Below are 64,482 nucleotides of genomic sequence, written 5' to 3'. Positions count from 1 at the left end.
CAGTGAGTCTCCGACCGCCGTCCCGACCTGTTCGCCCTCCCCAGCTGAGGGCGCCCACCACTGACACCTCATTTTTGTAGCATAAATTACCAGAACGTCCTCATCAACATACACGGCCCATTCCTACAAGCAGGCCCATTCGCCGACGGTTACGACCCGTATCTCAGCCGGGAGGCGGCGCTGATGAGACTCGAGACCCTGCTCCGCCTGTACTACCTGCGCCACGGTTTCGAGGTCGCCGACGCCTTCGTCATCCAGCCCCTCAGCCTCATGGCGTTCGAGAACCTGCAGAAGCTGCAGGCGAACCCGTACGGCCCGCGGTCCGACGCAATCCGCTCGTCGTTGATCCTCGCGGCAAAGGGGCTCTGGGACCTGGGTCAGAGCTGCTACCTCTCGCGCACGACGCTGTGCCTGCTGCGCAAGCGGCTCCTCCAGCAGGGGCCGGCGGAGCTGCAGGCCGAGGCCGAGCTGCACACGCTCGACAAGGAGGTCAGCATCACGATCGAGCCAGACGCCGCGCACCACATGCAGATCCGCGAGGTGCGCAGCCGCTGGCCGCCGAGCATGCACAGCATCACCGAGGATCCGGAAGGCCAGCGGCTCAGCGAGCTGGTCGAGCGGTACATGAGCATCAAGGGCGATTCGGACAGCGATTCGGAGGGAGAGGGGGGCGATGACTTCATGGACGACGATAACGGGTATGGTGTCACTCATGAGAAGGCGGCGGTGCAAGCTGGGCTTAGCAGCAGGTCGCCGGGGACGATGACGACCAACACCAGCACGACACAGGTGGGGAGTCCGTCCTGACTGTCGGACGCACGAGGTGCTGTTTTGGGACGTGCAAGGTGTACAGTACATGCAATTATACACGCTGGGGCCTGTCATTAATGCCCAACTGGGCGCCCTCGAAACATTGAGGCTGCAGATCAAATAACGTAATCCACAAGCAAGCGGGCCATACAAGCAAGCGGGCCACCTTCCAGGTGCTCGTACGATAATGTGTAAGTTAAATCAACCACAACGCCTTAAATCAATTGAAACTATTCGAAATCCTCTTCTCCAGAGGCAGACTCAACCTTCTGACACGTACGTGCATTGTGACCGGGCTCGCCGCAGACGCCACAGCGTCGCGCGCGTGTCTCTAGCCTCCTCGTACGAGGATTAGGAACCGGTGGGTGCCCTTCGTACGACTCTTCGTATGGAAATCGAAGTGTTTTACCCATTCTAGACCTCTCTCGTTCGTCGTCCAGCCGTTCTCTGAAAGCGCGATTACCCAGTCGGCCGGTAGAGGGCTATTCGCGGTCCAGGAGTCGAGGTGGACCTTCCCCGCGAAGATGATATATGGTGGGATCGAATAGCCGTACGACGCGATACCCTGGATTACTGTAACCCATTCCTGATTGCCTTGTTGTACGGCTCTTGGCCTCCCGCGTCGGTCGGAGGTCGTAACGACAGTCTCGGCGGAGATCTTGCCCATCGCGAAGCCCGTTTCGTCGAAGTTATAGATGTCGTCATCGTGGATCCCGTATTTCGCGATTATGTTTCGGACGAGCTCAAACCACGCGCGATACGCGTCCGGATCTTCGCAGAGGACTCTCTGGTGGTCGATTCTTCGATTAAAACGCGTACGGAGCTCTGGTCGTCGTCGTACGAAGGTTGAGGCCCAGTTCGTCCCGACGCGTCCCGCGTCGCGTTCGCGGAGTAGTCGATCCGCCATTTCTCGCACGCCACTTAAGCGCGGCGGAAACGATCGCGAATCTAGGTCGATTATGTATCGTACGATACTGTCCTCTTCGTATGAGGTCAATTTCTGGCAGGATGGTGTGATGGGGCCGGGCTGGATCGGCCAGGCTGACAAAGGCAGGGCCCACAATACTCTGGTTCATGTACTTAGACTGCGTTTTCTCTTTTTCCATAGACACCTTCCGCAGACATCACCCACACACAGTCATAATTCAAGCTGTCATTTTTCCACTTTGCGACAAGGAGATCCTCTTCTCAGAGCCATGATCAGCATGTTCCGCACTAGGTAGCAAGACTGCAGGACCCGAGGGCGCCTGCAGTGCTCCTTACTTCAGTGAGGAACTTGAATGATTATGTGTCAATTGCGAGATAAAAGAACAAGCGTTTCGAGGGTGATGTCTTGTAGAAGATCACCAAGTTCCCCTCTCAAAAATCCTCCCTCTTGGGGTTTCTCACTCCCCGAGGAGAGGTTGGCTCCCCTCTCTTGTTAATAAGGCTGACCTGTCTCGGCCCCCCTCGTCAGGTCACTCTGCCGTGGAACGACACCACCGCAACCTGGGCACTTTTGGTGGTTTGGTTTGGTTTTAGGGTTATTTCCTCCCATGATCAGATCATTCCTCACCTGCCCCAGCTTAATACGCCGATACTACTAGGTTCCTCTATTAGACTACTATTACCTTAGGTCTTGAAAATACTAAATAACCCGATTAAGGCCGAATCGTAGACTAAATATATTAAATATCGTATTGTACGATATTAAGGTCTTCGCAGAGCCACAAGACTTGGATAGGGCATATAGGCGCTGCAAATGTGGCCCAATACCTCCGTGTCACGATCCGACCTCCGGGGTCAGCCGTCTGGTCGGGCTTCGGTGGGTTGCTGTTCTGCGGGTAGGTAGAGCCGTCGCAATATCACTTCCTGTCGAATGTCGTTCTCTCTGGGTGTTGCCGTGTCTCTTGGAAGAGATACCACTCTCGTCAATTGAGTGACTGGTTCAAGTGATGTGTGAGAATGATACTTAGATTGATCGCTGAAGTACAAAGGTAGTGACTGTCTGGTCAAGGAGATCCTCCAAGCTATATAACCCTTTGTCCTTCATCGCCTTTTGGCGTGGTCTTGACTTCCTTCGTGACGGTCAGTTCCCTGGTGGTGACCGTCATGCTTGGCGAGGTGATGGTCACGCCCGTACGCATGACCGGTGGTACCGTACCCGCCCCCTTTATCCTTATCGTGATTACGTAAGAAACCTGTGACGGTCCTGCCGCATGATCTGCCCTTGTCCTTGGCCCGATCGTGCGGCCTGGTTGTTTGTGCCTCTTTGCTCAAACAACCGTCCCCTGTTGGTTGGTCGTCACACCCAGTTAGCTGCCTATTACCGTTTCACTAGTAGTTTTCTATATCTTTGAGATTGCCCGTAGCGAGGGCTATTAGTAAAGGCAGTAAAATCCTTATAAACAGCTATCTTATCAGTACTTCAATTCCACAATTGTAACACGGACTCTAAATGCCCAAATTCTACGCAAAGCAAGTACTAATGTATACAATAAAAGTCTATATTTGAGTTCGACCCTGACTCTCCGTATGATCTTAGTAGCATACCGCCTCAGATCAAAGCGGCTGAAACCCACGGACAAGACCGGTATGCTCATCCCTTACCAGCCCAGCGCTCGACACTACGCCAAGATCACTGCTACTAGACGTTGCCCTCTCAGCGGCCTCGAGACTACGAAGAGCCTTCTCGACGATCTTGTAGTCCCCAAAGAACGCGTGGGTGCGAGCGTCGTGTTGCTGAGCGTCTGACGAACCGTCTGCGTGGTTGTTCTCGTGCTTGGAGTTGCGAGTAGATGGTGTGAGGCCGTGGCAGAGAATGACGCCCCAGACCCGTGTTATGCTATCCGTATAGACCCCATTCGCACCCTGCGCTGCAGACTGACGGCTAGACCTTGTGACGGGAACTTTCTGTCCGCTTACGAGGATAGCGTGAGCCATCGGGTCCGCGTCGGGCTCAAGCATCAGAGAGTACACGTAGCCCGTGTACGTGACTATGTCGTCCTTGGATGATATTTGTGCAGGGGATGTCCAGTTCGCCGCGTTCTCTGAGCCATTACTTCCTCCTGAGGTCGAGGGAGAAGCTGCCGACGGCGATAGGTCGATGCAAATCGGATGCCAAGCCGTCACAAGGAAACCCTCTTTCCCGCCACCGAAACCTCCTCCCTCTCTCCCGCCACTAATGCGATACAGCGCGGCGTCCTGTACCGCCGTTTGTAGTACCCACCACACTTGTCGCGGCCCGAGGGGCGTGACAACCGCCATACCCGGGCGGATCTTACTGATCGGTAGCTCCACTGCCCTCTCACTGTGATAATCACTACCGCCAGCGGCCGCGATCCCCACGAGCGTCGAACCCGCAAAGCACGTCGCGTCGACGTTGTTATAAGCCTCCATATTTGGCCGGCTGCTTTCAAACCGGGCGTACGCTGGCGGGGGCGTCTGCATGCCCGAGGACGTCGATGGTGCAGCGTGGGACCCGGTGAAGTAGGCGGCTATCATGTGGGCAGGCCTAGAGAAGCCACTTGCTATCGCGGCCCTTGTCCCGTGGCGGCCGTAGCTGCCGTGTCCCCGGCCAGCATCGTTGTTCTGGCTGTGATTGTACTGCGTGCTACTGCCCCCCAGTGTGTATCTAGGAGGAGCAGCTAGCGACGGCGCGGGTGGCTCGATCCGCTCGAATACGGTGTCTAGTTCGTCCCTGCAGCGGCGGAAGAAGGGATTATCGTTGTAGCCCTGCAGGCCCGGATCCTTGAATGAAATACACTGCTGGCGGGAATGGGCGTGGGAGAGAGAGGCAAAGTACGGCATGGACCAGGTGCTGAAGTACTGCTCGCTGGACAGGGCGATTGTGATCTGGCTTTCTGCGTCGGCGAGGAGGGACTGGTGAAGTCGGGTGGTCGTTGTGGAGGAGTGGGGCGAGGGGGGGGAGAGGTATTGCCGCGCGGGAAGGTTCTTGATGAGCTTTGTGAGCTCGTCGCGCCTCTGGGACAGATCGCGAGACTGGAAGGCCAGGGTGTACCCGGAGTGCGGATGCGGTCTGAAGAACGACGCGAGGAACGCGGAGACCTGGGCGCGGGACACGTGATACGCTGCCATCGCAGCGGACATGCCCTCGCCGGCGTCCTGCTTCTCCTGAGCCGGAGGGAGCCGCCGGACAAGTGACTTCTCCGCCGCCACGGTGCGCAGCTTATTCTTCATGAACAAGTACTCCAGCCTCGTGCTCAGGACCGCCGTTTTCGGGTCAAAGTTCCGGTTAGCCTTCTTCTCCCCGGCGACAACCTGGCCCAACGTTAAGGGACTGCCTGTATGACTATAGTACTCGAGGTATATGTCTCGGGACTGCCCGTACTGTAGGTTGCCCAGGTCCAGCTTGAGCACATTGTGCGTAGGTGTGTTATAGGCGCTGGCCTCAGTCGTTATAGTCCCGTTAATAACAGTGGCTTGCGTTGTACGTAGCCGGGCGGAGAGAGGGGTAGTGATCTCTAGAGTACAGCGCGTTGCGTATGTTGTTTGGAGGTGGGCGACGGCGTGGATAAAGACGGTTCCCTGGCAGTACCTCTTGTGAGCATTTCCGACGCTTGGGCAAGAACCGATGAAGCAGTATTCATATTAGAACGACCAAGTACTCACAATCATCCCAGCATCTGGGATAAACGAAAAGTTCCCGCTTCCCACCTCGGCAACAGCCTGACCATCATTCCCGGGAGAACCTGCCTGACCATCATTCCCCGCGGAGCAAGAGGACGCGGTGTGCAGCTCCGGGCGGCGATTGGCTGCAGCCGGGGGGGAATTGTGGGGCGGTCTCTTGCTCCCGCAGCGAAAAGGGCCGTGGGTTAAGGACGGCGGACCCACTTATATGGCCCCCCCAACCCCCAACCCCAGGCTTAACCTAACAGGGGGGGTGGTAGGTAGGAGAAAGTCAAACGCGACGCCAAAGGAACGCGTATGACGGGACCGGGGGCGGGAGGAAAAGGGGTATTAGAGAAGAGAGGCGTGGGGAGATAGGTAGGTATAGCTAGTTTAGTAGTAAGGAAGGACAGTAGCAAGACAGCAGTACAGTACACACGGAGAGAAAGGACGACGACAGCTATGCCAGGCAGAGCAGCAGACGGTACGAAGGACGAAGCCGATAAGGGCGCAGCGGCGATCTGGCTGTACGAGCCGGCGCGCGTTCTTATATGCGCCGACTGCAAGGCCGCGATCCGACCCGGGCCGAACATCGCTCAGCACTTTAGGAAGACGCACGAGATTAAAGGGGACGAGCTACAGGGGATTCTAGAGCTAGCTCGGGCTCTCGCGGAGACAGTAGCCGGCACTGGCGGGCTGCAAGACCCGTACGCAGCAGAGCTCCCGGCGGACGGCAGCGAGCCGATCCAGCAGCTCACGATCCAGGCCGGGCTACGCTGTACGGCGTGCCGCTATCTAACGACGAACGGGAAGCGGATGCTACAGCACTGGGGCGCAGAACGGGCCAGGCTAGACAAGGCACACGACAGCCAGAGCAGCTGGCTAGAGGTCGCACTACAGTCGTTCTCGTTGTCTAGAAAGCTAATACGGTACTGGGTCGTAGACGCGCCGGTTCTAGGGCAACCCGGCCGACAGAGGAGGCTCGAGCTTAGACCGGCAGCTCCGTCCCCGGCCCCAGCCCCGGAGAACCCGAGCCCGGACTGGAAGGCCCACATAGAGACGTACGAAGCTAACGTCGCAGCCGACGAGGCCAAGAGAGCACGGATTATCGACTACGAGGCCGGCGTCGATTTCGAGTCGCCTTGGGTCCGCCAGATGGGCTGGGCGGCGCATCTGGCCGGCAAGGATATGGCCGAGCTGCGCCGTACCGCGGAGCCGGGCTTAACGACGAAGGAGCTGGCTAAGCTGAGCTGGACTGCCCGGAAGGAGAGGGAAGATTTGGAAGCGGCGCTCGTACGTCTAGGGCAGAGCTTCGATAGGGTAATCGAGCGGTGCAGCCGACGGATCAGCTAGGTACCCGTCGAGACGCTCTGCTGGCTGGCGAGCCGCGACCCGAACCGGCCAGAGGCGCAGCCGTTTAGCGTTAAGCAAGAGGTACACACAATGGAGAAGTACCGAAGCTACTGGCGACGCTATCTCTGCTACTGCGTACGGGTGTTCTGGCTTAGCCGAATAGAGGCGAGGAGGAGGCACTAGGTCTAATTCACCGATCAGTAGTGGACCGCTCTTGAGGCCGTCACGGAGGCTCTCGATTTTACGAAGGAGAGCAGCTCCCGGGTAGGCGGCGGCGACAGCGGCGACCATAGCGACGAAGACGAGGAGACCGACGATAACGAATATCTAGACGAGGCCGTTTTCACGTTCTGTATCGTATCGCTGACGCAGCGGGTACTGGTGCGGCCGTACGTCAACCCGCTACTGCACTTTACTACAGTGCTCGCGATCGACCCAGTCCGAGCAGGATTCCGGGCTCCAAGCGAGTTCACGACACTACTAGCAGGTCTGGCGTGGTGCAGCCGCGTACTGCTACTCGAGTACTTGTTCGAGCACGTCCCGATCCAGGAGGAGGTTACTGGGGAGGACGGAGAGGAGGAGGAAGGGCCCAGCCAGCTACAGGGAAAGGATCTCGACGCTTTTACAGACGGCTACCGGCAGTGGATCGCGGACGGCTCGTACAACCCGTTCAGTACGCTCACGCGGTTTATGACGATCGGGAAAGGCTACCGAGTAAAGGAGGGCGGGACGGCACGGATTATCTGGGAGGACGGGAAGCAGGCGCTCCGGCTTCACGGGTTCCGGATCGAGGTCCAGGACTTTAGGCGGATGGCCCAGGGGCTCGTCTCGACAGCCGAATCGACGCTAGACGGGCTACTCTACGGCCGATCGGCGGCTCTGTTAGACCAGATCAGGCTCGACCGGATCAGCGACACTATGCTATACGAGGGAGACGGTAGGTCGTTTATTACCGGCTCCCAGAACAGCTGGCTCCGAGCCGGGCCACGCGTCGTTGCCGAGGTCGTCTCGGAGAAGCTATGGTCGTACCAGCGGCAACAGTACCACCGGGAGAGGTCGCAGAAGTGGCTGAACGGGATAGGGAAGCTGAAGAGCCAGCTGCTCTTACTAACGCACGTCTGGGGAGGCCAGCCAGGGCGAGGACCCGAGATTACGAGCGTACGGTATCTCGATACGAAGCAGCTCAGCCGGAGCGTCTACGTATTCGACGGGCAGGTTATGCTCGTTACAGACCGGGATAAGGCCAAGTCGATCCGCGGATACGGGCGTAAGGTCGCACGGTTTCTGCCAGAACGGATCGGACAGCTGCTCGTTGCTTATCTAGTCTGGCTCGTCCCGTTCGAGGAGATGCTAGTCGATATTACACGAGCTCGAAAGCCGTCCGACTCGCTGCACCACTGGCTCTGGAAGGACGCGCGTAAGGGCCGCTGGGGGACGGAGGTACTTACGAAGGAGCTCAAGGCAGCTACCGCTAGCTATCTCGGCGTCGGACTAGGCACTTCGGCGTACCGACATTTAGCGATCGAGCTAGGCCGTACGATCCAGGGGCTTATCGTACAGCAGAAGGAGCTCGAGATCGGCGTCGGGGAGGACGGGTTCGGGCCGGAAGACGAGGAATTCGACGAGGCGACGGGCGAGCAGCGGCAGAGGGGCCGGACGGAGCTGATCTGGGATCTGCAGGCGACACACAGCAGCGCTATGGCACGAGCGCACTACGCGATCAACATCCAGTTCCCAGGGCAGCTACAGCCGCAGATGGTAGCGAACTACCGCGAGATCAGCCGGCTCTGGCACCAGTATCTGAGCTGGGATGGCCGGGGCAGCAAGGGTCAGTCGCCGGACAAGGCCCAGGAGCGGACGAGGAAGCGAAAGCGAGAGGCTACGGACGTCGAATCGTCCGGCGACGAGGGCGCACTACCGCCGGGCAGCAAGGGGACGACGGAACCGAGCTCAGAACCGCCGAAGCAGAGGAAGCTACTCCCGGAAGCTGTCGGAGAGATAAGGCGCCGGATCCAGCAAGGGCTCGAGTCGATTATCGGGGCCGGTGCGCGCTGGAGGACGGCAGAGCAGGAGCAGGGCATGGTTCAGATCATGCAGATGCGAGGCGGCTCCGTACTAATCGTTGTACTCCCGACAGGCGGTGGCAAGAGTCTGCTATTTATGGTCCCGGCGGTACGAGGGGTGAACGGCGGCGTTAGTATCGTCGTCGTTCCGTTCGTAGCGCTGATCGACGATCTCGTAGCTCGGGCACGTTCGTTCGGGATCGACTGCGTTCGCTGGAGGTCGGCTGAGGAAGAGGGCCGGGAAGCTAACTCGCTCGTGCGCGTGGCTAGTCTGGTTGTGGTCAGCGCCGACCAGGCAAGTAACTACGAGTTCTGCAACTACGTAGATACGCTACGGAGCCGGAGGTTACTACGGCGGATCTTTATCGACGAGTGCCACACGATCATTATGGACGTCAGCTACCGGAAGCGACTCGCGGCGCTCAAGGGGCTATACCGGTACGACTGCCCAGTAATCTTACTTACGGCTACGCTCCCGGTCGAGCTCGAGGGCTGGTTCCGGCAGCAGATGATTGCGGAAGACGCCGAGATCATACGGGCACGAACGACAAAGAGGAACATCCGGTACGCAGTTACTACAGTCCCGGGTAAGGCCGGAGGAAGAGGTCGGAAGCAGGGAAACGCGGTCCAGGAGGAGGTGGTACGACTGGTCGAGGCGAGGAACAGCTCCGGGGCGCTCGACGGCGACAGGAAGGGGGTCGTGTACTGCCGATCGAAGAAGGACAGCGAGAAGCTAGCGGAGCAGATCGGGTGCGGGTATTACCACAGCGGGATGGAGAAGCAGGCGCGAGAGGAGGTACTCGAGGCATGGGTCAGCGGCAGCAGCGCGTCCCGGTGGATCACGGCAACGACAGGTCTCGGAACGGGCGTGGACATTCCCGGAATCAGCGTTATCATCCACGTAGAAGAGCCGTACGGGCTAGTGGACTACGTACAGCAGACGGGCCGCGGCGGCCGTAGGGAAGGAGAGGTAGTCGAGGCGGTTATTGTGCTAGCAGACGAGGCAGGGCCAGGGCAGCAGAAGAGGCGGCAGGAGATTGAAGGCCGAGAGACGGACGTGGAGAGGACGAACCGGCTGGCGATCGAGCAGTTCGTTAGGGGCGGAGAGTGCCGGCGAGCGGTGCTGGGTCGGTTTATGGACGGGGTGGAAGGGGAGGACTGTGATACAGCCGGGGCGGTACGGTGCGACTGGTGCGAAGGCGGAGCGGCTAGTGGCGAGGAGACGGGAGACGATAGTACGGCGGACGAGGAGGAATCGGAAGATAAAGAATCGGAAGAGGAGGAACTAGACGTATCAAACCGGTTCCAGGAGCGCCAGATACAGCAGCAGCAGAGGAAAGAGCTGCTCCGGAACTGGCTAGAAGCGGTTGAAGGAGAGAGCCAGTGTGCGGTGTGCTACGTACAGTGGCGGATAGTAGGGTCACCGGCATCGAGCAGGAGGTCGTATGAGCACGGGCTGCACAGGTGTCGTGTGATCAAGAAGGCGGACTACATCGAGTGGCGGACAGGTCTGCAGTTTGTCGAAGGAAGCTGCTGCTGGCGATGTGGGCTGGGGCTCGACTGGTGCGAGAAGCTGGGCCGCACGGAGGGCTCGGAGTCGGAGTCGGAGGGAGAGGAGATTGACTACTTAGGTCTAGAGCGCGGGTGGAAGAGAAGGCGGCAGGAGGAGTGCCGATGGAACGACAAGATACTACCAGTACTGATGTACGTGCAGAAGCAGGATTTGCTGCAGGAGATAGTAGAGGACGAGGTCGAAGGGGGCTTGCCGGATATGGGGCAGTGGCGGGAATGGATCGTGCGGCCGCGAGAGGTGCTCGGGGAGAGGATGACGAACGGGCTCGCGGTACTGGAAGCCGTCGTACGGGAGGTTTGTTAGGGATAGGCAGTAGCTATATAGGATATATACGTAGATATCAGGGGCGAAGGTTAAGACGCCGCTTCACTAGTGATCTGAGGCACGCCCAGGTATGGTCGTTTCTAGGGGGTGATTCTGCTAGCTAGACAATCACCCGCTAAAAAGACACACGCCGGTATTAGGAGCGAAGGTTAAGACGCCGCTTCACTGCTGATCTAAGGCACGCCCAGGTATAGTCGTTTATAAAAGAAGCAAGTACGCAGTTTAGGAGTAGAGGTAAGTTAAAAGAGAAAGATAATAATAATATTTAGTAAAAGAAAGGAATTAAAGATTCTATAAAAAATCAAGAAATAACATAGAAAATAATAATAAAAGGTAAGTTAAAGACAAAGATAAAACATGGGCTTAGATAAGTAAACAAAATATTATAAATAATAATACAGTAATCCGTGAATTCATAGACTAACCATTAGGAAGGTTTATAAGAGAGTAGTTAAAGCAAGAGATTGAAGTAAAAAATAATTCCAGAGAGAAATGTTTAATAGTTAGGGCGGTAGGACCGGTCGCGAAGTATTATTAGCCGTAGCAGACCGTAATCAATACAGAGATAGGCGAGGAGAGGAGGAATATAAGCGGTAATAACCCGCCGCGTAGCGTTACAGGCTACCGCAGATAGATATTTAATTATATAAGTTAGAGATTAACCAGGGAGACGAGTAAGGACCCGTTTAGGCGTAAAGCGTGCCCGTTAGCCACCGCGGCATATAGTTAATTATATAAGATAAAGGTAGACAGGGGAGACGAGGAAAGCGAGACGGGACAAGGGCGCAGTAACCCGTGCGCGCGCGGAGCGCGCGTCAGAACCATGCGGTAGCAATATTGGGGTTGGGGTTATGATTTTTAGAGAGGGTGAGGCGGCGGTAACCCGTGCGCGCGTGGAGCGCGCGTCAGAACCATGCGGTAGCAATATTGGGGTTGGGGTTATGATTTTTAGAGGGGGCGGGGCGGCGGTAACCCGTGCGCGCGCGGAGCGCGCGTCAGAACCATGCGGTAGCAATATTAGGGTTAGGGGTATAGTTATTAGAGAGGGTGGGCCGTAACTCGCCGCGCGAAGAGGGTTATTAACCCGTCGGAGATAGTTAAAATACAGGTAATAGAAAAGATTAAGGCGAGGACGCGAGGGAAGGGCATAGTAACCCGTGTTAGCCGTTAGCCGCCGCGGGGTTTACATATTTATAAAGGAGAGGTAGAGCAGGTTGGTAAAGCATAGTAATTATAAGATAGTTATATAGAAAAGGGAAATGGAAAGGGTTATATAGATAACTTAAGCTTCCAGAGGTACAGATAAAGTAATATAAAGAGAAGAAGAAAGATAGGTAGTAGGGGAGGAGGAGAGGTAGTTCGTAAGAGGATAGATTTGGTTTATATTATAATAGGACATAGAAAAGATAGATGTAACGGCCAACCAACAGGGGATGTTGTTACGGGCACGAAGAGCCCAAACAGCTAGGCCACAGGATCAGGCCAAGGACAAGGGCGGATCATGTGGCAGTGCCGTCACAGGTTTCTTATGTAAGCACGATAAAGGGCGATAAGGAAGGTACGTACCAGTCATGCATATCTGCATGACCAACACCACGCCAAGGAAGATGGTCACCAATATATGCATGACCATCAGGACCGGATTCATGACCTGACCCCGACCGTCGGGAACAGTGTCATGACCACGGATGAAGGACAAAGGATATATAGACGCGGGGGATCTCCTAGATACACAGTCACTACCTTTGCACTTCAGCGATCAATCTAAGTATCACTCTTACCCTTCACTTGACCTAGTCACTCAATTGATCCAAGTGTGATATCTCGCAAGAGACACGAACGACAACCACCACGAGACACGATAGCACGGAGTCAGTATTGCTTGAGGCCGCTACCTGCCTTATTCAGAACATAAACCCCCAGCGCCCGATCAGACGGTTGACCCCGGAGATCGGATCGTGACAATAGAGATTCGATCGAGGAAGACGAAATAACAAAGAGAGGATCCAGATTTAGATTAGGGGGGCGAGAGTAAGGGTCAGGGTCAGGGTTAGATGTTTGCGGTTGGGAAATAAATAAATAAGGTCAGGGTCAGGGTTATATAGACGAGAGTAAGGAGCAGTGAAGTAGAGGAAGGAGATATAAAGTAGAAGAGGGGAATTAACAGTAAAGGTAGGAAAGAAAATAAGAGAAAGATAATAAAGAAAAGACGGAAGTAAGAGAGAAACAAGGACAAAGGGAATAAAGAGTTTAAGGAACATGACGAAAATAAGATAGGATAAAGGACAAAGTATAAGTAGCATAGAGAGGAGTAATAATAGAAGGAAGCAAGTAAAGGGGGAATATATAATTACATTATAAGAAGAGAAGAAGAGAAGAAGAAGGTAGTAAGAAAAAAGGAAGATATATAAAAGAAGAAGGAAGGTAATGTTTATATAGGGAAAGACCAAAGAGTAAATACGGAACAACGAATAGAAAGGAAGATATATTACATAGTGTTAAAGAAGAGAAATTCAAGGGAGATAAAGGTAATTAGAAATGTTTATAGGAATACAAAGAAAAATGAATTTAAAAGAAATTAGGAGAGAAGTTAGGAGAGTAAGGGGTACGTTAAAGTGAGGGTCAGGGTCAGGTTTAGGGGCAGTGGAGTAAAGGAGAAAGATAATAAGAAGTGTAAGATAGGAATTTACAGTTAAGTTAGGAACGAAACGAAACGAAACGAAGATAAGGAGCATAGACGCGGGAGAGAAATAAGAACATAGAATATATAGAGTAAGACAAAGATAAAGGAAAAAGATATAGAAAGGACATTGTAGGAGAAAAGGAAGAAGGGAAGAAAGAAAGGTAAGAGAAAGTAAACAAGGGAAAGAAATATAATATTTCAAGTTAAAAGAATAAGAAAGACAGTAATGTTTATATATAACAGGACAAAGGAGATATAACGGAAAGAAGAATAGATTGTTAAGTACTGGCCCTAGGTCTGAACAGATACTAGGCGTATTAGATTTACTACGAACTTGGGAAATAAAAGGAGGTAGTTCGCACTCTCCGTGAGCGCGTTACGGTTTTGTTAACCCCCCCTGTCTCCCCTTTTTTGACCCACCTAGGCTCGGGCCAGAGCCCGAGCCCGTAACATACCCTCCTCCCCCCCCTCCTAGGATGGTCGGTATCGGGACCGCCGCCCCGGACTATCGTTCCTCCAAACTATAGCTCGAATTGCTTACCGGTATTAGGTAGCGTGTCGCGTAACCTCGCCTCTCGCGATATGGCTCCCGCGTAGGGGTCGCTTGACTGCCGCGTTACGTTGGTCGAGCGTGGCGTGAGGGTCCGGGTACGCTCGTATCTGACGCATGTCTAGACACGACGGCTGCCCGAGAGTATCCCTTTGCGGTCCGGGGTCGAGTCTTCCTTCCCCTCTTGCTGGGGTTCTGACTCTCCCGGTTCTCTCCATCTCTGTGATCCGGTGTAGACGGCACGCCTCCGACGACCGCCTAGGGGTGGCCTCCCGCGGATTGGCGTCGGGCTCCCGTTTTTTCCTCGGTGGAGCTCCGCCCTCCTCGCTCTCCTTCCTTCCCACAGTTCGGGCCCGTATAGGCCGCGGGCGCCGCGATCCCTCTGCCCGCGCGCTTCATCTATAGGCGTAGGCCCCGCGTGCCTCGTGTGCTGGCGCCTGCGCGGAGAAAAGAAGGCCCGGCGTGCCTCGTGTGATGGCGCCGCCGCGGCGAAAAGTGGGGCGGCTGCCGGCCGGGCGACGTGCGCTGGCCGGCGCACCGGACCCACGTGGTGCGCTCGCCGGCAGGCCGCCCCTCCTCCTCGACACATATATAAAGCCCTCTCCCACCTCCCACCCCCCAAGTTTTCCCTCTTTCCTCCTCCTCAAGTCGCTCTCGCAGCTGCCCCGCGTTGGCAGTTTTCTTGTGTCTTTCTCTTCCCCGGTTTCCGCGCCGTTTCCGCCTCGCACCCCCGCCACCATGTCTGCCGCCGTCGACCTCGCTCCGGGCAGCACCGCCACCGGCTCCGGTGGTGAACCGCCTCCACTCCGTCGGGCACTCGTGGCGCCGCCAACACCCACCAACTTGCGCGCATTGCGCAGTTTCTCAACAACCGTTTCGACCACATCGACCGCCGCTTTGACCAGCAGGAAGAATTCAACAAGCAGGTCGCCAGCAACCTCAGCGACACCGCTCAGCTCACTGCCCACTTGATGCAGTCTCTCGGCATGGTTCCGCAGCGTGGTCTGCCTGCGCCCGCCCCCTTTGGTGGTCGTGCTCAGATTGAGTACGATCCTCCCTCCAGCAGCACCCCGTCGACTCCGTCTCGCACCCCCCGCGCCACCCAACAGCGCCCTCGCACCAACCGCTCCGGAGGACGTTCGGGTCGCCGTGAGCGTCAGGCGGAACTCCAGCCCACCCTCCCTCCTGTCGTTGCGGAACCTCGACCCACCAACCCTTTTGTCGTTGAGCAGGCCGCCCCTGCCCAGGGCGATGTCGACTCGGATTTCGGTGGCGGTAACGACGAGTCCGAGGTGTCCGAGGCTAAGTAAGCAGTCGGAATGCTTGGAGTACCTTGACGTGTACTAGATGAAGATTGAGAATTCGCGAGTTAGGTATGGAATGGGGGAGGATTGGGAGTTGGCTGAATTGGGAGACGTTCATGTACCGTAGCCGCCGTAGCCGCCCCCCGCCCGTCGAGGGCCCGAATACCAACCGCGTCAGCAACACCTGTGCCCCCGTTCCGTTTCCGTAATGAGCTTGGTCCGTCGTTGTGTCGGATGTCCCCCCATTCTTTCTCAAATTCATCTAGGGCCTGCGTGTCCTCCACCGCCGAGATCGGTTCCCACGTCGGCTGGTCCCACCCCGTCCACTTGACGAGGGCCAGCCGGGGCCGGCCTCGGCCCCTTCCGGTTTTAGCAGCCAAGATGCTGTCCACTCCATACTCTTCCAGTCCGGGGCCTTCCGGATCCGAGCCTACCTCGACTGGTCCCGGGTTGGAGACCCCCCGGTCGTGGCTCGGGAGGGGATCGTCGGCAGCTCGTTCGACAAGGTCAACGTGAAAGGTTTTATGGACATCCCCCGGGACATCAAGTTGTACTGTGAGCGGGGTCGGGACGCCGGTGACCTGGTAGCGACCTCTAACCCAGTCAAGCTTTTTACTGGGGCGCTGTGTCTTTAGGTTTCGCAGGCTAAGCCAGACCCAGTCCCCAACTTGGAAGCGTTCCGCAGGGCGGCGGACGCGGTCTGTGGCGTCCTGTAGTTGCTGCTGAGCGAAGGCGATTGCGGCTTGGGCTAATTCAGTCCCATCCCGGAGTCTCTGCATAAACGCTGTAGCTCGCCCGGCGGGGCTGTTCGGGCTCGTGGGGCATGCCTTAACCGATTGTATAGGTTCAATATCGAAGCCGTGGAGGAGCCTGAAAGGGCTCACCTTTGTTACGGATGAGTCCCGGTTATTGAGGGCTAGCTGGCAGGCCGGTAGGTGTAGGGGCCAGTCTAGCTGCGAGAAGGCTACGACTGTTCTTAAGGTCGCCTGTACTTCTTGGTTCGCCCGCTCCGTCCCGCCGTCTGTCTGGGGGTGGTAGGCTGTTGATAGCAGTTGCTCTACCCCCGCGAGTTGACATAGTGTCCGCCAGAAGAAACCGACCCAGTCAGACCCCCTATCACTTATTATTTGGGAGGGGAACCCGTGGAAACGCCACCAGACTTGTTTAAACCGTTCCGCGCAGGCGTCTGCCCTCATTGAGGTCATCGCTTCAAGCTGTACGTACTTAGATAAACGGTCGGTAATTACCATTAGGTATCTAGGGTCTTCATTAGACCTGGCTGGTAGGTCCGTCATGAAGTCGATAGATATCTGTTTCCAGAATTGGTCGGGTGGGGGAAGGGGTTGCAGGAGTCCCTGTCTTCTTTGCCGCGAAGCTCGGGCTGCTTGGCAGGTACAGTTTCGGACTATCCGGGCCGCGGTCTGGGACATTCCGTCCCAGTGGAAGCTTCTTCGCAGGATATTGAAGGTCGAGTTCCGTCCTGGATGTTCTGATAGTGGCGAGTCGTGGGCTTGCTGGGCGAGGCGTGTAGTTAAGGGTTCTACGGTAGGGACCCAGATCCTCCCCCTGAACAAGAGAGCCCCGTGTGCGCTCAGTGTACAATCCGCAATCTGGGCGATAGTCTCTGCCTCTTTGGAGAATTTCCTTTTCCCCTGCTGGACGTCGGTGAGGCGGACCCTATAGGCCCCGTCCTTCGTTACTGCCTCGTCCCAGAGTAGCTGGATATCGTTCTCAGTGAAGAGGTCCCGTCCTCGGGGAAGATGCGGGGCGCCTGTAGGAGGGGGCTCCCCTGTGCCCTCTTCCTCCCCCAAAAGAGCAACGGAGATTGGTTGGAGTAGCTGTCCTAGCCGCGGCTCGCTATCGGCTGCGTCCTGATCTCGCCGTGATAAGGCATCGGGACGGAGCCCTTGTGCCCCCGGTCTATAACGGAGGTTGTAGTGGAACAAGGATAGAACCTCTCCCCATCTCGCCTGCCTCTCGCTTAGAAGCCGTGGCGTAATGAAGTACTCGAGGTTCTTATGATCTGTGAGAATCGTAAACGGGGAGGCTACGCTTCGCAATTCAGGGGCCCACGCTTTGAGGCAGGAAATCACAGCGAGCATCTCCTTATCGTGTATCGGATAGTTCCTCTCCGCGGGCGTTAGGGCCGCTGAGTGGTAGGCTACCGGGTGCAGAATGCCGTCGATATACTGGGAGAGACATCCGCCTAGCGCTCGCCCTGAGCTGTCAGCTTCGACAACGGTTTCACGATCAGGGTCCCACTGCGTGAGGACCGGGTACGAGATGAATATACTCTTCATATCTTGGAAAGCCTTCTCCTGGTCGGGCCCCCAGCGGAATGGGACATCCTTGCGCGTGAGCTGGGTGAGAGGTGTGACCATGTCGGAGTAGTGGCTTACGAAGTCCCGGTAGAAGTTAGCAAACCCTAGGAAGCTCCGTACCGCGCGGACATTACGGGGAGTTTCCCATTCGGAGATGGCCCTAATCTTCTCGGGGTCGGGTCGGACTTCCTTTCCAGCCTTGACGATGAAGCCGAGGTACTTTACTTCCTGCACCGCGAATTCGCATTTCGCACGATCCAGGAATAGTCCGGCGTCTAATAACCGTCCTAGAACCTTGCGGACCTGGTCCATATGTTCTTCGCGGCCCCCAGAAGTGTAGATCAGTATATCGTCTAGGTAGGCTGTAACCGAGTCCATCAAGTCGTTACCGATAGCCCGATTAATATACCTCTGGAAGGTAGCCGGTGCTCCGGCTAGGCCGAATGGTGTAACGAGCCACTCAAATAATCCGAACCTTGTACGGAAGGCTGTTAGGTACTCTTGGCCAGCCGCGACGCGGACTCGATGGAATGCAGCCCGGACATCCAGCTTTGTTAGCCATTTCGCGCCGGAGAGGTTCCGTAGCGTTTCCTTGATAAGGGGAAGCGGGTATCGGTCCTGGACTGTAATCTTATTGAGGGCGCGGTAATCTACGCAAAACCGCCACCCCCCCCGGGTTTCTTTACAAGAAGGACTGGGGCCGCGGTCGCAGAGGAACTTGCCCGGATCCAGCCCTTATCCTGTAAGTCGGTAATCTGTCGTCGGAGCTCTAAGAGGTGATCCCTTGGCATATTGTAGAGCGGCCCCACCGGTAACTCGTGATCCTTTCCCTCCTTATCCTTCTTAAGGCGGATATGATGGTCCATAGGGCCCCGATGAGGGGGTAGCTGAATTGCGGTATCCTTATCGAACAGCTGCGTAAAGCCTCTAAGTTCCGGGGGAAGCGGTTTCTCCTCGGGCTCGACCGGGTTCCTCGCCCGGATCGCCGTATTAATATCGTGGATACTAACCGCCATTACAGTCCTTCCCTCCTGGCCCCCTTTCCGTAGGAGGCGTCTCATTACCGAGCCCGAAACTCTAGTTAGGCGCGAGCGCCCACCCCTCTGTTCGGAGGTCCTTACTTCGAGGTCCCAAGCCGCACCGATATTCAATGTTCTCCTCTGGGCGTCCATCCGTACTCCCCAGCGTTTAATCCACGGGAGGCCTAAGATTAGGTCTCGGGAGAGCCCCGGGATAACGTAGAGGGCGGCTGGGCATGTCCATCCATCCACGTCGAGGTACGTGCGGACGAACGTTTTGATTGCCGGGGCGCGGGGAAGGTTCCGTGCTACCTTCAACTCCCGCGGCGAGTGGAGCCTGATTCCTTTCAGACCGAGGCCTCGTGCCGCCTCCTCGCTAATTGCTCCGTAACAGTCACAACCGCTGTCGATTTGCACGTCGAAGGTTTTCAGGGAATGGACTAATATCGGCACTAAGAATGGTAGTTCGTTCATTTGCGCTTCTATCTTCCGAAATTCCTCCGCCCCTTGGGGACCCTGTACTTCGACTGATTGCGGGTGTGACCCTGGTCGCCTTGGCCGGAGACTTAGGCCAAGGTCTCCTCGTTTTTTGTGTCTTCGCGGTCCGACTCCGGGTCGGAGTATCCCTCATCCACGGTCAGTGTCCGTACTGCCGTCGAGGGGCGTATCGCGGGGGCGAGGTTGCAGTCCTGAGCGAAGTGTCCTTTGGCTCCGCAACGTAGGCAAGCCCCTTGCTTCCTTCTTTCGTCGAGGATCTCCTTCGAGACCCAGTTAGCCCTCCGTTTGGGCTGCCCGTTTCCGCTCCGTGGTTGGGAGCGGCCCTGGCTTTTCTTACTGGTGCCGTGTTGAGTTAACGCGTTAACTCCTGTCATCCGAGTATCACCCTCGTTGTCTACGAAGCGAGTCCGCCTCGGGGTCGGCGCATGGCTTGGGTGATAGCGAAACCGTTCTTCCATTCGATACGTTTCGATATCCGTCGCGATCGATCGGTATTGGTTGACCGCCAATTCGTAGTTATCCCTGGAGACCCCGGCTCCTACGCTCTTTTCGCGGATCTCCGAGGAGAGGGCTCTTCGGAGACGGGATAGGCGTATTCCGGCCGACCATTCGTGCCCCCCCGCTAGGGCCATTTTTTGCTCGAAGCGCACGAAGAATGTTGCGAAGGACTCGTTCTTTCCTTGCCGAAGATTGTCGAGTTCCGCTTCAGCAACCTGCTGTCGGTGGGGGTTCCCGAAGACGGTCTCGAGATACGATAGGAATGCGTTCGTGTTATAGCCTGTCCCCTCCCCTGCTGCTTCGTAGTAGGCCGCGACTTGCGCCTGGACCTTAGGGGAGAGATTCTGCCATAGGTACACCCATTGGTCCTCTGCGGACCCGATGAAGTGCTGGTCGGCTGTAAGCTTATGTCGGATAGTAATCTTCCAGGCCGCGAAGGTTTGCTTGTCGCCATTATAAGGCTCTCCTTTCGGGAGCGGTTTCCGTAGGGTGAGCGGCGGTGTCGGATTAGGGTATGGGCGAGTCGAGTTGGCGGGATATTCGCGTGCCGGGCTTATCGAGGGCGGGGAACGCCCTGCACCGTCCGTATTTGCGTCGCCGGGTGCCCTTGAAGGGAGCGGTGTCTGCGCTGCCCGCAGTTGTTCGATTTCGACGCGCATTCGGCTGAGTCGGTCTTCGAACGTATCGATGCCTGATTGGTGATTGGATGGGGAGCCGCTAGGGAGGGTTGCTTCGTACGTGGCGCGGAGGTCGCGCATCTCGATCTGCATAGCGTCGAGCCGTGCTCTTAGCTCATTGACCTCGGCCATATCCGAGGACGAGGAAGTTCGTAGTATGTTAAGTACTGGCCCTAGGTCTGAACAGATACTAGGCGTATTAGATTTACTACGAACTTGGGAAATAAAAGGAGGTAGTTCGCACTCTCCGTGAGCGCGTTACGGTTTTGTTAACCCCCCCTGTCTCCCCTTTTTTGACCCACCTAGGCTCGGGCCAGAGCCCGAGCCCGTAACATAGATAAGGAAGGGGTTTCACATGGGATAAAAGGACACGATTCAAAGGGAGATAAAAGTAAGCAGGTACATTTACAGGAATAAAAAGAAAAGAAGGTTAAAAGAAATTAGAAGAGTAGGGAGTACGTTAAGGTCAGGGTTAGATGTTTGAGGTTGGGATATAGACTGACCATCATTCACAGGCAGTTTCTGTCCAGTTGGCGCGTCTCTGCCATACAACAGGGGGCCGGGCGCTTGGGCCATTGGACTCATTCTGAACCCCAGGTGCACCATATTAAGATTGGCACTTGGACCCAAACTTACAGTGTGGGCAGGGGATGCTAACCCCCAAGGGCCACCCGCCCCCAGCCATTCGGGCTACCCCAACTTCCCCACAGGTAAGTGAAGGAGAGCGCTGCGGCTGCGGCTCACACGGAAGACCCCGGACGGGAAAAGGAATGGTGAGAGGCACGCGCCGACGCGTTGTCGCGTCTCAGGCACGGGGTAAAAAAGGGAGGGTTCATCATTAGGGCAGACAGGTAGATAGAATTAAGACATATGCCAATACTTACGACTATACTTCATTTACGTCATTCGAGCTCTACTGTACAGCGGTAACTGAGGCACTACTCACCAAACCGTCCAGACGCGAAACGCGACAGCGACTACAGCGAGACCAGGCACCGCAGCCGGGCAACGTCAGGAAGCCGACATGGAAGACCATCACGACGACGCCGGAGCGCCCCCATCGGAAATCGATGTGTATCTCCACGAGGAGTCGCGCGTACTGATATGTTCGGTGTGTAAGGGTGGCATCCAGCCCGGGCCCGGCATTGAGTCCCACTTCCGGCGGAGGCACCGCCGCAACGGCAGGTGGGCTGGCGGACCCACAGACAGCGGAGACACCGGCAGATGGAACGTCGCCCGTCCCAGAGCTCCGGCTGCAGGCCGGGTTCAGCTGCATAGCATGCCGCTTCTTAACAACAAACGAGATGGTGATCCGGCAGCACTGGACAGGGAGGAATTCGGAGGTGGACGACAGCCATGGTTGCTATGAGCGTTCAAAGAATAACTGGACGGCCGTAGCACTCCAGTCTTTCTCTCGAGCGAGGCGGCTTACGCGATACTGGATTGTCGACACTACCACTCCGCTACAACAAGTAACCACAGGAGAGGGAACTACGACTGGGAGCAAGGCAGGCTCGCGATCTGCCATACCGGATATAGGGTGGGAGCTGCAGCTTCGTAAGTACGAGGCGAAGGCTGCAGCAAAGGCAGAAGAGCGGCAACGTATGATCGATGAGGAAACGGGGGTCGATTTTGAGTCGCCGTGGGTCCGTAAGATGGGCTGGGCTGTGCACTTTAGAGGCAAAATGTGGCATTGCGGTTCGACATTCCCAGGCAATTACTTATCCTGAATCCTGTACCTGACTAGTTACAAGGACTCAAGCGAAACATACAGCTGTCCAATGAACCTTGAGCATAACAAATTCTCGATCTATCATCTTGTACACTCTAGGTCCTATTTCCCAGAGCCACTACAGCGGCCACGGAGGAGAAAGTCGTCTATTGGTGCATGGAGATCCTTTGAGAAGGCGCGTGTCTCCTCCCTATAGAGTAATATGGGGCAATCATGGAAGGTTCGCACCACAGCAAGCCTCACACCTCGATCACCCTCGATAATAGAGGCATACACTTGCTGTGCCGACTCTAAAAGTTGGAAATTGCCCAGAGCCCCTTTGCTGCCGCCTTAGACATCTGGAGCTGAAGAGCCTTAAACGATGGATGGGCAAAACTCTACGCGAAGACATCAAGCGAACTCTTGCAGCTCGTCGATGGTTGTATAAGCAGCAAAGATGATCTTGGGAACGGGTCTACTAAGCCAATCCCGGACACTCTCATCCACAGTACTTACGGATAAAGCGCAGACGAGTGATTTTGTCATACAGAAGTAAGGGAAGCTTAGGAAAGGCCTCAATCAGAAATAGAATTTACTGGTAAATCTAGGGTCATATGAGTCTCCATAGAAAACTGTCTCGCCATCCTTGCTCCAGCGTAGGAAGTATGAAGGAGGATCTAATCGTGCCATCTCACGGCCATCGTCTTGATCTGGAGCCCGACTTCGACCTGGCCAAGGTGAAAGCTGACCTAACCTGTGCTCGAAACGGGTTTTCCTTTATCCAGCATCCAGGGAGCAGGCTGTCACCAGAAACTGCGAGTTCTCTTGATGTGGTCACGGATGGCCTCTACAGTTAACAGTTGGTTCCCATTCCTCTATGAGTTAAAACATCTTTGTGGAGGCAGCGTCAAATGTAACTAGCCCCCGCAAAATGGAGTATTCTACAAGCCTGCCTTGAGAACATCATTGTGCAAAGTGGGCGTAATCGCCTTCAGCAAGAGCGACGGGTAAAAATGGTTCCAACACGTTACCTTGGAAGGATTGCGCGCAAGCCTGGCTTCTCACACATGGCGAGAAGTCAAATGTTGTATGACATTCAATATCAAACGCCAAAGTGAACATAAGGAACCCAGAGCGGCCGCCTCGGCTCCGACCCTTGTCTCAATTCAGCGTCCCTGTCCGCTCCCGATGACCATGACTTTCCGCGTCCGGCATCCTCGAACTCCACCCACTGGTCTCGGAGCGTCCTCATCGCTCGGTGAAGCCCCCGGCTTACGGTTTCATCCCGGATACCCTCATCCCGCAGAAACTCGTACGTCATTCTCGCCATGTCCACACATAACCCGTCATTTACGCTCCAAAGCGTGCCCACTACATGGCGGAACCCCGCAAGCTGGCAAGCATTGGCCAGATGGATGCTCTCGTCAACAGACCCCTCATCCAGGATCTGACCAGTCCCGCATGCCGAGAGGTACGCGAGGAATGGCGGCTTCGAGGTAAGGTTCGTCTCCAGGAGGCTCGCCACCGTGAATGGCTTCCGATCCCAATCATCCAGGAGCAGCTGGCTCTCCAGCGGTTCCGTGGGATGCGTGCTGCCGTGGCCAGCAAAGTGGAACATCTTGCAGGCCTCCAAGGCCGAGGAGACGTCGGCCTTGCAGGGTCGAGGCCGGGTGTGCGGCAATCCCACCGACTCGCAAACAGCTACTACGGCATCAACCTCGTCGCTCGCATGCTTGAGCGGTTCCTGTTTTGGCGTGTTCTGCATGGCAACGACAACGGCATTTCGGGACTCTCCGGCTTCCGGCGCGTGCTGTGGCCGTCGCCGACTCTGTATGATCGCCTTGACGGACGAGGCGTACGATGAGACGACTCTGTCGACCGCCGTCTCGCCAGTGCGCCTTAGATGGTGTCCCGCTGCATGGAGTGGAAACCGGGTCAGTGGGCCGGTGGGGACCCACCACACTTGCGGCCACTGACTGTCCGAAGGAGGTCCAGTAAAGCCTAGAGCATTAAGAATGGGACAGACGATGGCATCCCAGAGCCACCCAAGCGTGTCAAGAGTTCTAAGTTCCCGGACATGGTCGTTGAGCGCCTCTCGGGAGAGGTGTGGCAGCTCCAGCAATCGGATGCCGGACTGCTCAATGACCAAGGCATCGCAGCGATACGAGCTCACGTTCAGGACGACGATCGGGCCGTGCCGCGCAGCCTCCAGCATATCGGCCTCCGATGCGGAGAGGAGGAATCGCTCAAAACCGGACTTGGAACGGATCGTCTCGAGGAGAGCGGCAAGCTGGGGTCCAGCGTCGCGGCGCCGATCGCCTTCCGTCTCTGCGGCCAGAGTGGGGCGCTCGGCAGCGAGGGAACGAGCCGACGCCGGTGCGTCCAGTTGATCTCGCAGGTCGATAAAGGAACGTACCAGGTCGGGATGCTCGCGTTCGAGAGCGGCAAGGTCGGATTGCTCGAAGAGGGCTCCCGCGATGACACCACGACCAGTCTCAAGCAGTTCGATAGCAGCAGCAGGGCCTCTGTTGGCATGCAGAGCAATGGCTGTCGCGTCCGACGAGAGTCCGACAGCCGCGGAGAGGAGGTGCCGCTTGTCTGAGTTCTGCAGAGAACGGGGCGTCAATAAGGGAATCAAGTCGATCGTCGTTTTGGCAATGGCGTATGCTTGTCGATCTTGAAGTATAGCTGGGGATGTCAGAAGATGACGGCCGGCTGCGACACGCATGCTCACAGCGGAGGCGGACTGACGCAAGGCAGCGACGAAGCGTTCCTTGCCTTCCTCAAGGTCTGCCATCGCGCTTGTGCGTGAGTGTCTGTCGCCTAGACGAACTCCGAGGTTGATTAAGAACATAGCCCGGTCTGGATGATCTAGAGGGGCGGCATCGATGGCTTCTCGTCCAACTCGGATCGCTTCCTCGAGGTCTGCCATCGCTCCGTTCCGCGAGTATCTGTCGCCTAGACGAACTCCAAGGTTGTTCAATAATGTAGCCCGGTCCGGATGATGTAGAGGGGTGGCCTCAATGGCTTCCCGCGTCAGACGAATGGCCTCCTCGAGGTCTGCCATCGCTCCGTTCCGCGAGTATCTACGGCCTAGACGATTTCCGAGGTTGTTCAAGAACGTAGCCCGGTTCGGATGATCTACCGGGGTGGCATCGATGGCTTCTCGTCCAACTCGGATCGCTTCCTCGAGGTCTGCCATCTCTGTAGTCCGTGAGTATCTACGGCCTAGATGATTTCCAAGGTTGATTAAGAACCCAGCCCGGTTCGGATGATATAGCGGGGTGGCATCGATGGCTTCCCGCGTCAGACGAATGGCCTCCTCGAGGTCTGCCATCGCGCCTATGCGTAAGTATCTGTCGCCTAGACGAATTCCGAGGTGGTTCAATAATGTAGCCCGGTCCGGATGATGTAGAGGGGTGGCCTCAATGGCTTCCCGCGTCAGACGAATGGCATCCTCGAGGTCTGCCATCGCGCCTATGCGTAAGTATCTGTCGCCTAGACGAATTCCGAGGTTGTTCAATAATGTAGCCCGGTCCGGATGATGTAGAGGGGTGGCCTCAATGGCTTCCCGCGTCAGACGAATGGCCTCCTCGAGGTCTGCCATCGCTCCGTTCCGCGAGTATCTACGGCCTAGACGATTTCCGAGGTTGTTCAAGAACGTAGCCCGGTTCGGATGATCTACCGGGGTGGCATCGATGGCTTCTCGTCCAACTCGGATCGCTTCTTCGAGGTCTGCCATCGCTCCGTTCCGCGAGTATCTGTCGCCTAGACGATTTCCGAGGTTGTTCAAGAACGTAGCCCGGTTCGGATGATCTACCGGGGTGGCATCGATGGCTTCTCGTCCAACTCGGATCGCTTCCTCGAGGTCTGCCATCTCTGTAGTCCGTGAGTATCTACGGCCTAGATGATTTCCGAGGTTGATTAAGAACCCAGCCCGGTTCGGATGATATAGCGGGGTGGCATCGATGGCTGCCCGTATCATATGAATGGCTTCCTCGAGGTCTGCCATCTCTGCAGTCCGTGAGTATCTGTCACCTAGATGATTTCCGAGGTTGCTCAACCATCCAGCCCGGTCCGGATGATCTAGTGGGGTGGCCTCGATGGCTTCCCGCGTCAGACGAATGGCCTCCTCGAGGTCTGCCATCGCTCCGGTCCATGAGTATCTGTCACCTAGACGAATTCCGAGGTTGTTCAATAATGTAGCCCGGTCCGGATGATGTAGAGGGGTGGCATCGATGGCTTCCCGTGTCACACGAATGGCTCCCTCGAGGTCTGCCATCGCTCCAGTCCGTGCGTATCTGTCGCCTAGACGATTCCCAACGTTGTTCAAGAACATAGCCGGCTCGGGATGATCTGACGGGGTGGCATCGATGGCTTCTCGTCCTATTCGGATGGCTTCCTCGAGGTCTGTAATCGCTTCAGTCCGTGAGTATCTGTGGCCTAGAGAACTGGTTGTCCTGGTAATTCGAAGCGGCTCGTTAGTAGTCCGAAGTCTTTGCCAGGGAGGAAACTTGTCACCCACCCTTTGAAGCTTTAAAATCTAGAATAGAATCGGCCCTGGTGTCGATCACGCCCGAGCCACGCACCCACATGCGGCGAGCTATCACATGCTTAATTGCCATTCGTAACTGCTGACACTCAATGCTGACTTGGCATCTTCGTGGCTCGGCGCACTCAGCTTTCAGCTGGCAGAATCTGCATTCGTTGTACTGTAACCACCCTTTGGAGAAACTTAGCTTCTAGGATGGGGGCCACCTCGTCATAGCTGCGTCATGGCTCGTCTTAGACTTTCAGCCGACAGTCAGCGCGTGCTGTGTCGTCACTTGTCAGCAAGGCTCCAGAGTTAGATTTGTAACTCCTCGCAAATCCACCGGTGCAGGGTCGCCACATGCTCTAACCTAGTGCAATTGTCATTTTCTTTTGGATCACTGGGACTGACTGACATGCATGCGGGCGCCCACGGTGGAATATGTCCGTCAAAGTCCTGTTTGTGGAAGCAGTCCATCCTTAAGGCCCCCCTGGGGGTAGATGCGGGGAATGGCTCACTACCCCGTAAGCCCAGACACCTAAGGCATAAGGTTCAAGCCATGGACTCAGGCTCCGCCGCCGCCGAAAACATGCATATAAACAGAGGCGCCCACTGCTATCTGAATAGTAGGAGACAAGAGGTCACCAGCAATGCATCATGGCCTTCCCAAACCTCCCAAAGCGATTTGCCTTGCTCGTCGGCATCGACCTGTACTTTAACGACGGCTCAAGAAAGAATGAAAATGGAGAACCACACTCTCTCAGAGAGCTTCGAGGCTGTGCCAACGATGTCCGGGCGGTCGCGGAGTTACTTCGAAATGAATTCCAGCTGGAGGAGCCTCGCATTCTCACTTCTCCCCTGACCCTGTCAAGCTTCACGTGTCCCACTGAGCCGACAGAGCCGTCAGATTGTCGGCCCACATTCGACAACATCAAGAGGGAATTCGACACTGGCTGAGCAGGCTGGTCCTGGTGACCTCTTCTTTTTTCACTTCTCTGGGCATGGGGCACGGCTGCAACCGACGAGCAAATCCCCGCCCGGGAGGCTGACAGACCCATCCCTGATGACGATGGACTTTTGCTGCGGAAAGCCTGCAGTGAGAGGATGGCAGCTGAACGAGTGGCTGAAAAGGCTCAACGAGAAGCAGATTCGGACCATTGTCATCCTCGACAGCTGCCACTCTGGCGGCGCCTGGAGGACTGGTGAAAACGTTCGAACTCCAGAAGGCTGGACGAACGTCCCCAACCTTCCCGCCGACGAAGAGGCAATCACAGAGACCGCTGTCGAATCGGGCAGCCGCGATGGGGAGTTGGAAATGTCCTGGTCCATCAACCCGGACGGATTCACGCTGATGGCAGCCTGCGAAAGTCATGAGGGGGCCGCAGAGAAGACTGTCAACGGCACATCTTACGGCGCATTCACCCATGGACTCTTGGCGTGCCTCAAGCAGAACCGACCAAGCGAGGCAATTGTGACTTATCGGAATCTGCGCGACCAGGTCGTCAAGTGGGTCAACGGACAGACTCCTCGGGTGTATGGTCGAGACAGGCTGGCATTCTTCGGAGACGAGGAGCCATTCTCGGCAACACCCCTCGTCGTGCGACTCGAAGGAGAGAATATTTACCTTCCCATTGGAAAAGTTCACGGTGTTCGGGAGAAGTCCGAATTCACAACTTATCCGCCTACGTCGCACATAACGTTTTCGGTGGATCGAGTCGACGACTTCGAATGCAGCGCCCGGGTGCCATCGGCCCTCCATGCGCAAACTTTGCATCAGCACAACAATCAGATCGTTCCGCGTCGGTGGAGTTTGGGAGACGACATTCTCCAAGTGTTTGTCCATCCCCCTCTGGGGAGCGGATTCCAGCAGGCGCTTCATGCCGCTCTTCAGCTACGGACCTGACTCTGCCGTGTTTAGGATGACACAGCGTGGCAATGACGGCATCAACCTCGCCGGATCTCCGTCTTTGACCGGGTACGAAGTCCCGGTGCGCGGGTTGGACCTCACAGGCGTCAACACCGCTCAACGGGCCACAAAATCTGCCGTTGCTTTGGCTCACTTGACCCGGTTCAGACAAATCCTCAGCCTCAGTGGCAACGCGTCTCAGCAGCTTGGGCCGTTCGAGCTGACTCTGAAACCGAAGATTTCCGGGGGCAACCTCTCGGGTGGCCAGGGAATAGAGTTCGTGTTCAGGAACACATCCGAATCTCAGCTCCACTTCACGGTCTTGGTGCTCAGTCCTGGATTTCATGTGAAGCAGCTTTACCCTTCGGAGGATTTTCCAAAATCGGTGGATCCGGGCCACGAGGTCTTGTTCACCTTTAACCTGACGGTACCTGACCCGCTCAACGGATATGAAGAGCAGCGAGACATAATCCGTACAGTTGTCACGAGAGGCATGCAGCTTTCCTGGAAGAGCCTGGAACTGCCTGACATATGGAATGCTGATCAGCTGGCCGACAAGCGCAGGGGCTCAGGGAGGGACGCGAATTTGCTGTCCGAGTGTAGCTGCTGGGTCAAGGACAACGTAATGTTAACAACAAAACAAGGTGGAGGAGATAAGGTCTGCTGGATCTCACACTTAGTTGGTTAATCAGGCAATGTTTCCTTCTCTTTCCTTCCATTCGCCGACAGAATCTTCAGTCTCCTACACAGTTCGGAGGCGCGAATCGTGTCTCATCAAGGTGCTTGCTTTGGTTGCTCTAGCTTCTGCGTCACGACTCTGACGTGCTCATCGTTCGGGCGTGGCCAGCCGATTCCCCTTGTGAAGCAAGACGGTCGTACACAGCGTAGATTACTTTGTGAACCCGCCGTCCACCCCCGGTGCCAGAATATATGTGACCCTGCAGGTCGAGGAGTGGGGTTGCAAAGAGCACATAATGCCAATATGCATGAAGTCCCAAAATTACCGCTGCGCTTAGCGTGATAAAATCCAGCGCAACAGGGCTGTTTACTGCGGAGGAGTGGGATGAGTCGTAGGCAGGCAGGTAGCTAAACCCTAAACCTTTGTCGGACTAGGCCGTGAGGAAGCGTACGATCATCGCACTAATTTCTGGGAGATCACTGGAGGAGCCGGTCCCTCAAGTGGCGTCCGGAGTTTGCCGTGGACGGGGAAGCTAATTATAGTGGGGAAGTGAGCCCGTGCCATGTTATCCGGACCCAAAGCCCTTCTAGAGCACATTGTGCTCCATGCACCCTACAACAGGAGCATGTCTCTCACTGAGCCATCCAAAACACCAAAGCCGAGATCCCTACGAGGCTGGTGGTCTCAGCCTCCGTACGAGGATGGAGGCCGACACGCCCAGGCGGCCGGGCCCTACATTGGATAGCCAATACACCAGCGAACCTGAACCTCTCTCCCCCACCAACCTACAGCGGAACAAACGGCATAAAGACCTCAACATACTAGGGTTACGTTTTTGACCGTCAAAAACGGTATTTGACGGTCAAATTCCTAAAGGGGGTTTTTGGCAGTAAGTGCAGCCCCACTGTATTCGTTACTGCGTGGCTGCACCTGGACCAATTGAATGTCTTCTGACTGCATTAATGCGTGCATTAGTCACTTCCTGCCTAACAGCAGGCACTCCCCAATCCGCATCAAGGCTGGCGCTTAGGCACTGCCTCTCCACAGTTCCCAACGCCGAGGGCTGATTGCGGTCTCGCATGTAGTCATCTTGTCACTTTTCCCCATCTTCTTGGACAGCAGTTCGCCCGTCCAAGTTCACGAAAGCTTTAGTAACCCCGACGATTCAGGAATCTCCAAAGACGACCCTTCACCTACAACCTCCCTAGGACAGGTGCGACGCCCGGCCGACCGAAGATGCCGCCGAGAATGCTGAGCCATGACGCCTACAGAGTGGGATGGATCTGTCCGTTGCAGGTGGAACAGATCGCGGCGATGCTGATGCTGGACGAGGAGCACGAATCTCTACCGCAGTTGCCCGCGGATCACAACGTCTACAAGCTTGGCAGCATCAACAACCACAATGTCGTTATCGCAGGTCTCCACCAGCCGGGTAACTGCCCCGCAGCCACTGTCGTCGCCCAGATGAGGATGACATTCCCGAACCTCAGGTATGGCCTATTGGTTGGTATTGGCGGCGGAGTGCCGGTAGAGACGGATTACGGGACGATCCGGTTAGGTCATGTGGTGGTCAGTAAACCGACGAGCATACACTCTGGTGCAGTACAATATGACCATGGAAGAGCGAGGGCGGGCGACTTTGAGCGGACAGGCGCCCTCGCGCCGCCGCCGGCAGCCCTCCTGAACGCTGCACAATCCCTGGCAGTGCAGCGAGCAATGGTGGACTGCGATCCCGTTTGGGAGGATACGCAGAGAATGCAAACGAGCCGTCGAAGTCTTCCACGCTTCAAGTTTCCCGGTGTCGCGAACGATCATCTTTACCAATCAGACTACATACATCAGCGGGCGGGGGCATCTTGCGAAGAAGGTGGATGTGACCCGGGGCAGCGCATTGAGAGACCTATTGACGATGGTGACGAGTCTTTTGTCGTTGTACACCGAGGGACGATCGCGTCTGGGGAGTTGGTGGTGAAGGATGCTGAGCTGAGAGATCGCTTAGCGCAGCAGTATGGGCTGCTATGCTTCGAGATGGAGGCGGCAGGAGCGCTTGCCGATTTCCCATGCATTGTTATCCGTGGCATCTCCGACTAATGCGACTCCCACAAGAACGACCGGTGGCATGGGTACGCGGCTGCGGTAGCGGCCGCATATGCGAGGCGGTTGTTCTTTCACATGCCAATCGAAGTCGCGCAAAGACCGCAACGGGATCCGGCTGCGTCGGGTGAGGAGACCGGTCCACAAGATGGGCAGTACGGGCAAGGTGCACTCCCTTACAATGTCCGCCAAAGCAGTAGGTTCTTTGACTCTCTACTCAATGCTGTAGTTTTAGGCGCCACTGACAGTTCGTTCGCCATTGTTTACAGTACGAAGCCAATACGAATCCAAGAAATCTGAAGTGGAAAATGACGTCTCAAGCCTTCTTGAAAGACCATGGATGATCGAGGCTAACGCAGCCGCAATCTATGCCGCAATCCATCGACATATAGATCACGAACGCGGTACTATAGGATCCCAGATCCTATGGTAAGAAGAGTGTTACTTCTTTCATACTAGCGACCAAATGATACATATGTTTTCTCGCACACATTATCCCCTTACCGTTAGAGAAGAGGAAAGACTGATGTAAATTGAAACGCATGTAGATACTTCTCAGGTGCTTACAAATGGCTGAATATGCTCATCAATAGCGAAGAGCACGCCGACCTGAAGAGCGAGCTCAATATGTTTCAACCATAAGATCACTCTCGAGGCCCTTGTGCCCAACGAGAATGACAAGACTTTCAGAATGGGTGCGATGGGTTGCTGCGGGTGTGGGATTAGGGACGGGAATCTCCGCATCTTGTTCGAGGAAGATAAGTTTGGGCTTAATGCAGAAGACGCTATAACGGGATTAGTAGATGCTTTAAGCGTAACTTAGGTATATAAACTATACGGCAAGGAGAAGAAAGGGGAAGAGGAAGAGGAAGAGAGTGAGACTGGCATCAATCACGTCGACGAGCAGTCAAACCTCAGTGGCCTCCGGCGAGCTTAAAACTTCGCGCTTGTCGACGCTCCATTTCTCTTCAGCTATTGCAGCCTTAAACTTCTGAGGCGCAAGATCCTTTAAACCACTGATAAGATATTTGTCTGCAAGTGCGTAAGTCTGCCCCCCGTCTCGCGACCAGAGTACCTCGCGACCACCAAGTCCCCACCAAAATCGCTAAAACTGCTCTTTTTAGGACCCCTGTTACCTCCCCTATTTTATAAGATATAAGCTTATAAGTATATACAGAATATAGCTAAAAGAGTAAAGAATTATATAACGCTAGTTTAAATCTAGTAAATCTTTACGTAAGCTAGCTCTTAAAGCTTGAACCTAAAAGAGTAATTTCTTATAGTTAAGGGCTGTTTTTAGAAACCTTAATATCTCAATTATTATAAATAGTACTAAACTCTACTAAATATTTTTGAGTTTCTAAGACTATAAACTTTTATAAGTACTGATTTTAGCTTTATAGAGTAAGTAACTATAGAGATATTTAACTTTAAAAATCTCCTCTATAGTTAAGAAATCTAACTTTACTATATCTCTATAAGTAGGGAGTAAAAGTGGGTCTAAGTAATTCTTTTTAGATAGCTTATTGTCACGATCCTACCTCCGGGGTCAACCGTCTGGCAGGGCGCTGGGGTTGCTGTTCTGCAAGATAGGTAAAGCCTGTGCGATAACAACTAACACTCTGCTGTCGTTCTCTCTTGGGGTTGTCGTGTCTCTTGGAAGAGATACCAGTCTCGGGAATTGAGTGACTAGTTCAAGTGTGTGGTGAAACTGATACTTAGATTGATCGCTGAAGTACAAAGGTAATGACTGTCTACAAGGAGATCCTCCTGCCTCTATATATCCTTTGTCCTTCATCGTGGTTCCTATGGTCAGGTGTGGTCACGACTGACTCTGGTGACGGTCAGTCTTGGCGGTCCTGATGGTCATGCATGAGATGCACGACCGCTGGTACCGTACCCGGTCCTTATCCTTATCGCGGTCCTTCCCGTGCTGACATAAGAAACTTGTGACGGTACTGCCGCATGATCCGCCCTTGTCCTTGGCCTGATCCTGCGGCCTGGTTCCTTGTGCCCAAACAACCGTCCCCTGTTGGTCGGCCGTCACACGAGACTGGCGCATCAGTTGATACTAGTACTAAACAAATTCTCTAGGCTTCATATAAGTGGGACATACTCGGACTTTAGTATTCGCTCTGGTGATAAACTCTACCGAGTCCATAAGGCCATCGTGTGCCCTCGGTCGAGTTTCTTCGCTACAGCTTGTGATGGCCCGTTCAAGGTGAGTTGTAGAGTCGTAACTTGGGATTCTCACTAATTCCACCTAGGTGTGACGACCCGACCAACAGGGGACGACTGTTTGGGCAAGAAGAGCACAAACAAACCAGGCCGCAGGATCAGGCCAAGGACAAGGGCGGATCATGTGGCAGTGCCGTCACAGGTTTCTTATGTAATCACGGGCCAGGGGCACGATAAGGATAAGAAGCGCGGGTACGGTACCACCGGTCATGCATCTCATGCATGACCGTCATGAGCGCCAAGACTGACGGTCATGACCAAACCACCATGACCGTCAGCCAGACATGTCATGACCACGATGAAGGACAAAGGATATAATGCGGAGGATCTCCTAGATAGACAGTCATTACCTTTGTACTTCAGCGATCAATCTAAGTATCAGTTTCACCACACACTTGAACTAGTCACTCAATTGCCGAGACTGGTATCTCTTCCAAGAGACACGACAACCCCACAGAGAGAACGACAGCAGAGAGTTAGTTGTTATTGTACAGGCTTTACCTATCTTGCAGAACAGCAACCCCAGCGCCCTGCCAGACGGTTGACCCCGGAGGCAGGATCGTGACACTTCGCAAGTCTGTCCGCCGTTAAACACGTGCCTCTGGGCTTCTTTATGAAGCGCGGGTAGATGTTCGTAAATAGGCCTCCTCGTTATAAGAGTTCTAGTCCTTCCATATCGTCCTAAACCTCTTCGAGGGCTTTGTCTTTCTAATAGATCTCCCCTAGTAGGGTTAATTCCCCGGGCCTAGTAGTGTCGACCGGGTGTACCTTGCGCCACTTAGGCTTGTAGAGCGTATTAATGATCGCTACTTGCGGCTGCTCATATGCTGTTCGTAAATTAGGGTTTGTATCGCCAGATTGTCGGTCTATCGGTGTCTTCGCAAGCTTACGTATCATACTGGAGAACTAGTCGTCCGTAAGGGCCCCGAGGATCCTATCGCCTTCCTCCAATCTAAGATCAGCAATTTCCTCATATGTAAACTCTTATCGCGGTCCATATGCGCTAACGACAAATATTCGTGGATAGGTAGGGTCTATCTTGATTTCCGCTATATCGACCCCTACTACAGCGTCCGCGCTTTTCCCGCAGTAATAAGGGCGGCTATTCTAGCCCCTTCGGTACTATGTTTCTACGTGACTTTCTCTCGCAGAGGGATTATCAGGCGGGTGGTGCCGAACGTTATTGCGCACATATGCTAGCCATTTTCCTAGTAGAGGTTGACGTGCCCTTCGTTAATGAAGTCCTGTCCTAGGAGTAAAGGGTGATTGGCTTGCTGATTAGGGACAACGTAGAGGTTTGTTAGTATTATAAACTTTCCAGTAAGCCAAAGCCGCGCGTTGGGAACGACGCCTTCAAACTGCTGGTGAGAACCATCTCCTTTATTAAATATGCTGTAGGACATATCTGTGGACGATATCGGAAGCTTGTTTCGCCGTACATATCCACTGGAAATAACGGAGACTTGCGCGCCGCTATCGATGATCGCTTCGATATCTTCTTCTCCTCCTCTATACCTAATCTTGATCTTGATCTTATATAGCGGGAATACGCAGCTTCGGAGTGCAGTAGTGGAGGCCCCTGTTAGGAGAAGGTTCGGCAAGTCTTCCTGCTACGGGTTCTTATGAGGCTCTTCCTGATCGCAAGCTGTAGGGAGCGAGGCTAGGAGGCCGGCGTCCATTGCTCGCACTGTTGCGATTGTCGCGTTGTCCTCGGTCTCAATGCACGATGGGGCATATTCGGGCACGACTATGTTCATTGCTGCGGGCTTCTTTCCTAGGAGCGGAACGCGTAGTACGTCGTACGTAGGAATTCCAAGGCGGTCTTTCCGATCCCGGATTTCGGCCAGGAGGCACTCCTCGTAGGCCGGGATCGTTCGAATGAGGTCCCACATAGTGACGTCCACTTTACGGTCTAGGTGTTGGACGACCCGGTCTCTGAGGTAACCTAACGGGTCTGGGGCACCTAGCGCCGGTTTTACGGGATAAGGTAGTACCTGATCCCGCGGAGGAAAGGAGTCGTTCTATGTATCTTCTTCTCGGACTCTTTTTGTCGGAGGTGAGTTATCCGCCCCTCTTAGTGCTAGCACCCGTGTATGTTTAGGGGTTATTGCGAATTGAACATGCGTATAGGTTTCGTAGTTGAAAGGCTATTCCGGTGTGAACTTATAGTCTGCGAGCGGCTCTTCCTAATCCTGATCGCTGGGTATCGACAGTAGGGAGATCTGGACTGGGGGCGGACCTTGAGCTGCCTTTTCCTTCTCCTCCCCGACCTTTGACGACCGTCTCCATAAGTAATCGCTCATCGTCCGAAAGTGGGATTTGTCGTGCTATTTTAAGCGTAGTGTAGAACCTCTTCCTATACTTATGAGGCATTGAGGACTCGCGGAAGACGTAGTGGATAAACTCGGTTAGAAAGCAACTCTCGTTTTTACGCGCGTGTCGGACCACGTAGGAGGGGACTTACACCTATGAGCCTATGGGGTCTCTACTCGACCTAAAGTAGTATTCTTTATGATCGTAGTCCTAGAAACAAATGCTATTTTGCTCGAAGAGAGTAGCGTTCTCACATGCTCTAGTGGTATGTCCTTCAATCCCGTCGAAGTAGTAGCGTACGTCAGATTGCTAGCCTCGCCCATATATGCCGGGGAAGTTGCGATTCTGGGCCCGACCTATTCCTGATCCGGACTGCAGTCCTTAGGACGACCCAGCTTGTAGGGCATTGATAGTAATGGGATCAGGGTTTACCGTACGAAACTGGACAGATTTAACTATCTCGGTCAGCTCCTTAATAGCATTGACGTTCGCTAGCTGGAGTAACTGAAATCCGGAAATGAGGCTCTCTACTGCCTGATCTGTGGGGCCAGTTGAGCGCTCCTCTGTTTTTTGTGCCCTAATTGGGGGTGCGTACTCCTGCGGGATGTTCTAATCACGGTTCTCAATCACGGGTGCTATTGCTACGCGGGTCTAACGGGTCGACGTCGTTGGACGCTGGTTGTGGGTATCTAAGGCCTGCTTAAGGCCGGTCCAAGTAGTAACGGCCCCGATAGCCTTCTTATAAGGCATGTCTCTATGTGTCGTCCAATTGTACGCGTTTTCCGACTTGAGGGCTTGAATGATTACGTGGGCGTTAATCCTCGACCAGAAGCTCGCCGTAAATCTGTTCTTCTTCAAGTGATCATTGGTGCTGTCGCCCTCCTGCTTTATAATTTCTGATGTAATAACCTAGTGATCGATTACGTAGGTATTGATATCACTTAGCTCAGTTAGGACGGCCCCTGTTTCGAGGTCGCGGAGGCGATCCTGCGGTCGTTACTTCTGCTTGCTATCCTGAACTTTGAAAGCCTTAAGCAATACTTTACGGGCCTCTTTCTAGTCTTAATATTTGCTGAGAATAGTACCGACGCGCTGCTCCTGGAGGGAGTCCTTAGTCCAGTACCGTAGGTCCGCTAATAGGTCCTGCTCGGTATAGCGGCGGCGCCTGAATATACGTTCAACCCCTTCGATCCATTCGGTAACATCGTAGCTATTAAACTTCAAAGCCGGGTAATGCTTAGGATTAGGGAGTGCCTCCTATATGACGTACTGTGCGGTGCTTTGGACTTGGGCTAGAGCACCTAGGTTCACGTCGTTACTGGCTATAGTAGGAGCTCCCTCTAACTCTGAAGTAGGCGTTAAAGTAGTAGGCGTCGTTACGGAGGAAGAGAGGCGATCACTTTAGCCGGGGACTTTAAGGGACGTAGCGGCAACTATGGAAGCCTCTATTAGAGGGATAGGAACAGTGCTTCTAGTGGATTGGGGAGTTGTAAGACTCTCCGGGTTGGTCTGTATAACCGGAACTGACTTGAATCTATAATGCTTAGGTCGTATAACTACGACCGGCTTTAGCATTTGCTGATCAGGGTCTTGCTCTTATAATTGCTGCTATGTCGTCTCTATAAGTGCTAAGTGTCGTCTTTTGAGGCCTTCTTTATATATATCGTGGTTTGTTCCCTAGCGGACCGCTCCGCTGCGGTGACTTTGGAGTCTGTTAGCTATGTGGCCTAAGCCTTCTTCAACAATTTCCAGGAGTGTTCTTGCTGCCAGGGCTATCGACAGTGCCGCGTTGATGAGGTGAAGCAGGAATGCTATGAAAAGGCTTTCCTCCTGTTTCCTTGATCCCCTTACTATGGGATCTTCAGGGTCCAGAATAGGGGTCCACAGGTTTAATATCTAGCGGTATCTTCTAATCTCGGCCTGTGCTATGCTGTACCCTTGCTGGCTTAGTGGTTCTTCATCTCTTTTGGCTTTCGTGTTCGCCACAACCCTTGCTAGGTGACTGGGCACGGGCCATTGGACTTGCTGTATCGTGAAAAGGGGCAGCTTCGTTTCTTTCTTCGGTATTTCAGGGTCTTTCTTAGTGCCCGGTTCTTGCGTGTCTTTAGCGTGTTGCGATCTCTGAGTGGCCCTTTCTTCTCTAGGGTTTCTTACCACTCTTCTTGTGTCGTTTACTTTGCTTGTCCTAGATGGATTCATAGTGAGGAGGTGACGATGAAAACAAGCCTGTCCGGGGGAGCCATTTGTCCTGGGGCGGATGAGGGTTCTCCTGATCGGGGACAAATAACCACCACAACCGAAGGGAGTTCACCGCTTGCCAGTTTCGGCGAGGTTTCCGGCGAGGTTCACTCTGGCCCTGGGCCAGAGTGAGGGCATTCCCAGATAAGGGGCCAAAGCAGATTTTCGACGGGGGAGCCAGCCATATTAACAACGCCCTGTTGATGCGACACTTGTGAGGGAATCTCTGATTATGGCATTGTCAGTCAATTGCGTACAAGAACGGGTGTAGAAGCGTAGGAATTCAATGGGGTGGAAAAATCAAGTCGGATTGGTGAAGCTGAGTGATGAAAAAAATGTCTGGCTCCGTGCTATGAAAAACGTCACGATGGCTTCAAGCCTTAAGTAGTACTGTACAAATATGCCCCTGATCAGTCTATCCCGCACTGCCCTGACACAATAATACCTCCTAAGTAAGCCGCTAGTAACTCGCCGTACTTAGTATACCTCGTTAATAAGGACTAGTATATACTATACTTCCATACCGCGCTTAAGGCTTATAAGCTAGGTCGTAACTATAATCCCTCCGATAAAGGGCTAGCGATTTCGTACCGCTTCGCTAATACTTCGTTAGTAAAGTACTACCTTTACGCCGGCTACGATATAGACTATAAGTATCCCTAGGCCGGTATAGCTAGCGATACTCGCTAGCTTCGCGAGACTATCGAGTACCTAAACGAGTACGTCCTCGTACCCAACGAGGATACCGGCGAGTAGCCCGTTAATAATAAGGGAGCCCGTCTCGGTATTAGTATAATACTAAAGTAGCTCTACGATACCTTCGGCTCACAGAACCACATTGGGCCTTGTTGGCGATTCTGAGCCGGCCAAACTCACTGATACGGCTGGTCGGTAGTCTGGGTACTTGGCTTGTGCAGTCTCTGGACAAGGCCACGCTCGGCACTGCAGCAATCTTCAACATCATCGATGAGACACACCTAGTCGGCAACCAGTTCTCGTGGTTGAGCTCGCTCTTCTACGTCGGCTGGATCTTGTGGGAATACCCAGCAAATTTGCTGCTGCAGCGCTTCCCGGTGGCGAAGACGCTCGCCGTGACGGTACGTCGGTTGTCCTTTGCTTCCATCAGACTACTTCGTCCCCGCTGAACAAAGTCGTTCTGTGCTGTCCAGGTCGTTGCCTGGGGCATGGTGCTCATGTGCCACGCGGCTGGCCACAATTTTGGATCGCTCGCCGCCGTCAGGACCTTTCTCGGTGCCCTCGAGGCAGGATGCAATCCAGCCTGCATGATCATCTTTGGCATGTTCTACACGCGCGAAGAGCAACCCCTTCGTATGGGCATCTGGATCGGCTTTGGCGGCTTAGCCAACATCATCAGTGGAATCCTCGGCTACCCCATAGGCCACATCACCGGTCAAATCAGCACGTGGAAGATTATGTACCTGGTAAGTTTGGGGGAAGTTTGATCGACAGCCGCAGTCTACAATTCGGTTCATCGTTGCTGATGGCGAATTACCCAGATCTACGGCGTCTTCACCATCCTCTGGGGCGCGGTTCTGTGGTTATGCCTGCCCGACTCGCCTATGCGGGCTCGGTTCCTTAGCTCGGATGAGAAGAATGAGGTTATTTTCCGCATCACGGCCAACAGCACGGGGGTGGAGAACAAACATTGGAAGAAGAAACAGGTAATCCCTGCGTGTCAAGCTTCACTTGAAAGGTTGGTGTTCTCTCAGAAGCTGACCACACACTCGAGCAGTTTGTCGAAGCGATGAAGGATGTCAAGTCCTGGCTCTTCTTTCTCTTATCTCTCGTGATCAACGCACCCACCGGGGTCTTCATGAATGTAAGTCGTGCTATAGGACGGTAGCCCTGCGATATGCACGTCAGCTGACTTGCGTGCCACGTGCTCGGCAGTTCCAAGGGCTTATTATCAAGTCTCTCGGCTTCAGCGGCCTTCAGACGACGCTCATGACTATGCCGTCTGGCGCTTTCTGGATGATTGGCTGTCTTGGATCAAGGTACCTGAAATGACTCTTTACCCTCTGCGCACGTAAAAAGCCTAGTAGTAGCCACCATAGGGCTAACACACATGCTCAACCAGCTACTTTGCGACTCGCTTCAAGAATCTCCGTATCGCCATGAGCCTCTTATTCATCCTGCCTTTCTTCGCCGGCATAGTCGGGCTCAAGGTGCTCGACGACACCCGGCCCTGGGGCAGACTCGTGTCCCTGTGGCTTTGCTTCTTCTTCGCCTCTCCGTACGGCATCGGCATGGCCCTTGTCAATGCCAACACAGCCGGCCACACGAAGCGCATCACCACCAACGCCATGTTCATCATCGGGGCCGGCATCGGGTCCTTCATCGGTCCCTTCTTCTTCGACAGCAGGCAGGCTCCATACTACCCAATGGGCTTCGACTTCATGTTTGCGACCTTCGCCGTCGAGGTGGTCGTCCTCGTCGCGCTCTTCTACGTCCTGTGGAGCCGCAACAGGGCCAGGCGCGCCGAAAGGGGCGGAGACGGTCAGGTGGACGCGCAGGTCAGCGCGCAGAGGGGTTTCCGTGATGAGACTGATATGGAGAACAAGGACTTTTTGGTACGTCGACTCGTCGAATCGCAGTTTGTGGTGTAGCAATGTGGACTGATCGTTTCTGCCAGTATGTATATTGAGATGCAGGACAAACGTCTCCGAATGGGCGTTTCCTCTTTGTGGATCGGCAGTGCGCACTCATCTTATGGTCCTTCATTTTCCGACCTTGACAATGGGCACGGCCGAGGTGCAAGTTATGGGTATCGAGGATAAAACTCAAGTAGTGAATGTGGGACAGGCTTTATATAGGTATATTAAGTCTAGCAATAGCTGTTATGGTATAAGGAGAGGCCTAAGGGAAGGTGAGGCGTGGAGCACTCAATGGAACCCTTGAATGCCTGCTAAGCCCTAACTAAATTACTTCTAGGCTCCTGCCGAGTTTACAAACGACCTTTTTGCCGTTTACTCATTCCATTATCTCCTTTATGCGGAGAACCCAACCCCTAATAAAATCTCCGTGGTACAAGCCAGTTACGACCATTCGTCCCTTTCCTCTATAAAGTGCTAGATCTAATGATGCGTATCTAAACTATGCCGGCCGTTCGGTAGAAACGATCACCTCGAAAAGGGTATTTTCTCATGCGACTTTTACCGTTCATATAAAGTACGCTGCGATCGCCCGCTTCTATATACTAACTGCCGGTCGCGAGACAAAGAGTGTCATCATAAATTCGGATTTTAATGTAATCACACAATAGTACGACGTTTCTCCTATCCTAACTGAGGGAAAAGCAAGTTTCCCATTATATTCACCTTGGCACCCCGTTGCCACTGCTCGAAGGTCGCCGAGCGCTCACACCGACCACTTGTTCAAGTCTTGCACCTGGGCTTTACTGTCTTCTGAAACCCATCATGCCTGATCTTGAACTCCTTACCAATGTTGGCAATATCAGTATCCTTCAACAACTTCTGCTTGTCCGCAATGCTAGCATAGTCCTTTGGCTTCCTGCCCCTGCCAGCACCCAGCAGGCCCAGAATAACCAGGGGCGCCGATGCCGGGTCTGTGACGATACTCTCGATACTGAGCGCGATATTGCCCGCCTCAGCGATCAGCACTACACCGCGCGCAATGGCAGACGCGGCGGCCACAGCGGAGAGGAGATCGACTGCGAAGGGGATGACGGCGAAGATGGCGGAGAGGATCAAGATGATGAGGTCGACCTTGGCCATTTTGGCCTGCTGCTGACCCAGGTCCTTGGCCTGCGCCATCGACCCAATTGCCTGGCTCACGATGTACACGGGCATGGCAAAGGTCTGGATAAGGTTCTCTGAGGACCCCGTCCATATACCGGTGTTGAGATCCATCTGGCGCGCGAGCATGGTATTCTGCAGCGAGCGAATAGAGGGCAGCGAGTTGGCGATTGTGTCCTTCGGGTTCGGGACGACGAAGCTGTCGGCGGCCTGAGCCTCGTTTCTCCAGTTGTGGGAGAAGAAGTAACAGGCATCATTCTCCATCCGCGACTTGGAGCAGCTGGTGCCAGATTTGCCTCCATGTCTGTTGTCGAACTTGACCCAGTCGCGCTGAATGCCGTAAGACGACTGCAAGGTGTCGTAGAAGCCTTTTTCATCGGGGAGCTTATACGTGATGGTCCAGACGTCAGAGTCGAAGAAGTCGCGATACTCGGGTGGGCATGGCCCCGTTATCGGGTAGCCGCCATCGGCCGTGACGGTGCATTCGAAGAATTTGTTGCCTTGGCCTTTGGAACTCATGAACTCTTGGATCATGCCGGGGACCATCTCCTTCATGGCGGACTGGCAGTAGCCAAAGACATCGTCGTAGCCGCTGTTGACGTCGTTGTACTTGGTCATCTCGCCGTTTAGGGTTGTCCTGAGGGTGTTGGGCGCGTAGTAGTTTATGCATTGATTCGGGAACGACCCTGCGGCGGCGTCCAAGTCGGCCATGTTGGCATAGGTCTTGGTGAGATCGCAGGCTGTGACAGCCAGACACTCAGGCTTTATGTCCTCGTCGATGCAGCTGAGCAGACGGGATTGCGTGCTGGCCAGATAGCCGCCCAAAGAGCTCCAGAAGGGATGCGCAGTGGCTTGCGTGTTGGGCTTCGTCAGGATGCGGCTCCTGGGGCTGGTGACCATTTCCACGGAGCCGATCGTCACCAGGTTCCACAGAGCGAAGCGACTGTTCTAACCGTCGTCATCGACTAGCTACTGTTAGCAGTTTTGCGTGTCCACGCACGACTGGCCGTAATTGTCAAACCAGGAATACAGTACGGCACTGGCAATAGTGATGTCTGTGCTGTTCTGGACTGTTGTCGACTAGCTTACGTTGCACAAGAGTGCCGTGCCGTTGCATCGCTTGTCGGGGAACACGGGATCGCCCACGAACTGGCCCAGCGTGGAGGCGAACGGGCCGGGAGACTGCGTGTCGGGTGCGGCCTGGATCGCCCTCCCCAGATCCGTTATCCAACTCGAAGCTCGCATCCACCCAGCCGACCAAGACGGGGTACGATATGGCTGTTATCACCCAGTTCAGCGCCCCGTCAGATTGTGGGGGCATCGCCGAGCTGGCCACCATGACTGGGGTGCTTTGGCGGAATATTCTCGATCTAGCTGCCGGGGTTACGATGACATCTTGCTTGCCCAGCCAGTTTGCTGCCAGCGTCTTAGCTAGCAGAACCACATCTCTGCCACCATTCGAAAAGTTGGCATGCCCAAGCGAGTGGGAGTCTTTCAACATCAGCTCGACATATGTCATCTGCTGCCCCAGCGGATTCGGTCTTAGAGCGCCAAACCGCAAGAACCCGCAACGCCCGGCCTGAAAGCCATCTGCACCTCGGTCGTCTGGCCCAACGTGCTGATCGACGTCACCAGCTATGGTGAAAACACCAAGTCCACGATAGTCCCCAGAACTGTTCGCGAGGACGGAGCGGTCATCTCTGCCAAAGCCTTTGAAGGCTTCACCGCCGTTCCTGTGGGAACTCCCTCAGCCTCCACCACATCATCTGCTGCCATTACCACGACGACCCCCTCACCCGCCTCTCGCGCGTCCACCTCCATGCCCGTGTCCACAACTTCGTCCTCTTCCTCCAAGTCGACATCGTCATTCTCTGTCGTCACCTCCAAGTCTTCGTCCTCCTCTGGCGTTACCTTCAGGCCTTCACCATCACATCGATGAAGACAGCAACCTCTGCAACACCGACCTCGCTGCCGGTATCAAACCTATCGTCCTGTGAATAGACCTGCTGGAACAACATGCTTGCCCAATACAAGGCCCTAGGCTGCACGTCCGCCGACCCGGCCTGCCTCTGCCGCAACGTCAACTTCGGTAACGGCCTCCGCGATTGCTCCAACAGCACGTGTGGCTCGGCCATCGGCTCGACGGTCATTGCCTTTGGCTCCTCGATGTGCTCCATAGCCACCGCCGCCAAGACGACATTTCCCGCCACGTCTACCACCACTAGCATCGCCAGCCTTCCGCCCTGCGGACAGACCTGCATGAACAACCTGATTGCGCAGTACTCGGCTCTGGGCTGTTCTAAGCCCGATCCGGCTTGTCTGTGCCGTAATGTCAACTTCGGCAATGGAATTCGGGATTGTTCCAATGGTGCGTGCGGGACGGCCGTGGCTTCCACCGTCATTTCGTTTGGCTCGTCGTACGGTACGTGGGCAACCACGGCACCCAAATTATAAAATGGCCCGCCCGCCTTCCTGGTTAACCCATTGACTCACTCAGAATCTTACTATTTCTCGAATCTTCTTGTAGATAATTCAGTGAGGGTAGACGGTGAATCCCACATACATCAAGCAAAGAAAAACTTTCCAATTTCTCTGTATCTTGCAAAGTCCGCCAAAGCATGCTCCTTTTCCATGTCCCTCTTGTACCCCGCGGCTTCTTCCCTGCTAAAGTCACCCTGCTGTGAGGGCACGTTCCTCGTGGAACAAATCCGGTAATGTGGATCCACCAACATCAGCGTGATCCACCTGACGTGTCCCACCTTCTTGCTCTCGTCCTGAAGGCTGAACGGCCCTATGCGGTGTTCCATGGTGTTGGGAAATGCAATTAGTCGGCCTTTTGCCAACGCGACGCTGCCCAGCTCCTGCATCTCCATTGGAAATGTGGGTGTATGACCCGCGATTTCTGCTTCATCAAAGCCAAAGATGTCGCACAGAGCTTTTTCAAGACTAGCTTTGAACCACGTGTGAGCCGGCATTTTGAACACGCTGAAGGTCGCAGCCTCCTGGTGGAGACCGCCTTGGCCGTAATTGTACGTGTTTTCCCTGATGTCAGTCTGTTGTCGAAAGGAGACACGTACGTCGGTGACGTTGTCGACGTCGTATGCGAGCAGGGCGATGGCAACAACGTGCTCATTCGGTTGGCCGGCCAGACTCCAGCTGCTCCCCACAAATTCCGCCACTTTCTCGCGTCCGGCGTCCAAAGTGATGCTATCAGCACGGACGATCACCTGAAGGCCCTGGCTTCGAAACTTGTCCTCAAGGGAGATGGTGTAGGGTTCATGAGGCGTGCTGGCAGGCGGCTTGTCAGGTCTGATTGGTCTGTCAGTGACCATGTCCACAATGGCCTTTCCGCCATGGGTGCCATTCTTCCATTCCTCGTACGAAAACGCTGTACCGGGCTCTGGGTGCTTAAGCCGAATCAGGCGGCGCGTCTTACGGCCCAGCAAAATTCCAGCCGATCGTTCCCAGCTCTCAGGCAGCACCACAGGGGCGTCCGTACCAGGCTCCGGGCGTTCGAGATACTCTTTTGCCATGGTCCATTGCTCGGCAGTAGGTTCAGGCAGCTGCTCAAGGCCGACGACTTCCTGGTCCTTGTTATGCGCCAAAGCCCATTCCGCAACCGCCAGCCGTAATTTGTGCTTCTTCTTGGAGCCGGCGTCCGCATCCCGCGGCGGCTTCTGTGACTTTATCATCTCGATTTCGGCCTTCAGGGCCATGTACTTGGCGACCCTTTTCCGGCGGTGCTGATCAAAGAGAGCGATCCATTCTGGAGCTTCGTTGTCCCATTGAGGTCCATACGTGATGATCCGACAGGGCGTGCGTCCGCGCTGCGGCCGGACATTACCAGGCGGCGCCCAGCCGAGTGCCGGGCTTTCCGGTAGATAGTCCCAGTCCTCATCCCATCCTGCTCGGCCCTCGATAAGACAATCGTTCCACGGTGCTATACATGCCGAGACGAGTTCTGCTAGAGGTCGGTCGAGAGTTTTGTTGTCCTGATCAAGACCATTGATGTACGAAGTGAATCGCATGGCAGTACCTTCGGCCTCGCTGAACTCGATCTCGGCTGGGAGCCATTGGTGTCTATACGACCAGAAATAGGCAGAGTACTCGCTTCGATCCTCCTCTTCGAAAGCATAGTGCCAAGGCTCGGGATATGCACCCCGTAGGGCGGTATCCATGCGCTCTTGCACATTGCCGATCCCGGTTCTTTTGTCTTCGTGTGCCGGTGCCTGTGTGACCGTGGAATGACCGCCATCGTCTCTGATTAGACTCCTTCCCCAAACCAAGGGATATAATGACGGATCAATCAGTGAGACGACGCCGTTCGTGCAGCTCTGCCCCTCAGCCTGCGTCGGCAACAATGACTGACATGCTCCTCGGATCTCGGCGAGTAGCTTTGGCGAAACTAAGGCGTCCGACTTGCAAACACGCGAGCCAGTGTCCAGGACGTGAATAAATCCATGTGTGCTGTAGTAGCCCGCCTTGTCGCGCAGCTCCGACACACACCATTCCCAGGCCCGGTCGCTCATCAGAGGTCTCGCAGCGAAGATGTCGCCACGCCAGTGGTCCACTCTCTCTTGTCGAAATATCCCGGTCTGCCAGTCCGGCTTGTCTGTGAGGTCGTTCATGACGGCCACCATGGTGAACTCGCGCTGGGTTACTGTGGGGACTTGCTCCCATTCGCAAAAGCCGTGCGCGAAACGGTCCGTGATGGGGAGCCCCTTATCCAGAGGAATGTCTCCCATTCCAGGCACGCGTAGTGGTCCATCGCTACTGTTCTCCATCGCAGAATTTTGCTTGCTACCCTGGTATGGGCTTTTGCGCGCAATCTGCTTGTTGGTGGTGCGGGGCTGAAGGTTGTCTATTGGTCAAGTGTTATCGTCGAAGTACGAGCTTTGGGTAAGCGATAGCTGAACGGAGAATATGAAGGGCTGTCTTAGCGGATATACTTAAGTACCTATACGTAGAAAACTTGGTACTCTCCTAGAGTACCAAATTTCTTTTATAAGGAGGGTAACGTAGTCCACAAGTGACCCGGCCACACAAGTGATCCGGCCATTTCTTATCGCCGCTTATCTTAGAATCTTTAAATACTTATAACTTCCTTAGCTTAAAAGATATAAAGCTCTACTTAAGTCCGTTAGTAAACGATAAGAGTAATCTACCTCCTCTAATAATTTCTTATTCCTAGATCAAGTAGTTACTAAGTTTTTAAAAACAACTATGGTACCCTCGATTCGGCCAGAGGCTGACGACGACATTCTTGACGCCAGCCGCTAGCAGCGACCGGGAAAATCCCACGACATCATCGCCGTCGGTGGGTTGTCACACGCTAGTATTACAGGTGCTCAACACCATAAGATAAGTCGCCGGCCCAGCAGTTCGCTGACCGTGAACTCCTCGCCGTCCGCGAGGACAACGGACGACATCATCGGGACCTCACGGCACAACACCCCGTGCATCGCGAAATGCAATATGTCATATTCTCCCACCGCGTCCGTGACGGCTTGCTTAGTGGCTGCATCGCCCACAAGTAACTTGCTTGTAGCGTTGATTAGGCGACATATGTTGCCTCCGCCTCAGCAAACCGCAGTTCCCTCAGGCTCTGTGACGTCCCCGACACGATGTCGTAATGTTTTATATTTGAGGGATTTCCGACGGCGAGTAGTTTGGAACCCACGCGGTCTTTGTCGGATGGTTTTAAGTAAGTGATGTAGCTCGCACTAGGTAGGTAGGACACCGAATATGTCGCCAGTAGCGAGCTCCCCTTGAAGGGCAAAGTATGGAAAGGAAGGGTATGGAGGGCTCGATAGGCAACAATGGTGATATGGGACTTGTCAGTGATTTCTTCGAACGGGAACAGGATTTCTGAAAGCCACTGCCCATCCATAGGCTGTGTCCGTCCAGACCCGAGGTCTGGCGAAGATGACTGACATTGCTGCCGAAACCCTCTGATTCGCAGGTCAAGTTCTATTTCGGAGACTGAACGGTGAATCTCTGTGACGCCTTCTACAGTTAATGCGATGAAGTCATCGTCTCGGTATGAGTACTCTGGGACAGCTGTATCCTTGTTGATGTTGAATCGGAGCGTTTGGGTGTCAGTAACCTGAAGTGGTGACGAAACTCCGGGCTAAAGGGGACTTTTCGGCGAATAGGCATTCCTCTTGTCGATTCTGTCTCTGTGTAGCCTCCGAAATGTCTGCCTCCAACTTGTTGATTCTGTCCTTATCGGGGTGTTCTGATCCATATAGCTGTCGAAGCACACCACGCTTGGCGGCAATGCAGGCGCTAGTCTGCCTGTACTCATCCCACTCGCGAAGTTCGGACGGTGCAAATCCGGCATACATCAATGTTCCAACCGCCATTAAGTCAAGTAAGCTGCGGGCTTTCCCCCTCTCCAGTGCCCTAAACGCCTTCTCCAAGTGCTGTGAGTGCGACGGCCCTCGATCAGTCGGGCTGCAACTTTGATCCCACTTCACGGCCGCCCTCGACGCCTTGAAGTAGAGTCCTTGTAACTGAGAACCGCCAGCTAATGAGAGCTTGTACTCATACAACTCCCTTCGAATTTGAGACGCAAAATGGCGATCAAGGCGCGAATGGCCCATGAAAGGATGCCGCAAATAAGATAGCTGGTAGGTAAGGTAGTGACGGGACTGGAACAGCCACACACACACTGCACTGTGGTGGTAGAAAAACTGGGTTGTAATTATTGTCTAAGTGGGAAATTTCTGTGTCAGGGCCTGTAGATATTTCGACCCCCACAATAGGTAACTAATAGAAGCAGGTTATCAGCATACAGGCACCAGTCACCCCATGCTCAGACTAGACGCCCACCACGAAATCCACACAAGCTACTTATGTGCACCGAGCCCCACCTCCTCCACGGCAGGTTCCGGATGTGGCGTGATGTTGCCCCACACTCACAGGTAGGTGCAGCTGTTTCTCTCCCAAATGATTGCTCAGCCGGGCTCGCCTCTGACGACAGTAATGATAGCCCCGAAGGGCGACATAATGGTGTGCCGGCCTGCCGGGAGACGGACCCGTGGTGATTGCCTGGAGGCTTCGTAAAATGGAAGCACATCAAATGAATATAAGACGACGACCCTGGTCTCGGACACCTCCTCAATCCTCATATTGCCGCTCTGTAACTTCAATGTCAAAGAAGCTATTCAACATGGCGCAAAACGAGCCGAATCCGTTCTACCTGCACTTTGGTCCAATGGCGCCGGCCAGCTCAGTGACATCTGAGCCGGAGACCGCCGCGCCTCCCCTTCCCCCACGGCCCAGCAAAGCTACGCCTTCCGTCTCTCAAATCCCTGTTGACACAAGGCCGCTTCTCACCTCGACTTTCGCCCAGACTGCACCCCCTGCCTCTTCATCCTCTACCCAAACAGTGTCTCCGCCCCCTCTAGTACCCATCCAAACGGTGCCTCTGCCGCCGCGGCGCACCGAAGTCCCAACCCCGGGACTTGCCCCTGGAATTTCGCACTCCGTTGAGGGTAGACCCAGTTCCCTGGGTCAGCCAAGCCCTCCTAGTACGTATGGTTTTGGCGCCCAGATCCCTCCCCGCATGCCCGTGCCTTCGGGACAGGCAAGCACAAACTCCGACGCCCCCCAGTCAAGTAGCAGGCGCTCATCGTGGACCTCCACCCTGGGAAGTATCGCAAAGGTCGCATTTATGGAATCCCTGGCACCAGCAATGTCAACCCTTTTGTTCCTTGATCAGAACACACCGGCGACTTCCCGGCAATCCTCCTCTGTACCCTCCTCTGCCGGCCAGGTCATTGTCAACGGAGTCAGTCTTGGACAGACAGACATCATGAGCCTCCAGGCGCTGGTTGGGGTTGTTATGCCGGGGTCTTACTGGTAAGGGCTTCACTAGTAAGGTGCCCTCTTCGAGTTTGTGATAGAACTAAGTGCAAGACTAGGTACGATCGCCGCAGTGGAGCTTACGGGGTACTGCAAGGGCCTTGCAGCGGCTGCCTGTCGCCTGGCCTACCTCTTGGCGGTGGGCAACTTGCCCCGGATGCCTCCGGCAATACTGGCACGGGAGTGTTTATCAACGGCCGCCAGATTCACAGCGTGGATGTCGCAGGTCTGCAGAGAGCAGGAGTAGTTGTGATGCCTGGACGTTGGTGGGTCAATGCTGACGGTAGCTACGGAGCAGAAGGAAATCCCGTTGTTCTCGGCCGCCTGAATTTGCACGCTTCGGCTGATGCCGGTGGCGGCACTGGTGGCAGCCACAGTTGGTCAACGAGCATGGGGCACTACGGGGGTAGTGATGGACAGGGATTCAGCTATGTGGGAGGTCCTGGATGGAGCTACTACAGTGGATGATGCAACATCGAGCATGTTCCAATGTCGAACCATTCTCATGGAAGGCTTCCGAAAGTTCCGTGTATCATGAGAAGGGGGTTGCAAGGGGGGCCATCGCCATTGGAACTAGCTCAAATCCTGCTTTGCGTGCATAAATAACCGGTGACCTGTGCCAGTACGATTCTACTGGGCCGGGGCGGTATCCGTCGCAGCCACAGGTGCGTCGTGTGCCTTGGCATTCACCATTATGACACATCAATACCCTTCTTAGCTTGCGAAATCGGTCCCACATGTCGTTAATGGAGAGCTATTAGACCTCAGAATAGTCTCGTAATAGGGGGCCACTGCCTCAACCTTCTGCATGCTCCATGTAAAGGCCACCGGACTTGTGACGAGCATGCACACAGCCTCTATGGCACTACGTCCTATTTTCTATTAGATCACCCTGTCTCTCGCGCCCTGCTTATCGGATCCTCCGTCTACCCCTCTGGTAGGTCCTGTCAACGATTTCCGTGAAATGGAATAAGTTCTGTTGCTTTATGAGTTTACAGTCCAAAATTGCCTCGGAAGCGACGATGGCCCTTATCCAGCGACAAGATCAGGCATCATTTCTGCATGGCAGGAGCTCATAGAGCAGACGGGGCCATCTAACGCGGTAGTCATCTACTATTCCGGCCATGGAGGTCTTCCCGAAGCCGACGGACCGGAACCGAGCAATCAACAGCGCAGGCTGCAGTATCTCGTTCCGGTTGACTTCGAAGAAACGAAGGATGGAGACTGGAGAGGCATATCGGATGCAGAGATAACGGATCTGCTATCTCAGACTACGCAAAAGACCAAAAAATGACTATCATCCTCGACTGTTGTCACGCCGCACATATGGCGCGGGGCCCTACCTCGGTCAAAACCATCGATCCCAACAATTACCGACATGTCATGTCACATATCAAGAAAATACTGCCGGGGTTGCTGTCCAGGAACGACTGGCATTATGAGCGCAACCCATACGTCATCTCGGTCGTCGGCGCGGCAATTTCCGAATCCGCCTTTGAGAAGCAATTCGAGAACGGTGAGAGCATGGGAGTTCTAACGGAAGGACTCTCGGACACGCTAAGGGCTTCCGTCGACTCGGGCTTGTCGTGGCGGGATGTCATGCGCCGAGTGCGTGACCGCATGTCACGGACCTGCCCAGAACATAGATCCACGAAGACTACATAGAACCGTATAGGATGTCCAAATCTTAATCTCTTCAGTATTAGCCACTATTGCCTAATGAGAAACGTGACACATTAGGATTTCTGTCTTTAGAAGTGTGCATTTTCACCGAGGAGACGATTTGAGAACCCACTGAGCCTCCTGAAAATACGGTGTGCTGAAGTGTTTCGATTAGGCAGGCAGCTTTAACAACGGGCCGCCCAAAGCGAGGCCAAAGTATGGACGAGGAGCCCGCGGTAGTAAGTAGCTACAGACCGAAGAAAGAGTAAAAAGAAAGAGCAATGTAGTCGATTCCTCTCAACACCTGCCCTTGAGATAATGATGAACCCGTCCTAAAGAACGCAAAGAGATCCTACCACATCTTCCCCAACCTGTGCAAAAAAGTCATTCATCTTCTTCACTATCCCCTTCGTCGCGAATAAGTCGATTCTCTGCCTCCGCAAGCGCAGCCGAGTAGCTTCCATCGGGTTCACCCTCAGTCAGTTCTTCTGCCAGAGATGACAGTCGCAATCTAACTGCAGTTGCCTCCTTGACTTGTACTCCATCGACCTCCTCGTTCTCGCCTCGGACAGGACCGTCATTCATGAGAACCCCGCCTGGATACGTCATATCGGTTCGCAGCATAATAGTATTGGGCAATTCCACACGCCCTTCGATGGCCATCTTGATATATTTTACGTCAAGCTGATGGAATCTCGCTGCCCAGATGGCTGCGCCTGGCATAACAATATTCGCCTTAAGGGACGTGCCGTTGGCAAAGGGGCCAATTTCCGCTCCAATAGGGATTCCAGCGGCTGCGCCCACTACCTGTGAGCTGACATGTGCTGACGTGATAATCTCGTTGCTGGCTGCGGTTCGTGCCCGGACGCCCGTTAGCTCGTAGTACCCTGTCACGCAGTACACCTTTGGTCTCTGGTACGTAGCCTTCTTGAACAGATACGAGCTTTTTGCTGCTGTAAGCCATAGGGACAGTTTGTTTCGAATTCCTTCGTCCTGTAACACGCGCTCTGTAAAGAAGCGGAAGGGACTGCAATATGTTAGCTGCGGCCGAGGACATGGACGTCAGATGCCATTTACTCGTCTAGAACTACGCGACGGCCTTTGTCGGCGACGATTATTTTGCTCAAGTTCTTAGCATACTCGCTGTTAATGGATGCCAGGTCCAGAGCTTCCACCCCGAAACCGAATCTCGAATGTTTCACGGCAGCCCAGCTTCCCAGAACTTCTGAGACGTGAACTAAGCCCTCTTCTTGTGTCTCTTTCTCACTGAACTGGTTAGAATCGCTTTACGCTCAAGCCAAAGATTTCAGACTTACTTGATCTTAGGGAAGGTGGCACACCGAATATCCGGGGTCGCGTAGTTCTCGTACACCAGGGTCCCCAAAGTAATCTGTTCGGGAGGGTATCCGATCTTGTACAATAGAATGTCGGCTCTTCCCTCGGGCGCATCGTGGCAGGGTAGTTTTTGGTGTGCTCTTTACTATAGTGATCGAGCAAGTGTTGCAAGACGGAAAGCAATGATATCTCTTTATTTTGCTCTACAAGATGTCAACCCCTAGCTTTATGAAGAGAGTCTCCATCCTATCCCCCTCTGACTATTCTCTAGGTCTTGACGCCACTTAACGCATTAACATCCAATTTACCAGCCTCGGGACCGATGATGGCTAGTTTGAACGTCTCCAGCGCACCTCCTCGCAATTAACCCTGCAAGCTATCGGAGGGGCGTTGGCTTGAGCAATGAGCTCGCTTTGCTCCCTCACACCAGTGCCAACTTGGATGTTGGAGGGAAGCCTTGCTCTGATAAGTCACAGAACATGTCTTCAAAGCCGTCTGTCCAATGGGCATGCTGGCAAAAGCAAGCTCCAGCTGCACCTCTGTAACACAGAACCGGACACTTGAGATTCTCGACCGGTCTAGCGTACTACTTGTCAGAGTTGGATGCCAGGCTTCGGACAAAGTCAAGCAATGATCCTTCCTCTTTGCTTCACATGCTTGAAGCCACGACGCGTCAGCTTCGTATCGTTCAAGACTGTCAAACACTCAGTCTAGGGGAATGCATTGTTCCACTTTATCTGGTCCGCTTACAGTTTGAAGTATTTAAAAGCAGTCCCGACTGAATGAGAGGTGTGACGCTGGGTCTCAAGGCAAACCCCATATCCGCACGTTCTTGATGGATTTCAAACAGTTATCAGTTCTACTCGGAGGATCCATCTTCCCCGAGGATTTCCATACTCAGAACCAGGAGGCCCTTGAGGGTGAGAGAACCTTGGAGTCAGCACTCCCGTCCTCCATCGAGGGTGATGTTGCGAGATGCCTCTTGCAAGCGCTGTGGAGCACTGGGCGCGGGGAGCTTGCATCATCGGAGGCGCACCTGAGCAAGGGGCTCTGCGCTGCTCGAGATGCTGGCGATCCAAACTTGGTCTCTCGGTGCGAGGTGTACCAAAAGTTCCTGGACAGCTTAAAGCGGCACCCTCCAGAGCTGCGATTCCACCACGATGAAAAGGGCTATTGGGGTCCTTTCAGCACAACAGAGTTTGTAGACTCCGGCCAAGACATGGACGCTCTATTGCAAAGAGCGGTTCGGCCGCGGGATACAAGTGTTTTGGGCAGGCTCGAGAGTGATTGTATCGACCAGTACTTGAAGTTTCCCTCGAATCTTTTGGTGAGAGCATTCCCACATCACCCGAGGTTCCACGACCGCTTTACGGCTCGGCTCTTCGATTCAGGCTTGGGTTTCTTATCTCTTGTCATTTGGGACGCCCGACAGCTCGGTCTGGGGTCTGTATCTCGATACTTTAGGAGACTGAACATCGAGTACCTCCTTGCCGGAGCGTCCGAACAGGGAGTCCAAGAAGCCACGAGTTTGTACAATGTGTGTTTGGACAGCTCAGACCTGGCTGGAGCTGCCGCCTGCCAGCTGCTCTTGGGCGATAATCGTCTCGCGGTGCCATTCACCAGCCCCATCGTCTTGAATCTTGTCTTGAACAACCCCAAAGGAAACTTAGGCGCATTAAAGACAGAGTGGCGAGAGTCCATTGAGAGAGACTACCCCTTGCGGAGCGACATCGAGGCTGAGAAACACTACCAAGAGGCACTTCATCTGTTTGAAGCGGCTGGTTGCGGCTATGGTATGGCCGCGATCCATCTCCGACGGGGCTGCATTGCCTCGGCTGAATATATGCAGGCTCTGGTTTCACCCACAGGGGAGGATGCGACGACTTCATCTCAGCTGAGCGCGTTGGCTGAGAGGGGGAACCTGCACCTCACCAGTGCACTAGGCCTGTACCAAGGCAATGGCACCATGACGCAGATCGTTCTCGCTCAACAAGTAGTGCTCGAGATATTTGTCTCGTGCGGGCCCCGTTCCGAGCCACTGGAGTGTGACGACGACGACACCACTCGGATCCTCAGCACGGCCACAGGCATAGGCAGCTGGGGACGGGAGAATGCCAACGTCGTGGTTGCTCGAGTAGCGGGACTGCTCTTCCTGAGTGTCGCGAGGAGGCTCGCCCAGCAGACTCGAAACCTGCGCGCCGCATCCCAGTGCTGCGCCTGCGCTCGATCTTGCTTCCATGCGCTTGAGGACCCGTTTCTAGAGCTCGACGCCGTCATCGCCCACGCTAAGCTGCACCAGCGACATGGCAACATGGAGATAGCACGATCCTACATCGACGCGGGCCAAGACACGTTGGCTCGGCTCATCGATCGGATGGACCAGATGTTTCGCGACGCCACCGATGGTCGAGACAAGCGGCTCATAACGGTCGCCAAAGACAACCGGGTCTCTGAGTTCAACACGGCCGCTGCGTCCATACACCAGAACCATCCGAGGGCGGATGCGTGGACGACTGCTTCGCAACAGACGCCGTATGGGACCCAGTTCAAGAACATCTTGGATCTGTTCTTTGACAGCCAGGCTAATGCTGAGAGCGGCTACCCCGGTGGCGGCCCGGGGAGACGAAATCCGTACCATCTATCCCCCGACCCCATCACTGGTCGGAGCGTGGAGTCGCTGCTTGGGTCTCTCAGAGACTCCTTGAACATGAACGAGAGTTTCCGAAGCGCGTTCGACAGAGCGATCAAGCTGCGCAGAGAAGCCCTGTCGTTGCGCTGCGACTGGGCCGAGGGCAGAAAATACCTCGAGACTGTTCTCAACTTGCTACAAGACCCTTCTCTCAGCAAGTCGGACAGCATGGATGTCATGAAGGCGGTCCTCTGTAACTACCTCGAAAGATATGAGGAAGCCCGCGAGTGGCTTCCCAGCTCGATTCCGACCATGTTCGGGGGCCGTTCGCGCAGCGCCAACGATTACTTCCAGGCCATGTTCGGACAAGCGAGCGAGACTCTAGTGGCATTGAACCGGGACAATAACCGGAGGCACGCCGAGAAGGCCCTCGCGCTGTGTTTTGTAACGCAATACTTCGCGCTGGGCGCGGAGGTACTGAAGGGTATCTGGCGCCACGATCCAGAATTTCTGGGCGCCATCGAGTCCATACAGGGAGATAAGAGCTGGTCCAACATGGTCTGCATCGCTCAGATCGAAGAGCACTGCGGATCAAGTGCGTCGGCGTTCGACTGGTACCTCAGGGCGCTCCACGTGCTTGAGACGACCCGGGCCAAGATGAGAGACACGGAGGAGCGAAGAAGATTCCTCGACGTCATCTATACTGCGGAACTGTTTGCCGGCCTGGCCAGGCTTTGCGTAGGCTTCTCCAAGCCGGGTCAGCCGAGCAAGCCGAGCCGCTCCAAGGGATCGTGGACCTTTCACGGCCCGACCTGGGTGGACGAAGCGCTGCTCTTTCTGGAACAGGGTCGGGCCCGGGTGCTCCTAGACATGCTGACCCCAGAGGGAGTATCGGAAGACTTCCTCGAGTGGACATATCAGATGCGCCAGGCAGAGCTCGTCCCAGAGCCTGCACAGGTAGCGAGTCACGGCGAAGACGAGGACGCCGAGACATACCTGTCGAAGCTTAGCAGTGACTTGCAGATGGAAGCTGAGTCGGTAGACCGGGCTATAATCTTACAGGAGTTCCACACTCCGCATTTCCGCACTGATTTGGCCACGCGTTACTCGGCCATCTCTGACGGTACAGTGGTTGTCCACATCAACCCCTCGCGTCAGGGCACCCTGATCCTCTATATCACCCACGACGGAATCGAGCTGGCGCACTCCAGCCTGCTCACGGATCAACAGATGGAAAGGCAGGTTCTGGGCTATCTCAAGCCATTCAAGCACGTCGCTACCCTCGGCCTCCCGCCAAAGCAGACGTGTAACGACCTACTGCAGGGGCTGTCTCGCGAAATCGTCACGCCGGGGAACGATATTATAGCGCGCAAGGCGCACGTTATCTTTGTGCCGACGCTGTCGCTCAATAGATTCCCCTTTTCGGCGCTTCTCTTCAAAGATCGGCCGCTCTTTCTGGAAAAGGCCGTGTCCATGGTCCCCAGCCTCTCAGTGCTGCAGCGCCTCATGGAGAGGGAACGCGGGAGGACCCACGGCAGCAGCAGCGGCAGCAAGAACTGCGTCGTCATCTACAGGGCTCCCCTGCGGGAGCAGACCGTGCCTCTCAACATCTCGGCCGCCGCCGCCATCGATATTTCACAGAAGCTGGCCTGCAAGCTGAGGGCTGCTCATGAGACCGACGCGGACAGCTTCAAGAGGGACTTTGAGGTGGCCGACGTCATGCTGATCGGGACGCACGGGTCACAGAGTGAGGCGTCGGCGTGGCGGTCAAACATCCGGCTGCAGAAGGAGTTCCCCGTCGTCGAGCTCGTGCGGCTGCAGGGTTGGGCGGCTCTCGTGGTCTTCGAGGCGTGTATGAGCGGCGTGGGCGAGTCTTCGGGAGGGGGCAGTGACGTGCTCGGCTTCGCGCACTCGGTACTGTCGTCGGGCGCGAGCGCGTTCCTCGGCGCTCTGTGGGAGGTCTCGGACAAGGCCTCCGCGCTGCTCATCTCGTTCTTCTTCGGCGAGCTGACTGCGACGGCCGGAGCTCCCTGCAGCCTCGCGAGCTGCTGGCGCAAGGCGCAGGCCAAGCTGTATCACACAGATACGGCCGCAGCTGTTGCAGTTCTCGAGGGCTTCAGGTCTGTCCTCCGGGGGCTAGGCGTAGGCCTTGTTAAGCCACGCCACTTGGAGAGGATCCTGGACACTCTGGATAGAGTTATTAGAGACGAGGATGAGTCGGTCGACTACTCGCACCCTTTCTACTGGGCCCCGTTTACGTTAGTAGGCCATAGTGGGCTGTGCTTACAACTCTCTAAGGTTGAGTAGGGGAAACGGCTGTGTTACGATCCGATCTCCGGGGTTAACCGTCTGACCGGGCGCTGGGGGTTATATTCTGAATAAGGCAGGTAATAGCCTCATATAATACTAACTCCGTACTTATCGTATTCTCGAGGGTTATTATTCGTATCTCTTATAAGATATTATAAGGAGGTATATGTAACGACCCGACCAACAGGTCGCAAGATTGGGCCAGGGACAAGGGCGGATCATCCACGCGGGGAGACACACCCCAAGTTACGTCAGCAGGTCCCAGGACTAGGGATAGACGGTCCCGGGACAAACCAGTCCCAGGACGGAGGATCTCCTAGATAGATAGTTATTACCTTTATACTTTAGCGATTAATCTAAGTATTAGTTTTACCTAACGTAATCCACAAGTGGGTGAATCACACAAGTGGATGAATCAGTCCCCCGCCACTTTCGTACAGGCTGTCTTCTTTCCCCCTTTTCTCCACCAATAATTATGGTACGACAATCAAATAAAAGCGATTTAGTTCTCGCGCTAAATGCGCTTCAATCGAACCCAGAATTGAGCGTACGAAAGGCTGCACAGATCTATAATGTATCCTTCTCAACCCTCCAACGTCGACAACACGGCCGACCTGCGCAACAAGATATCCGACCACCTTGCCAGAAATTGACCTCGTACGAAGAGGACAGTATCGTACGATATATAATCGACCTAGATTCGCGATCGTTTCCACCGCGGTTAGGTGGTGTTCGAGAAATGGCGGATCGACTCCTCCGCGTGCGCGACGCGCCACGCGTCGGAACGAACTGGGCCTCAAACTTCGTACGACGACGATCAGAGCTCCGTACGCGTTTTAATCGAAGAATCGACTACCAGAGAGTCCTCTGCGAAGATCCAGACGCGTATCGCGCGTGGTTTGGGCTCGTACAAAACATAATCGCGAAATACGGGATCCACGATGACGATATCTACAACTTCGACGAAACGGGCTTCGCGATGGGTAAAATCTCCGCCGAAACTGTCGTTACGACCTCCGATCGACGCGGGAGGCCAAGAGCCGTACAACAAGGCAATCAGGAATGGGTTACAGTAATCCAGGGTATCGCGTCGTACGGCTATTCAATCCCGCCGTACATTATCTTCGCCGGGAAGGTCCACCTCGACTCCTGGACCGCGAATAGCCCTCTACCGGCCAACTGGGTAATCGCGCTTTCAGAAAACGGTTGGACGACGAACGAGAGAGGCCTAGAATGGGTAAAACACTTTGATTTCCATACAAAGAGTCGTACGAAGGGTACCCACCGCCTCCTTATCCTCGACGGCCACGAGAGCCACCATTCCGTCGATTTCGAGCTCTACTGTAAGGAACAGAATATTGTTACGCTCTGTATGCCTGCTCATTCGTCGCATAAGCTCCAGCCTCTCGATGTTGGGTGTTTTGGACCTCTGAAACGGGCGTACGGTAAAGAAATCGAAGGTCTAATGCGGGCGCACGTAACCCACGTTTCAAAGGAGGACTTCCTCCCAGCCTTTTATAAGGCGTACGACGCTGCAATGACCAAATCAAACATCCAGGCAGGCTTCAGAGCGACAGGCCTAGTACCGTACGACCCGAATTATGTGATTTCGCAGCTAGATGTGAAGTTTCATACGCCGACACCGCCAGGTTCCTCTGCTGGACTACCACCCCCATGGGTTTCAAAGACGCCGAACAACCCAATTGAGACCGAATCGCAGACGAAGTATATTGAAAATCGTATCGTACGACACCAGAATAGCTCTCCGTCGTCCATTGTTCAGGGCCTACGACAGCTAAGAAAAGGAGTTATAATGATGGTGCACGAGCAGGACCTTATGCGCCAAGAAATCGCCGAACTTCGAGATGCAAACGACCGCCTCAGCCGCCGTCGTCGTACGAAAAGAAAGCAGCTACAGAAAGGAGGGTCCCTCACAATTGATCAGGCAAAGGATTTGAAGGCTCAAATCGATGCGACGCAGCAGTTAATAGCGGAAACGAGTCAAAATAGTGGTCGTACGAGGAGGCCCGAAACGCGCGCGCGACGATGTGGCGTCTGCGGCGAGCCCGGGCATAATGCTCGTACGTGTCAGAAAGTTATATCTGCCTCTGAAGAAGAGGATTCCGAATAGTTTGAATTGATTTGAGGCGTTATGGTTGAATTGACTTATATATTGTCGTACGAGTACCCGATAACTGATTCATCCACTTGTGTGATTCACCCACTTGTGGATTACGTTACACTTAAACTAGTTACTTAATTACCGAGACTAGTATCTCTTCCAAGAGATACGAATAATAACCTAGAGAGAGAATAATAGTAGAGTATTAACGTAATCCACAAGTAACTAAGATACCCAAGTGAATAAATACTTTCCGCCCATTCTTAACCCCCCATTTCCTTTCCTCCTTTTCTCTACTAACAATAATAGGACGACAATCAAATGAAAGCGACCTTATCCTAGCGCTTAATGCGCTCCATTCAAACCTAAAATTAAGCGTACGAAAGGCTGCACTACTCTATAATATATCCCATACGACCCTCTCACGACGACGAAACGGCCAAGCTGCGAAACGCGATATCCAACCACCCTACCAGAAATTAACCTCGTACGAAGAGGACAGTATCGTACGATATATAATCGACCTAGATTCGCGATCGTTTCCACCGCGGTTAGGTAATGTTCGAGAAATGGCGGATCGACTCCTCCACGTACGCGACGCGCTACACGTCGGAACGAAGTCGGCGAGGACGACCGTGTAATACACGACATTCGAACAGATAAACCCAAAGTGGCCAGAGAAGAAGGACGTACCGCCGCCCAGCGTCGAGCCGCCCACGCCGACGGGGGTCGAGCGACCGCCCACGACCGTAAGGCCGCGCGAGTCGGCATAGTCGTAGACGGCCTCCTATATGCAGCCACCGCCGACGCTGAGGACCGCCTGGTCGGTAGAGAGGCTTATGCTGCTCAGCCGCGAGAGGTTGAGTAGGACGCCGTCCCGGGCCCCGGCCACGCCCTGCGCCGGGTTTGCGCCTGTGTAGCGCACTGTAAAGAGCCCCTGGTTGCTAGTCCTGCTGCCGCTACTGCTGCTGCCTGTGTTACGTACGGCGTGCTCCTGGGTAAGGTAGCGTACCGTAATGCTTAGCTCCGCGATCTTATGCGGCTGGAGAATATAGGTGGGCTTAAAAATAACACCGCGGTTCTGCATCGCAAAGTGCGCGTCCACGGCCGCTGTGAACGCCTTAGGGGCATCCCGGGGCAGTACGACGCGGCCCTCGGGTAGCTCTGCCGCGAGCTGTGATATGTACTTGGCGGGCGGGGGTAGCGTAGCGAGTCGCTTGAGTGTTGCGGTAACGGTAGCGAGCCTGGCAGCCTCGGCGGCGACGGCGGTGGCGGCGCTTGCGCTTGAGGAGGCGGACCTCCGCCGCTACGCTTAGACCGTAACGAGGGCGGCGGCGGCGGTGGCTGTGAGGGCCGCGGTCGAGAAGGGGCTTGTGTCTCATATAGTCGGTGTTGTTGCTGCCGTCTAGCTGTCTACCGTAGCCGGGGACGCCTTCTTATAGGTATGTGACTGACCGGCTGTAACGTCGGGGACCTGGCCCGTTAGCACTTGTACCTTGTTAGTATTTAGTCCCCGGTCGGCTACTCCGTTGCCCTACCGCGTGTGGGCTGACCTGACCATCATTCCCGGCCGGGTTGGCCTCACTTTCGGCGATTCCTGGTGGGACAGGGGGCCGGGGGCACGGGCCATTGAGTCCATTCCGGTACCCCAACTAACCCCAGATTGAGTTCATTCCGGCCAGCGAAAAATGGGCTAACCCACAGCTAACCCAACCCCAAGCCCAACCCCAACTAGCAGGGGTCCGAACCTGTGGGGCCCAGTCGCGCCCTCATATGCGTACATGCACAGGCCGCACGACGACGAGGGAGGCGCGTCGACTGCCAGAGCAAGCAGGCAGGCAGAGGCGCGCGCAAAAGAGAGAGGCAGAGAGAGGAGGGCCAAAAAAATGCCACGCCTAGGAGTCGAACCTAGCTCTTCAACTGTGACTAGCTCGAGCGTCCGGGTCGGATGGCTCCACAAGCTCAGGTCAGGGACCCTTATTCCTGCGGCCGACGTGGGAATGGAGAGCTATATAGCAGTGACGTCATGACCGCTAGACCAGCGAGGCTCTCTGGCTGTTTGTTGAATAGTCAGTCGCTTATTTGGATATATAAGGCTCAGGCAGGCAGGCAGGTCGGCAGGCAGGTCGGCAGGCTGGTCGGCAGGCAGGCCGGCAGGCAGGTCAGCAGGTAGTACGGCGGCAGCGGTAGCAGGTCGGCGGAGTAGTGGCAGTTCGTCGGAGCCGGTAGCAGGTCGGCAGGTAGTTAACATAGCGAAAATACCTCCGAAGCGGAGGAAGGGGTGCCGGCAAAAAGAGCTACCCACTTGAGAATCTCTACGAGACGAAGAGATTCTCAAGTAGGCGCAGTAATCCGGCCCGGAGTTGAACCAGGGATTCCGCTTAGCAATTGCTAGCGACGTCTTACCGCTTGACCACCGGGCCTGTTTGTTCTTAAGAGACTGGCTGCTTATTTGGATATATAGGGTCTGGCCGTGGCAGGCTGGCAGAGGTCGGCAGGTAGGTCGGCGGCGGCGGCGGTAGCAGTTCGGCGGCGGTAGTAGTTCGGCAGAGGTATAGTAGTTTAGCGGCGGTAGTAGTTCGGCGGCGGAGGTAGGTCATTCCCGGCCCGGAAGGGTACGGGCTATTAAGTTCATTCCGGTACCCTGAGTTCATTCCGGCCAGCGTAAATGTGCTAACCCCTAGCTAACCCAACCCTAACTAGTAGGGGTCCGAACCTTAACCCCCCCAGCTCAGCTACGCGTGTACGGCTAGGCACTGCTGCGAAAAGGGGGACAAGGTAAGTAATAGGTAATAAAAAGGAGATAAGCGCGTACGCGTAACAGCGCGAGCCCGGGGAGTCTAAAGGGGAGAGGGGACGCGCGTAAGAGGAGATAGAGGGAGGAGGAGAATGAAACGGACGCGCGCGCGCATTTCGATTGAACTATAATACTAGCTTAGGGTCTCTTCCCAAGAATATACGCAAGAGTCGAAGATCAGAAGTAGTACCGAGAAGAGAATCGCATACGACAGGTAGTACTCCACGATGGACCGCAGCAGCCAGGGAGGCGACTACGAGAGCGATTACGGCAGCGCCGCGCAGCAGCGGCAGCAGCAGCAGCAGGAGGACGCGAGAGCTACAGCAACGACCGAGCCAGCAGTAACACCAGAGCTCTATCTATATCGGGCAAGCCGCGTACTAGTCTGCACACTATGTAGGGCAGGAATCGCAGCGGCCGTAGGTGGTGTAGTTACCCACTACCGACAGAGGCACCAGCTTAAGGGCGGCCAGCTACGGGCAGTCAAATCGGCGGCAGCGGGGCCGGACAGCGGCGGCGGAGGTCAAGTCTGGGAGGCCCACATGGCGGCGTACGAGGCTAAAGCGGCCGCCGAAGAGGCGGAGCGGGGCCGGATTATCGACTACGAGGCCGGCGTCGACTATGAGTCGCCGTGGGTGAGCCAGATGGGCTGGGCGGCGCATCTGGCCGGCAAGGATATGGCGGAACTACGGCGCGCCGCCGAGCCAGGTCTATCGACGAAGGAGCTAGCTAAACTAAGCTGGTCCGTCCGGAAAGAGAGGGAGGCTTCGGAGGCGACGCTCGTACGGCTGGGCCAGAGCTTCAACCGGGTAATCGAGCGGTGTAGCCGGCGGATCGGCCAGGTACCCGTGGAGACGCTCTGCTGGCTAGCAAGCCGCGACCCGAACCGGCCGTCGCCGCGGCCGTTCCGCGTTAAGCAGGAGGCGCATACGATGGAGAAGTACCGGAGCTACTGGCGGCGCTATCTCTGCTACTGCGTCCGGGTCTTCCGGCTCGGCCGTACGGAGGCGAGGAGGAAGCACCAGGTCCAGTTTACCGACCAGCAGTGGGCCGCTCTCGAGGCTATTATAGAGGCTCTCGATAGTACGGAGGAGGAGAGCTCCCGGGTAGGGGGCGGCGGCGAGGAGGAGGAGAATCGCGAGGGCGGCGGCGACGACGGATATCTAGACGAGGCCGTCTTCACGTTCTGTGTTCTGTCGCTTACGCAGCGGGTACTAGTACAACCGTACGTAAACCCGCTACTACACTTCACTACCGTACTCGCGATCGACCCCGTCCGAGCACGATTTCGGCCGCCGGCCGAGTTTACAACACTACTAGCGGGTCTAGCGTGGTGTAGCCGCGTACTACTACTAGAGTACTTCTTCGAGCACGTCCCGATCCAGGAAGAGGATAGTACTACGGACTCCGGCGAAGGGGAGGACGAAGAGCGTAGCCAGCTCCAGGCTAGGGATATCGACGTATTTATGGACGGCTATCGGCAGTGGATCGCAGACGGCTCGTACAGCCCGTTCAGTACGCTAACCCGGTTCTTAACGATCGGAAAGGGCTACCGCCAGAAGGAAGGGGGGGCAGCACGGATTATCTGGGAGGACGGGAAGCAGGCGCTCCGGCTACACGGCTTCCGGATCGAGGTCCAGAACTTCCGGCGGATGGCCCAGGGGCTCGTCTCAACAGCCGAATCGGCGCTCGACGGGCTTCTGTACGGCCAGTCGGCGGTACTACTAGGACGGATCGAGCTTAGCAAAATCAACGACAGCGTAATGTACGAAGGGGGTGGGAAATCGTTCATCTCAAACCCGCAGAACAGCTGGCTTCAAGCCGGGCCCCGCGTCGTTGCCGAGCTCGTTTCGGAGAGGCTCTGGTCGTCCCAGCGGCAGCAGTACCACCGGGAGCGGTCGCAGAAGTGGCTAAACCAGATCGGAACGCTAAAGAGCCAGCTACTCGTACTAACGCACGTCTGGGGAGGCCAGCCAGGCCGAGGGCCCGAG

General features: G+C 54.9%; 20 protein-coding genes and 1 non-coding gene across 21 annotated transcripts in view; 12 read left to right on the top strand and 9 right to left on the bottom strand.

The window, feature by feature from the left end:
• The window catches only part of B0I36DRAFT_300418 (uncharacterized protein), a gene marked incomplete at its 5' end in the record, with an annotated part of 2,736 nt that extends 1,682 nt beyond the window's left edge, over nt 1–1,054 (top strand). Inside the window, 2 exons of the mRNA XM_046152023.1 lie at nt 1–2; nt 81–1,054. The exon at nt 1–2 is cut by the window's left edge and continues 346 nt beyond it. Coding sequence (XP_046003988.1) covers nt 1–2; nt 81–807 — 729 coding nt within the window. The 3' untranslated portion in view covers nt 808–1,054. The remainder of the gene's footprint in view (nt 3–80) is intronic.
• Nucleotides 1,055–2,543: 1,489 nt separating this feature from the next.
• B0I36DRAFT_342140 (uncharacterized protein) lies at nt 2,544–2,800 on the top strand (the record flags this gene model as incomplete). Its single annotated transcript, XM_046156057.1, is given in 2 exon segments — nt 2,544–2,633; nt 2,644–2,800. Coding segments are annotated over 2 exon segments (192 nt in total), but the record flags the coding sequence as incomplete, so codon positions are not given.
• Nucleotides 2,801–3,079: 279 nt separating this feature from the next.
• Nucleotides 3,080–5,481, bottom strand: B0I36DRAFT_58786 (Hh protein intein-like-domain-containing protein). Its single transcript, XM_046163062.1, has 2 exons — nt 5,422–5,481; nt 3,080–5,337 (listed from the first exon to the last, which is right to left on the bottom strand). Exons 1-2 carry the CDS (start codon nt 5,425–5,427, stop codon nt 3,352–3,354), a joined length of 1,992 nt encoding a protein of 663 aa, XP_046003986.1. The 5' UTR covers nt 5,428–5,481; the 3' UTR covers nt 3,080–3,351.
• A 399-nt stretch (nt 5,482–5,880) lies between these two features.
• On the top strand, nt 5,881–6,189 carry B0I36DRAFT_257826 (uncharacterized protein; the record flags this gene model as incomplete). The annotated part of the gene is made up of 1 exon (XM_046151042.1): nt 5,881–6,189. A coding segment is annotated over one exon (309 nt), but the record flags the coding sequence as incomplete, so codon positions are not given.
• A 14,635-nt stretch (nt 6,190–20,824) lies between these two features.
• On the top strand, nt 20,825–21,154 carry B0I36DRAFT_342118 (uncharacterized protein). The gene has a single exon (XM_046156056.1). It carries the CDS (start codon nt 20,932–20,934, stop codon nt 21,121–21,123), a length of 192 nt encoding a protein of 63 aa, XP_046003984.1. The 5' UTR covers nt 20,825–20,931; the 3' UTR covers nt 21,124–21,154.
• Nucleotides 21,155–21,305: 151 nt separating this feature from the next.
• On the top strand, nt 21,306–21,650 carry B0I36DRAFT_356612 (uncharacterized protein; the record flags this gene model as incomplete). Its single annotated transcript, XM_046157653.1, has 1 exon — nt 21,306–21,650. One exon carries the CDS (start codon nt 21,306–21,308, stop codon nt 21,648–21,650), a length of 345 nt encoding a protein of 114 aa, XP_046003983.1.
• A 1,196-nt stretch (nt 21,651–22,846) lies between these two features.
• On the bottom strand, nt 22,847–26,909 carry B0I36DRAFT_401652 (CHAT domain-containing protein; the record flags this gene model as incomplete). The annotated part of the gene is made up of 2 exons (XM_046161706.1): nt 22,847–26,402; nt 26,894–26,909. The coding sequence occupies 2 exons, from the start codon at nt 26,907–26,909 to the stop codon at nt 23,095–23,097; spliced, it is 3,324 nt and encodes a 1,107-aa protein (XP_046003982.1). The 3' UTR covers nt 22,847–23,094.
• Nucleotides 26,910–27,180: 271 nt separating this feature from the next.
• Nucleotides 27,181–29,661, top strand: B0I36DRAFT_378574 (caspase domain-containing protein; the record flags this gene model as incomplete). Its single annotated transcript, XM_046160705.1, is given in 7 exon segments — nt 27,181–27,433; nt 27,462–27,619; nt 27,635–27,725; nt 27,747–28,033; nt 28,046–28,326; nt 28,415–29,028; nt 29,543–29,661. 7 exon segments carry the CDS (start codon nt 27,181–27,183, stop codon nt 29,659–29,661), a joined length of 1,803 nt encoding a protein of 600 aa, XP_046003981.1.
• Nucleotides 29,662–30,189: 528 nt separating this feature from the next.
• Nucleotides 30,190–31,515, top strand: B0I36DRAFT_58718 (ankyrin repeat protein). Its single transcript, XM_046163061.1, has 2 exons — nt 30,190–31,398; nt 31,472–31,515. The coding sequence occupies exon 1, from the start codon at nt 30,345–30,347 to the stop codon at nt 31,197–31,199; it is 855 nt and encodes a 284-aa protein (XP_046003980.1). The 5' UTR covers nt 30,190–30,344; the 3' UTR covers nt 31,200–31,398; nt 31,472–31,515.
• A 5,673-nt stretch (nt 31,516–37,188) lies between these two features.
• B0I36DRAFT_378572 (major facilitator superfamily transporter) lies at nt 37,189–40,618 on the top strand (the record flags this gene model as incomplete). The annotated part of the gene is given in 8 exon segments (XM_046160704.1): nt 37,189–37,242; nt 38,909–39,088; nt 39,161–39,433; nt 39,509–39,673; nt 39,745–39,831; nt 39,903–40,006; nt 40,090–40,525; nt 40,538–40,618. The coding sequence occupies 8 exon segments, from the start codon at nt 37,189–37,191 to the stop codon at nt 40,616–40,618; spliced, it is 1,380 nt and encodes a 459-aa protein (XP_046003979.1).
• A 768-nt stretch (nt 40,619–41,386) lies between these two features.
• On the bottom strand, nt 41,387–43,106 carry B0I36DRAFT_370307 (uncharacterized protein; the record flags this gene model as incomplete). Its single annotated transcript, XM_046159894.1, has 3 exons — nt 41,387–42,715; nt 42,857–42,949; nt 43,017–43,106. The coding sequence occupies 3 exons, from the start codon at nt 43,104–43,106 to the stop codon at nt 41,387–41,389; spliced, it is 1,512 nt and encodes a 503-aa protein (XP_046003978.1).
• A 677-nt stretch (nt 43,107–43,783) lies between these two features.
• On the top strand, nt 43,784–44,221 carry B0I36DRAFT_370306 (uncharacterized protein; the record flags this gene model as incomplete). Its single annotated transcript, XM_046159893.1, has 1 exon — nt 43,784–44,221. One exon carries the CDS (start codon nt 43,784–43,786, stop codon nt 44,219–44,221), a length of 438 nt encoding a protein of 145 aa, XP_046003977.1.
• A 30-nt stretch (nt 44,222–44,251) lies between these two features.
• Nucleotides 44,252–46,554, bottom strand: B0I36DRAFT_300409 (uncharacterized protein; the record flags this gene model as incomplete). The annotated part of the gene is made up of 1 exon (XM_046152022.1): nt 44,252–46,554. One exon carries the CDS (start codon nt 46,549–46,551, stop codon nt 44,332–44,334), a length of 2,220 nt encoding a protein of 739 aa, XP_046003976.1. The 3' UTR covers nt 44,252–44,331.
• A 585-nt stretch (nt 46,555–47,139) lies between these two features.
• B0I36DRAFT_58702 (uncharacterized protein) lies at nt 47,140–47,761 on the bottom strand. The gene has a single exon (XM_046163060.1). The coding sequence runs from the start codon at nt 47,655–47,657 to the stop codon at nt 47,322–47,324; it is 336 nt and encodes a 111-aa protein (XP_046003975.1). The 5' UTR covers nt 47,658–47,761; the 3' UTR covers nt 47,140–47,321.
• On the bottom strand, nt 47,762–48,573 carry B0I36DRAFT_58701 (uncharacterized protein). The gene has a single exon (XM_046163059.1). It carries the CDS (start codon nt 48,370–48,372, stop codon nt 47,866–47,868), a length of 507 nt encoding a protein of 168 aa, XP_046003974.1. The 5' UTR covers nt 48,373–48,573; the 3' UTR covers nt 47,762–47,865.
• A 595-nt stretch (nt 48,574–49,168) lies between these two features.
• B0I36DRAFT_58683 (uncharacterized protein) lies at nt 49,169–50,136 on the top strand. Its single transcript, XM_046163058.1, has 3 exons — nt 49,169–49,302; nt 49,427–49,633; nt 49,696–50,136. Exons 2-3 carry the CDS (start codon nt 49,446–49,448, stop codon nt 50,102–50,104), a joined length of 597 nt encoding a protein of 198 aa, XP_046003973.1. The 5' UTR covers nt 49,169–49,302; nt 49,427–49,445; the 3' UTR covers nt 50,105–50,136.
• Nucleotides 50,137–50,449: 313 nt separating this feature from the next.
• Nucleotides 50,450–51,342, top strand: B0I36DRAFT_342098 (uncharacterized protein). The gene has a single exon (XM_046156055.1). It carries the CDS (start codon nt 50,927–50,929, stop codon nt 51,299–51,301), a length of 375 nt encoding a protein of 124 aa, XP_046003972.1. The 5' UTR covers nt 50,450–50,926; the 3' UTR covers nt 51,302–51,342.
• Nucleotides 51,343–51,682: 340 nt separating this feature from the next.
• On the bottom strand, nt 51,683–52,262 carry B0I36DRAFT_356604 (uncharacterized protein; the record flags this gene model as incomplete). The annotated part of the gene is made up of 2 exons (XM_046157652.1): nt 51,683–52,105; nt 52,185–52,262. 2 exons carry the CDS (start codon nt 52,260–52,262, stop codon nt 51,683–51,685), a joined length of 501 nt encoding a protein of 166 aa, XP_046003971.1.
• Nucleotides 52,263–55,619: 3,357 nt separating this feature from the next.
• B0I36DRAFT_257752 (CHAT domain-containing protein) lies at nt 55,620–57,569 on the top strand (the record flags this gene model as incomplete). Its single annotated transcript, XM_046151036.1, has 1 exon — nt 55,620–57,569. The coding sequence occupies one exon, from the start codon at nt 55,620–55,622 to the stop codon at nt 57,567–57,569; it is 1,950 nt and encodes a 649-aa protein (XP_046003970.1).
• Nucleotides 57,570–60,199: 2,630 nt separating this feature from the next.
• B0I36DRAFT_389880 (uncharacterized protein) lies at nt 60,200–61,367 on the bottom strand (the record flags this gene model as incomplete). Its single annotated transcript, XM_046161369.1, has 3 exons — nt 60,200–61,000; nt 61,112–61,182; nt 61,352–61,367. 3 exons carry the CDS (start codon nt 61,365–61,367, stop codon nt 60,482–60,484), a joined length of 606 nt encoding a protein of 201 aa, XP_046003969.1. The 3' UTR covers nt 60,200–60,481.
• A 675-nt stretch (nt 61,368–62,042) lies between these two features.
• B0I36DRAFT_t219 lies at nt 62,043–62,117 on the bottom strand. Its single transcript has one exon. It is a non-coding gene; the product is annotated as a tRNA-OTHER (tRNA).
• Between the last annotated feature and the right edge of the window lie 2,365 nt (nt 62,118–64,482).

The sequence above is a fragment of the Microdochium trichocladiopsis genome, assembly GCF_020744255.1.
Source record: "Microdochium trichocladiopsis strain MPI-CAGE-CH-0230 chromosome Unknown B0I36scaffold_18, whole genome shotgun sequence".
In the NCBI taxonomy this organism is placed as follows: domain Eukaryota; kingdom Fungi; phylum Ascomycota; class Sordariomycetes; order Xylariales; family Microdochiaceae; genus Microdochium; species Microdochium trichocladiopsis.
The sequence above is the reverse complement of the archived record's forward strand: the minus strand, read 5'-3'. Positions and strand labels throughout refer to the sequence as shown.

Excerpts from the sequence above, each read along its gene's own strand:
- B0I36DRAFT_342098 (XM_046156055.1), top strand. The coding sequence starts at position 50,927 with ATGACTATCATCCTCGACTGTTGTCACGCCGCACATATGGCGCGGGGC.
- B0I36DRAFT_58718 (XM_046163061.1), top strand. The coding sequence starts at position 30,345 with ATGCCGCCGAGAATGCTGAGCCATGACGCCTACAGAGTGGGATGGATC.
- B0I36DRAFT_58701 (XM_046163059.1), bottom strand. The coding sequence starts at position 48,372 with ATGGGCCATTCGCGCCTTGATCGCCATTTTGCGTCTCAAATTCGAAGG.
- B0I36DRAFT_58702 (XM_046163060.1), bottom strand. The coding sequence starts at position 47,657 with ATGGATGGGCAGTGGCTTTCAGAAATCCTGTTCCCGTTCGAAGAAATC.
- B0I36DRAFT_58683 (XM_046163058.1), top strand. The coding sequence starts at position 49,446 with ATGGAATCCCTGGCACCAGCAATGTCAACCCTTTTGTTCCTTGATCAG. Across the intron at positions 49,634-49,695 it reads GTTATGCCGGGGTCTTACTG|GTACGATCGCCGCAGTGGAG; the intron begins GTAAGGGCTTCA and ends GTGCAAGACTAG.
- B0I36DRAFT_342118 (XM_046156056.1), top strand. The coding sequence starts at position 20,932 with ATGCTAACCCCCAAGGGCCACCCGCCCCCAGCCATTCGGGCTACCCCA.